Below are 72,089 nucleotides of genomic sequence, written 5' to 3' on the forward strand. Positions count from 1 at the left end.
CTCTAAGAAAAAGGCCAGAATAAAAATAGGACACCAAGTTTGGCCAACTGGGTCTCACAAGCCAGTAGGTAAGAAAGCCCAGGAGGGCCCACCAGAGGAGCTGGGGGTAGGTTCCTGCCTGCAGGGGGCCTGGGACACCCCATTCCCACAGATGAGGACCCAAGCTTTGGGGAGGAAGCTGTCAGAGTCACCCAGTGAGCTGATCAGAGGTGGAGCCACAGAGCAGGTAAGGAGCCCTGGCCACGTCCCCATGAGGGCTGAGAAGCTGGGGTGGGGGCATACCCCCAGGGGCAGATACAAACAGTGGACCACGGGCCCTCCTCCTGCCTAGAGGATGCTCAGCTCCCAAGGGACCACCAAGGCCTGGAACCCAGGGACACACCACCTGACCATCATGCCCAGGCCTCCCGGACCAGGCAATGTCCAGTACAGGCAGGCAGTCTGGGCTTGGGACCAGGACAGGGATGGATGGTCCTGCTAGGCAGGCCTCCTTCTCCCTACCAGCTGGGCTGGTTGCACTATAGTTTTGGTTCTGGCAACATATTGCTGCCCACTTTGGCCACACCAGTCCCTGACTCCCTGGCTAGGCCCAGTGCTGTCCAACCCACCTACACAGGCCCCACACACCCAGTGCCCACCAGGCTTCTGTCAGCCAGGAGGACCCATGCTCATCCCCTGAAGTGTCCATGGGAGCCTGCATCCCACAGGGACCCACAGCTCAGGGCCAACCTCCATGGGGGCCTCTTGGTTGTGGTGGCAGGGGCGAGGGGGAGGTGACCTCCAGCCCTCCCATCCTGGCCACTGTGTTTTGTGGGGATCATTCAGTCCTGGGAACTTCCTGGGGACCCCAGAAGGAAGAGAACAGGGTGGTCATGGCAGCCTCAGCCCCAGGTTCTGGGCCCAAGCGCAACAGAAGGAAGAGAACAGGGTTGTCATGGCAGCCTCAGCCCCAGGCTCTGGGCCCAAGTGCAACAGTCCTTTGGTTCTGGTTTGATCTGGGCGGTAACAGCAAGTCATGTCATTCACACAAGGATTGGCTTCAATATAATAATGCATCAAGGGACTGTGGGGGACACAGATCAGCCTCCAGGCCAGTTACACCTGGTGGCTTAGCCAGTGCAGGCTAGGGAGTGGAAAAGCTGACCCCTGACCTCCCCACCTACCCTGCCCACCAGATGCCAGTAGCAGCCAGGGATCCCTGACTTCAGGCAGAGGCAGGCAGCACAGTTGCTGCCTCCTTTGATCCCATCCCAGGGCCCACAGGGCCTGGAGAAACCTGGCAGGGGCTGAGTTGGGAGAATCAGGCAGGGGGATGGCAAGTGAAGAATGTGAGGGACTGGGTATGAGGGGCACTAAGGGCGCAGGGTCTGCTTCCCCTGGGGAGGTGGCAGTGGGACATATAGTAGCCAAGGCTCCGCAGGCCCCACCCTGCTGCCAGGCACACGTGGTGCCCATACCCACCCCAATGGCTGCAGGAAGGTTCTTCATCAACAAAAGGGGAGGACGCACCCACACCCACATAGGCATTGATGCCCACACACATCAGAGAAGAAAATTCCTGCTATGCCCAAGGTGTGGAGAAAGGTGCAATGTCCCCTTCCTCCCCATGGTGGATCCAAAATTACCTGCTACTGCCAGCACCCCCACCCCCAACTCCACAAGCTGCTGACATCCACCACAGTGCCATGCCTCGTGCCAAGAACAGCTCAGCGGTACATCCCAAAGGGTGCTATCCTGGAGCGGCTGTGCTGGGCAAGGGACACGTTTCCTAGTCACAGAGGTTTTCTTTCTTTCCCACTCACTGGCCCTGTGCCTCAGTTTCCCCTACTTGGGCTTTGGGGTGTGATGAGGGCCTGGGGTCAGGGAACAAAGTGTTCTGGTTTGGACACGCAGGAGGTTCTCTGCAGCTCTCTCAGGTACAGGGTATGTTGCTAAGTATATGCTTTTAAAAACCCTAGGAGGAGGGGGCACCCAGAAGGGGCCCTGAAGCCAAGGGCAAGGTCCAGCCTTTCCACCTCCCCAGCTGAAGACATGCTGGAGGACAATTCTCCAGAGTTTCATAACAAAGAGAAAAAAGAAATCAAAAAGACCTGGAGGATAAGCAAGCTAATGAGGGCTTACTGGGATTACCCTGTCTAATCCTCAAAACAAGCCTTGTTTCTGAGGAAACAGGTCACAGTAGGACATTCAGACCGTGGGCGGGGTCTTGTTTTTGTTTCTTTTGAGTGAATTTGGCTTATATTGTTCTTTTTTCTTTTTCTTTTTTTTTCTTTTTTTTTTTTTTTTTGAGACAGAGTCTTGCTCTGTAGCCCATGCTGGAGTGTAGTGGCATGATCTCAGCTCACTGCAACCTCCGCCTCCCGGGTCCCAGTTCAAGCAATTCTCCTGCCTCAGCCTCCCAAATAGCTGAGATTACAGGCATGCACCGCCATGCCCAGCTAATATGTTTTTCTTTTTCTTGAGACGGAGTCTTGCTCTGTCACCCATGCTGGAGTGCAGTGGCACAATCTCGACTCACTGCAATTTCCACCTCCTGGGTTCAAGCTATTCTCCTGCCTCAGCCTCCCAAGTAGCTAGGACTACAGGCGCCTGCCACCACGCCCAGCTAATTTTTTGTATTTTTAGTAGAGACAGGGTTTCTCCGTGTTAGCCAGGATGGTCTCGATCTCCTGACCCCGTGCGACAGAGCGAGACTAAGTCTCAAAAAAAAAGAAAAAGAAAAAAGAACAATATAAGCCAAATTCACTCAAAAGAAATAAAAACAAGATGACAAGTCAATGGCACTGAAAACAAAAAATCAACATAAGAACTCAATAGAACAATAGCTGTTTCTTCATAAAGATCAACAAAATCGGTAACTATCAAGCCAGGCTAACAAAGAAAAAAAGAAATCACACAAATTACTATAAGGTGAGTACAAAAGTAATGGCAGTTTTTGCATTCTTGGAATTTGCTGTTTGATACTGGAATACCCTCTTAAATAAATATGTTTTTTTTTTCATTATTTTAATGGGCATTTCTTGCCTTTTTTTTTTTTTTTTTTTGCTAATGACTTATTATTTATTTTAGACTATGGAAATGATGTCAGATAAAAAGCAAATTCAAGCGACTTTCTTATTCAAGTTCAAAATGGGTCCTAAAGCAGGGGAGACAACTCACAACATCAACGCATTTGGCCCAGGAACTGCTAATTAATGTACAGTGCAGTAGTTCAAGAAGTTTTGCAAAGGAGGCGAGAGCCTTGAAGATGAGGAGCGTAGTGGGCAGCCACCGGAAGTTGATAACGACCAATTGAGAGCAACCACTGAATTCAATTCTCTTACAGCTACACGAGAAGTTGGCGAAGAACTGAATGTCGACCATTCTATGGTCATCCGGCATTTGAAGCCAATTGGAAAGTTGAAAAGGCTTGATAAGTGGGTGCCTCATGAGCTGAGCAAATATTTTAAAAATCATCCTTTTGAAGTGTCATCTTCTCTTATGAGGATGACACTATGAAACAACAATGAACCATTTCTTGATCAGATTGTGACATGCCACGAAAAGTAGATTTCATACAACAGCGAGCTCAGTGGTTGGACTGAGAAGAAGCTCCAAACCACTTCCCAAAGATAAACTTGCACCAAAAAAAGGTCATGGTCACTGTTTGGTGGTCAGCTGCCGGTCTTCTGATCCACTACAGTTTTTGAATCCTGGTGAAATCATTACATATGAGAAGTATGCCAAGCTAATCGATGAGATGCATGGAAAACTGCAGCGCCTGAAGCCGGCACTGGTCAACAGGAAGGACCCAGTTCTCCACAACGCCTGACCACATGTCATACAACCAGGGCTTCAAAGGTAGAATAAACTGGGCTATGAAGTTTTGCCTCATCTGCCATATTCATCTGACCTCTCGCCAACCAACTACCACTTCTTTAAGCATCTTGACAACTTTTTGCAGGGAAAACACTTACACAACCAGCAGGATGCAGAAAATGCTTTCCAAGAGTTCATCGAACCCTGAAAGCACGGAATAAACAAGTTTATTTCTCATTGGCAAAAATGTGTTCATTGTAATGGTTCCTTTTTTTTTTTTTTTTTTTAGACAGAGTCTCACTCTGTCGCCCAGGCCAGAGTGCAAAGGTGCAATCTCGGCTCACTGCAACCTCTGCCTCCTGGCTTCAAGAGATTCTCCTGCCTCAGCCTCTTGAGTAGCTGGGATTACAGGCACATGCCACCACGCCCACCTAACTTTTGTATTTTTAGTAGAGACGGGATTTTGCCGTGTTGGTCAGGCTGGTCTCAAACTCCTGACCTCCTGATCCGCCCGCCTCAGCCTCCCAAAGTGTTGGGATTACAGGCACGAGCCACTGCGCCCAGCCCATTGTAATGGGTTCTATTTTGATTAATAAAGATGTGTTGCAGCCTAGTTATAAAAATTTAAAATTCATGGTCCAAAACCACAATTACTTTTGCACCAACCTAATAATATAAGAATTAAAAGAGGCCTTTATATTAGAGAGCCCATGGATGATAATAAAGAATATTACAATCTCCATAACCCACAAACTTGGTAACTTAGACCAACTGGATGAATTAAAAGACACAATCTATTTATTCTAAAACACAGGAGAAATAGTCTAAATATATTTATATCTATTAATAAAATGGAATCAATACCTAATAACCTTACAGAAAATTTATATATTCCAAAAATCTGACATTCTGTCATGTTATTCTAACTGGTGGGATTCGGGGATTTCCATTTTGACAGGAACATAGGTGAGTCGCACACACTTAATTTTAGTGCTCATTGGTCAGGAAACCTATGTCCACTATAGGATACTACAGAGCGATGCGTTATGGAGAATTGAGGCAAGATAATATGATTTTCAGAGTTAAAGGAAAACAACCTGTTTTATGTACAGTAATTCCTCATAATATCATAGGGGATACCATATTTAAACTTTGGGGTATCCCCAGGTATAATTCCTATTTGAGCCACATGTGAATTTCAGACACCGAGGCTTCCCAACTTTGGTGGCTTTCAACAAATGTGGAAGTTAATTCACAACCTATTTTGTGGAGGCACAAAATTCAATGAGCACTCATTTAACCTTTTATTTTAAATATTATTTTTGTAACCTTTGCATTTCCAATTAGGTGAAATTTTAAATCTCTTTCAGTTCTTATCCACTTTTTTTTTTTTTTTTTTTTTTCCCTGAGACGGAGTCTTGCCCTATCAACCCAGGCTGGAGTGCAGTGGCATGGTCTCGACTCACTGCAACCTCTGCCTCCCAGGTTCAAGCGATTCTCCTGCCTCAGCCTCCCAAGTAGCTGGGATTACAGGTGCCTGCCACCACATCCGGCTAATTTTTGTATTTTTAGTAGAGATGTGGCTTCCCCATGTTGGTCAGGCTGGTCTTGAACCCCTGACCTTGTGATCTGCCCACCTCAGCCTCCCAAAGTGCTCGGATTACAGGCCTGAGCCACCGCGCCCGGCCTCTCCACTCTTTTTAGGCGGAGGGGAGTAAGGGTTGCTTTAAGTTAGCAGGGACACCCATGTACCCAACCCATTTGTGTAAATTTCTTCCTTCAGAGTTCTTCAAATCAGCATCACCATTGTTAAAGGCCTCCCACATGGTAATAATTGTGCTACAGGGTTTTACAATCATGAAGTTTATGTTTGGCTGAATTAACCTCATTGCTGTGGCACAAGGGGGCCATAGGTGTTTTTACCAATTATGAAGCGGGTTCACTGTGCAATGGCTACCAACTTTTCAGAGTACAATGAGACCAAACACATTCATACATAAATTCCATGAAGTGAATTTCTTACAAAGCAAACAAAAGACAACAGAACTCTAGGATTCAATATGAACCGCTACCACAAGATCAGGAAGGCTACCCAGAGCAGATGGATGGAGTTTTGACTATAAATGCTTCACTTGCACTACAACTGAGGGACCCCAGAAAGCAGCCCACCTTGGGTTTTCTCCCAGGATGTGGTTTGCTGGACACAAGCGTTAAAGGCCATTCTGTTTTGAGCAGGGACTATAACAGAGCCTGTGCTGTTCTGACCAATGTTACCTGATTATCAGGATATTGCATTCCCAGCATATCATACTGTTATCTTGAGAACTACCAGTAAGAAAGGGAGGAAAATGGCCCTGCACCCTTAAAACTGAAGGATGAGGATATTTGTTGTGACAAGAGGCACAGACAGTAGCGACAGTGTTCTCGTGAGCCATCTACTAGTTCTCTTGACGGGAGCATGGCACCTGACTGCTTTTCTCTTTCCTTTCAATGGAAACTGTTTCAGAATATTTTGAATATTTTGAGTTTCTACATCTATAGAGTTGCAGCACATGATCACTGGCAGTGTAGACTCTCTGCATGGTTAAAGGAAAGAGTTCAGGAGCCCATCAACCCGCATTGGAGGAGACCACCTAATCCTCCAGAGAGTGCCACTCCATCTTCCTGGGGTTGGCTCCACATGCAGTAAATGCCATTATGTCTAAGGCCGTCAAGACTTGCAGTCCGAAGATTAGACTTTTGACATGCTGATAAGCAGCAGTGATAAGAAAAGCCCACACACTGGCTAGGAATTTTTCAATGAAAGCAGCTGAGACGTTTCTTCATACGCTTCGGTAGGGGCTAATATCAAACTCTTTCTTCCCATTTTCTTTACTCATCAGTGCCTGAACCATGAGGCACCATAGAAGTACACCTCATCAGGAGGGTGTATGGGACAGCAGCAACGGGAGCAGCAGCACAAGAAACAAACAAGGCCACTACTTCTGCCTACATAACAACTATTGTCTTGGAGTGCACAATAATTAATAATGTTCACATGGCTGCCCTAAGCATACAGAGATGGTGACCAGAGTAGATGCAGGAACTACAGAGATACAGCCTGATTCTTGCTAATTAGGACTTAACTGTTGGCTTATGTGCTGTGCTCTTGTGCATTAATAAGCCAGGGCCTCAAAACTGCCTGCTAAGCACAGGCCAAATGTCATGCTGGGGTACAATTAAACATTCATGTCTAGGAGATGAGAGCATTTTAGTGTGGGAGAAGATGACAACACCTGAAGACCACAAAACACTGTGCAGACCAAAGGGAAGGTCCATCGTCAGCTCACGGTTCTGACCCAGGTGACTGCTGATGTGTTACGGAACCGTCAGCCAACAGCAGGTAGGTCAAGTTGAGCAGGTGTCCTGCATGAGGTCTGGTCCATTCCATTTGTGTTGCCAATTGCTTCAAATAGCGTATCATGCACCCCACTGGTGAGGAAGGAATTAGCACCCTACGTTTACTGGCACCATTAAACACATAACATCTATTACTAAACAGATAAGCCAGACATCAGTTATTAATTACATATAGGAGGATGGTGTAAGCTCCCACAGGCCCAAACATGGATTAACTTGGGAGCAGAGAGTGGTATAGCATTAAAAAAGTGAGGATGTTCCTTTTTTTTTTTTTTTTTTGAGACAGAATCTCCCTAGAAGCTGGGACTACAGGCGCCCACCACCACGCCCAGCTAATTTTTTGTATTTTAGTAGAGACGGGGTTTCACCATGTTAGCCAGGATGGTCTCGATCTCCTGACCTCGTGATCCGCCCGCCTCGGCCTCCCTAAGTGCTGGGATTACAGGCGTGAGCCACCACGCCCGGCCGAGGATGTTCCTTTGTTCCTACAGGAGTATGTGATTGGTTTGTCTGTTGGCTGGTAGGAAACTGAATCATGTGACACTGACTGGTAAGATTGTAATATGGTAAAATACAATATATAAACTATAATACCATAATGGTGTAATACTATCTACTACAATACCAAAGGCATCGATGAAAAGCCCAATGCTATCGTATGTGACTCAGAGACTGAATGCTTCCTCCCTCAGATTGGTTACAACATATCGTCCTATCACAGTTCTCTCTCCTTCATTCAAAGTGAACGATCCAAATAACAGAAATAATAAAGAATAAAGGGCAACAAATGCAAAGGACTCACAAGATGATACTCTATGGTAAACTTTATGTACTTAGGAATTAATACCAACTCATTATTAGCAAAAAATAAACGTCTTTACATCAAAAGTAGCTTTTCCTTTAATAAAAGAAGGTGGAATGTGTATAATGGACAAGGGATAATCAAAATTTGCCAAATGACGCTAGTAAGACAATCCCAACAATTCACAATCATTATTCACTGGTCCATTAATCACAGGACAATACATACAAATGAAACTTACCTGGCCGGGCGCGGTGGCTCATGCCTGTAATCCCAGCACTTTGGGAGTCCGAGGCGGGCAAATCATTAGGTCAGGAGTTCAAGACCAGCCTAGCCAACATGGCGAAACCCTGTCTCTACTAAAAATGCAAAGAATTAGCTGGACGTAGTGGCGGGCGCCTGTAGTCCCAGCTACTCAGGAGGCTGAGGCAGGAGAATTGCTTAAACCCAGGAGGCAGAGGTTGCAGTGAGCCGAGATCACACCACTGCACTCCAGCCTGGGCAACAAAGTGAGACTCCATCTCAAAAAAAAATAATAATGAAATAAAAAAATAAACTTACCTACATATTAGAAAAACATCAAAATTCAACCATGAATCCAGCACATTATCAAATGAATAGACAAAAATTCTACCAACAAACTTAAGAAAATATCATTATCTATGAAATTCAAGTACTACTGCTTAAAGAACATTTACAGAACTCTCACCTCAAGGTTTCCCTGCAAAACAAGGTGAAATGCATACTCAAGACTCTTCAAGAATGAGCCACTGATAAAAACAATATACTTGTAACTTGTGTAACATTTCATACATTTTTTTCAAGCACTGCACGATAATTAATTTGCATCAGGCTTTCCAAATTAGAAAAACTTCACTTATAGAACTTCTTTCCAGTGGGAGTTTTCACATGACTTTTCAAGTAAATGCTAAAACTGAAAATATTCTTGCAGTTTCTAAACTACTAGAGTTTTAATCCTGTGTATGTTCTTGTATTTACAAGGTCCAGCCAGCTACAGTGTGCATTTTCATATGTCCTTGAGTGGGTATGAGAGAAATGAAACATTCCCACATTCTGAACATTCATAGGGTTTTTCTCAGGAATGAGCTGATGTCTTCAAATGGAACTAACACAACTGAAGGCCTTACCACAAATTTAAATTCAAAAGGCTATTCTCCACTCTGAGCCCTCCCGAATCTTCAAAAACAGGAAAATCTGAAGGCTTGACCACATTTCGTACATTCTTAAGGTTTCTCTGCAGTGTGAGCTCTTTCATGTTTATGAAGGAATGGGAAAGAGTAAATGTTTTACCACATTTCTTACATTCAAGGGGATATATATATATATTTTTTTGAGATGGAGTCTCCCTCTGTCGCCAGGCTGGAGTGCAGTGGCACAATCTCGGCTCACTGCGACCTCCGCCTCCTGGGTTCGTGATTCTCCTGCCTCAGCCTCCTGAGTAGCTGGGATTACAAGCATATGCTACCACACCCAGCTAATTTTTGTATTTTTAGTAGAGACGAGGTTTCACCATGTTGGCCAGGATGGTCTCGATCTCCTGACCTCATGATCCGCATGCACAGGGCTTCCCCCCAACCCCCCATGGCTTTTTATGTCCTTGAAAAAGAACTAAGACAACTGAAATGTGCCACCATGCCCAGTTAATTCTTTTCTTTTTTTTTTTTTGAGACGGAGTCTCGCTTTGTCGCCCAGGCTGGAGTGCAGTGGTGCGATCTCGGCTCACTGCAAGCTCTGCCTCCCGGGTTCACGCCATTCTCCTGCCTCAGCCTCCTGAGTAGCTGGCGTGAGCCACCACACCCGGCATTATTTTATTTTTTGTAGAGACAGGGTTTCACCATGTTGACCAGGTTGTTTCACATTGTTTTAATCCAGGCTGGTTATGAACTCCTGGGCTCAAGCAATACACACACCTTCGCCTCCCAAAGTGCTGGGATTATAGGCTGAGTCACTACACCCAGCCTCTATATCATGACTTCTTTCATGGCGAGTAAGGTGACTGGAAGGAGTGTAGGCTTTACCGCATCTCTTACATTCATAGGGTTTTTCTCCAGTATGAATTCTTTCGTGGAGGTGAAGGGAACTGAGGCGACTGAAGGCTTGGCCACATTGTTTACATTCATAGGGTTTCTCTCCAGTATGAGTACTTCTATGGTTACAAAGGGAACTCAAATGACTAAAGGCTTTGCCACATTGTTTACATTCACAGGGTCTCTCTCCAGTATGAATGCTTCCATGCTAAGATTCCTTCAGAGGACTTTATTTCCTCTTCTCAGTGCAAATTATCTTATATCTTTCCCAGGTTTTTCAAAGTGATCTTCAATATTCTGGTCTTTCCATTTGTTTCCTAAAATGCAGACCCACAAAATTATCATGAATTATTACAAACTATAGAAACATTACTAGATTTCATGTTCATTGTACACAGTGCCCATGCCTAATTTATTCACCAAATCATTCCCTTGCCACATTCCAAATCACAAATAGCACTGATGATAGGGAAATACTTCTGTAATTAAGTGAAATGTGTTGTCATTCTTAGGTTCCTGCAGGTTTCGTGCATCACTTCTCTGTAGAGATTCTTCTGAGAAGAATCTAGCAAAGCCCATTCCTCCTGAGTAAAGTTCACAGCCACATCCTCAAAAGCCACGGAGTCCTAGAACATTCCACACATGTGGAGAGAAGGATGGGTGAGACTGACAGCACTGGGAATCTATACTCAATTCCTAAGCTGTTTACATGATTCTAAAATTTCCAAGCATTTATTCTATGACTTGATTGTCACAACTCTTACTCTCTTCACACATACTCCCTCCCACACAGCAGTACTAATGCTAGAATTGAACTATTCAAAAAGGCAACAGCAAAGTAGAAACACCCATCTCATTAGAGAATCCAGGGAGTAAGATGTGCTACTAGGAGTTACCTTTTAACTTCACTTTGTACATTTCTAGTATCTGTCATAATAAAGTCCTACCTGATGTGCATAAGTGAGTTAATAGTCCTGAGACTACTTATTGTTAAAAATGCCTGCTCGCAAAGATCAATCTTTGTTTGTATTAGGAACTTACATTTTGAAAGGGATTCCACCATCCTAAATAATAAGAGTGACTCACTGCATCTAAATGGCTTATGCAATATATTTGCCAAAACTTTTTCTGCTGAAGGTCTATTATTTTGTGTCACTGCAGTGGTGCTTAGGGAACCAGACACCAAAACACAGTCTGAACACAAGTGTTCAATGAGTTTCCCTGGTAGACAATATTTTACATGTGCTGTCACTTGTTAACTGGGGAGTTGAGCCCATTCCATGTGATTACACCAAGAGAGAATAAGCTTATTAAATTTAATTGGGTAGTAAATAAAACCAATAATTGATATTTAACAATACTAATACAACAATTTTTAAAATTTCTATTGCACAATGTCAAGGCAGAAAGGAATAAGAGGAAATATGACACATGTTTTTTCAAATGACATTAATGTCACCACTTCCAGATGCTGTTCCTATGAAATCAAATAAATTCCCAAATCAGGTTGTTTTAGGCAAGAAAAACTACTTTTTCATACATAGTAAAAATGACAAATGTCTAATGATTTTTAGTCATCTAAAAAAAGAGTGATGGCTTGTCTAACATACTTCTAAGATTTTCAAACGAAAATATTCAGGACAGCACAGTATTAGCAGAGAGATGAGCAAACAGACCAAGAGAAAAAAAAGTCTTAAAGACCCAGCATTTACATGGAAAAGTTGATGAATGATAGAGTAGGCACTGTAGAATAGAAAAAGAAATCACATGCACTTTAAAATATGAGGCAAACCAAGCTGGCATCTACTTGGGAATATGCATTGCATTCTTCTCTATTCCATGAACAATAATCAACTTATTATATATCAAATATGAAAGATAAAACCAGAACACTTTCAGAAGTCACAGCAAGATTTTTTTTTTACGAAGGATTAGGCAGAATTTTTTTTATGTAAGAAAAAAGTGATAAAGGAATAGAAAAACTCAAACATATTAAAATTTAGGGAATAAAAAGAAAATAGAGTAAACCAGGCGTGGTGGCTCACGCCTGTAATCCCAACACCTTGGGAGGCTGAGGCGGGCGATCACCTGAGGTCAGGAGGTTGAGACCAGCCTGGCCAACATGGCAAAACCCTGTCTTTTTGTTGTTTGTTTGTTTTTTGAGACGGAGTCTTGCATTGTCGCTTGGGCTGGGGTGCAGTGGCAAGATCTTGGCTCACTGCAACCTCCACCTCCCGGGTTCAAGCAATTCTCTTGCCTCAGCCTCCCGAGTAGCTGGGATTACAGGTGCCTGCCACCACGCTCAGCTAATTTTTTTGTATTTTTAGTACAGACAGGGTTTCACCATGTTGGCCAGGCTGCTCTGGAACTCCTGACCTCGTGATCTGCCCACCTTGGCCTCCCAAAGTGCTGGGATTACAGGCATCAGCCACTGTGCCAGGCTTAAAACCCCGTGTTTACTAAAAATACAAAAATTAGCTGGGTGTCGTGGTGGGTGCCTATAATCCCAGTTACTCGGGAGGCTGACACAGGAGAATTGCTTGAACCCGGGAGGCAGAGGTTGCAGTAAGCAGAGATGGCGCCACTGCACTCCAGCAGGGCTACAGAGCAAGACAGCGTCTCCAAAAAAACAAAAAACAACAACAAAAAAACCCTCAGATATCCAGATAAGGGGATACAGATGTGTCCACTGTCATAAATTCTTCACCATGCTACAAGAGGGGAACTGACATTTCGGTGAATCTTTGTAAATCATCAATTTATCTATCACACTTTTATTTCACCAGTAGCATTTACAAAGCTAAGTCCTACAATTCCATTTGAAATTACCCTTAAAAAGAACAGACCTTTAAAACTTACTACACTCACTCTGGGGAAGAAATAAATACAAATTTTTAGCAAATAAAATACATCATTTTACCTTGCCTCTTTGGAAATAGTATTTTTATCTTTCAAGCTGTACTGACAAAATGTATCTTATAGTCAATGAAAAACTGAAACTCAAATAAGCGGACAAGCCTTTTCAAGGTAAACTCAGGGAGAGGCAGTGCTGACTCCAACACAGACCTTTCTAAGTGTCACGGCAGGCCATTCTATCCCTCGGGACACCCATCCTGTTCAGTAAAGTACTCAGTGACCACCTAGGAGGCACTGGCACTGCTCTTTGTCCTCCTGTGTGCCTTAAGTGCATTTTAATATTCAGGTTCTTGCACATCCTCTCTGGGGTGGAATCCAGAGAGCAGAAATCGTTTCTGCCTTTTCCTCTCAATATCAGCATCCCATTGGCACACCATCAATGTGTCTCCAAGGAATAAAAACTCCGGCTGGAGGAACAATTTTAATGACCTAACTTTAATGACATTACATTGTATTGTCCATTAATTTTAATGTCCTAACATTTGAATGACCCTAAGGGGTCACCATTTTAAATGAAACTATACCAGGAGATTCCTTTAAGGCCAAGAGCATCCAGCTGCTCCCCTGAGAGACTCTACCCCCTACCTCAGGCTGTCCTTGGGGATGAGATGACCCCAGGGCTGATACTCACTAGACCCTCCAATAGATATGGCCACTGTGGGTATCCTGGGTCATCCCCAGACAGTTCTAAAATGCCAGGACTAGGAAAAGACAGGAGGGTGGCTAAGGACACAACACCCTGTAACGTTTTCACGGGGGGACCTCAACCTAGACACTTTGGTAATACGTACACTTAGGAAAGATGAAAAGAAGAGAGGCACAAAGATTTTTTTTACAGTAGAGCGTCAATGATTTATTCTCCGTTTTCCTCTCATGTAAAATGTTTGGAAATAGAAAAATATTTTGGCCAAGGTGGCTCACACTTGTAATCCCTGCGCTTTAGCAGGCCGAGGTGGGCGATCAATTAAGGTCAGGAGTTCGAAACCAACCTAGCCAACATGGCGAAACCCTGTCTCTACTAAAAATACAAAAACTAGCGGGACGTGGTGGTGGGCGCCTATAAGTCCAGCTACTTGGGAGGCTGAGGCAGGAGAATCGCTTGAACCCGGGAGTCAGAGGTTGCAGTGAGCTGAGACTGCACCATTGCACTCCAGTGTATATATGTATATATGTATATATACACGTGTGTATATGTGTGTGTATATATATGTATGGTTTGCTTCCTCATTAACCTTATCAAAGCCTCTCATTTATGCCCCTCCTGTGGACCCAAAACCACAAACCATGACTGCGGCAACCGGTTTATGAATCGCCATTTGCTCAAACACACCGTTTAACGTTTTAACAGAGCCTCAGGTTAACTTTAGGGGGAGAAAGGTGGGACTGGAAGCTCCAAGAACCACAGCTCCTCCCACACGGGAACCCCGCACACCGAGTCGGGGCTCTCCCGGATCACACTCCCGTGGTCACCGCACCACCTGGGTCGGGGAGGCGCTGGGTTCCCGAGAGGGCTTGGGCCGGCGGAAGTGGCGCCCACAGGCACAGACAGGACGCAGGGGTCCCGCTGCCCGCCCCGCCCGGCCCTGCACAAAAGGGGACTGAGGCCTGGCTGCGCCGCGGCGACTCGGTTCGCAGGTTCCGTAGCCGATGGCTGGTTCCAGCAGGTTTCAACCAGCCCTCTTCCCCACTTCGGGAAGCCAGACGCAGTCCACTCACTATTCCTCGGCTTCCCGGGTATCCTGGCGTCAGCTAGGGATGTCCCAATACCCGCAGGTCACAGGGTGGCAGAGGCTGCTGCAGAGCCACCTGGGCCTCCCAGAGCCAAGAAGTAGCAGCGGAGACTAACAGAAAGAGCCTACTGTAGCGAAGGCGAAATAAAGCGCCCGCCAGCCAGATCCCGGAAGCCGCCCTCTCCTTTCCGGCGGCGCGCCTGATTGAACGGTCCCCACCCCAGCGCCCCTGATTGTATGGGGCTTCAGGCCCCACCCTCTCAGGCCCTGAGTGACAGGAGATTACGATCTCACCTGAGGCTGGATGAGGCCAGAATGATATTTTTGGCCTAGCGGTTTGTAGGGGGTGCGTCCTTCCTGCGCTGGGATCTGACCGTGCAAGGAGGACATTCGCATTTAACCTTGCATACAAGGTTATAGCTATTTGTGCATTATATATATATATAATTGCAAGCAATATAATGACAATTCTGTAACTGCCCAGTGGGTTCACCTTGCCCGCTACCTAGACAGAGCCGATTTTTCAAGACGGGGGAATAGCAATAGAGAAAGAGTAATTCAGGCCGGGCGCGGTGGCTCAAGCCTGTAATCCCAGCACTTTGGGAGGCCGAGACGGGTGGATTACGAGGTCAGGAGATCGAGACCATCCTGGCTGGCACGGTGAAACCCCGTCTCTACTAAAAAATACAAAAAACTAGCCGGGCGTGGTGGCGGGCGCCTGTAGTCCCAGCTACTCGGGAGGCTGAGGCAGGAGAATGGCGTGAACCCGGGAGGCAGAGCTTGCAGTGAGCTGAGATCCGGCCACTGCACTCCAGCCCGGACAACAGAGCGAGACTCCGTCTCAAAAAAAAAAAAAGAGAAAGAGTAATTCACGCAGAGTCGGCTGTGCGGGAGATCAGAGTTTTTTATTTTATTTTATTTTTTTGAAACAGAGTCTTGCTCTGTAGCCCAGGCTGGAGTGCAGCCTCGGAGTTTTATGATTATTCAAATCAGTCTCCCTGAGCATTTGGGGATAAGAGTATTTAGAAAGTTTATTTTGCCAAGGTTGGGGATGCTTGTGCATGACACAGTCTCAGGATGTCCTGATGACAGTTGCCCAAGATGGTCAGAGCACAGCTTGGTTTTGTTGGAGATAAATGCCTGGTGCCACAACGTGAAACCAGCACTCAAGCGAAAAAGTTTTCTCAGCAACGCAATTTACTTCTGCAGAAGGGTGCTGCTCGCATCAATCACAATTGCAAGAGCACAGGGAACAAAGGAAAGCAGGGGTTTTTATTCCTAACGCAATCCCCACCTCTGGCATGGGCTGGGGCCAGACTTCAAGATCTAAACTGACCCGCTTGGTTATTTGTGAATATTTTCCCAAATAAGGAAGGGGGAAGGGAGATGTGAGTTACAACGGTGGGACGTGTGGTTTCCAAGGGAGAAATGGGTGCAGAGCAGGTAACCAAGGGAACAGATGTGAGTTATTGGTTAAAACTGATGGTAAGGTTTTGTTTACAGTAACTAAGGGCAAGGATGCATGGGGAACAAGAAAGTTGAGTTCGAGAACAACAAAACAAGAACGTTAACATGCCAAACCTTGGAAGAGAAACTGACTGTATCTGACAGTTTTATACATTTTAGGGAGATAGAAGACATCAATCAACATATGTAAGATGAACACTGGTTCGATCCGGTACAACCTGAAGCAAAAATGGGTCACCTCGAAGCCAGGAGGGGGCTTCCAGGTCACAGGTAGGTGAGAGACGAACGGTTACACTCTTCTGAGATTCTGATGAGGCTTTCCAAAGGAGGCAATAAGATATGCATTCTTCTCAGTGAGCAGGGGATGACTTTGAATAGAATGGGAGGCAGGTTTGCCCTAAGCAGTTCCCAGATTGACTTCTCCCTTTATCTTAGCGATTTGGGGGGCCCAAAATATTTTCCTTTCCAATTTCCCCCTTTTGTTTTAAAAATGTTTTGGAGAAAGCATTTGAGAAGAAAATCAGTCTCTCGTGCCAGGTTTTGTCTGATTTCTCATGGAGTAGCTGGGATTACAGGCGCGACACCACACCTGGGTAATTTTTTTTTTTTTTTTTTTTGGTAGAAACGGGAGTCTCCCTCGGTTGCCCAGGCTGGTCTCTGGTGCCCAACGCGGGGCTCCCCGTAATCTCTACAAATAATCCAGTGAAGGAACACCAGAGCGTGGAAAGCGGAGGACAACTGACAGAGGACTCCCGAGTAGGTTTTCACTTCAAGCTCTATGGTAAGTAGGGCGCTGGGAGAATTCCAGGGAAACCTCGGGAAAATATGGGTCAGGCTGAGAGTAAGTTCGCTAATTACTTAAGCCTTGTGCGGCAGTTACTGCGCCGCGAAGGGGTAATTCTGAGTACCCAAAATCTCACATCTTTGTTCCGTCTGGTAGACAAGTATTTTCCTTGGTTCCCGGAATATGGAACCATGAATGTAAAAGATTGGGACAAGGTCAGATCAGACTTAAAAGGAGCACAACAAGAGGGCCACCATATTCCCGTCTCTGCTTGGTCTGTGTGGTCGGCAATTAAAACAGCACTGGAGCCCTTCCACACTGAGGAGGAGAACGAGGAGTTGCAGGATGACATAGGAAAGTTGAATAATCAGGAGTCTAATTATCGGCAAAGTGAACCATGACAGTCTAGTTTAAAAAGGGGCAAGAAACGGGAAGGTATGTATGCTAATCTCCAAAAACTTGCAAAAGAAACAGTGCCACCTACTGCGCCTTTAGGGGAAGGTCTGGAATGGCCACCCCTAGGCCAGCCTTAGGAATTTTTGGAAGGGGAGCCTGAGACGAGCCTTGTGGCTCCCACTGTTGCAGGCCCCACCAGTAACTATGGCGAAGGGAAGCTTCAGGCTTGTCCAACAGCCAATTACGATGAGGGAATGATCCAGGCTTGCCCACCTGTTAGTTAGGGTAGAGGAATACTGCGAGCCGGTCCAAGCACAAATTATGGCACAGGGACAATCCAGGCATCCATTCGCCAGGCACAAGAAATGGGGGATTTGAATGCTTGACAGTTTCTGGTAATTATTTCACCAGCTGAGGAGCCCAGAGAACTTGCTCAAGCATGTTGGGAGCCATTTCCTTTTAAAATATTAAAAGACTTAAAGCAAGCAATTGGATAATATGGGCCAAATTCTCCTTATGTTCATTCCTTGTTACAACGTGTGGCTTATAACAGACGTTGAATGCCTATGGATTGGGAGGCATTAGCCCGATCCACCCTGTTCCCCTCTGAATTTCTCCAATTGAAAACCTAGTGGGCGGATGAAGCAACAAATCAGGCACGCAGAAATGCTCAAGCCCAACGTTCCGGTTAATATCACATCTGATCAATTGCTTGGAATCGGACAGGCATGGAGTACTCTAAATCAACAGATGGTAATGGGTGATGAGGCTGTCAATCAGCTCAGAACTACCTGCCTAAGAACCTGGGAAAAAATTCACGAGCCTGCTGCCGCTTATCCTTCTTTTAACACAGTTCAACAGGGTCCAAGGGAGCCTCATCCAGATTCTATCATCCGTTTGCAGGATGGGGCTCAAAAGGTTATTTCCAATTCTCATGCCAAGAAAGTGATCGTTCAGCTGCTTGCTCATGAAACTGCTAATACAGAATGTCAGGCAGCAATTAGACCTATTAAGGGAAAGGCAGATCTAAATGAGGAAAAAACTTTAAGTGAATACATTAAAGCCTGCGATGGCATTGGGGAGCACTTATATAAGGCCAGCCTCCTTATTTAACGCCAGGGGGAGAGAGGGGGATGCTTTTACTCCCCATATCGTGGGGGGTGCCTCACCCCCCTGCGATGTGGATCCTAACAGCGAGGGGGAGAGAGGGGGTTGCTATTACTCCCCATTACGATGTGGATAGTAATAATTACTCCCCCCTGCAATGTGTGTCCATTATTAGCAGTCTCTTTTGTTCAGGATATTAGGAACAATTTCACAGGTGGTGTGTACACAGCCTGCGATAGGAGAACGAATACCAGCCTCTGCACCTCCGGATATTAGGAAGCATATCACACAATGGGTGTACACTTTTTGGGAGATTTGGAGTAATGTCATCCTGTGTTTCCCTGAATATTCGGAGACATATCACAGGGCAGCTATACACCCACTACTCTCTTGGCAGGAACATCATACTTCACCTAGTGGAAATTAGGAGCAATATCACAGACTGGGTGTTAAGCCACTGTCATATTGGAAGTAATATCATGCTCTCAACCACAAGTGATGAGGAACAATATCACAGGGGGGTGTGTACCTTCTCTGGTAGTGAGAGTAGTATCATCATCTCTTCCTTTAGATGACAGGAACAATATCACAGGGTAGGTGTACACCTCGTGTGTTCTTGGAAGCAATGTCATTCTCTCTTCTTCTAGGTTTTACCATTCATATCACAGGCGGGGTGTACACCCCTTGTTATATTGGATGGAATCTCATCCTCTTTCAACCTGTATCTTTAGAACAATATCCCATGGGGGCTGTCCATCCCTTCAATATTGGTACTAACACCATCTTCTCCTATCCTGGATATAAGAAACAATATCACAGGAGGGGTGTACACCCCTTGCAATATTGGTAGTAATATCACCTCTCCCCTGTGGTTATTACGGACAAAATCCCAGAGTGTCTGTACGGTTCCTACTTTATTGGGAGTAATATCATCCACTCACGCCCTGGATATCAGGAACCATATCACTGAAGTGGTGTACACCCCCTTCGATACTGTCAGCCATGTCATCTTCTTCCCGCCTGGATATTAGGAACAATACCCCAGGTTTGGGGGCGGTGTACACCCACTGCGATATCAAAAGTAAAATCAGCCTCTTTCCCGCTGGATATTAGGAACTACATCACAGGTGTGTGTGCACCTTCTGGGATATTGGGAGTACTATCGCCTCCACCCCGCTGCACATTAGGAACAATATACGGGGGGCAGGGTGGTTACACCCCCTGCGATATTGGGAGCAATATTCTTCTCTTTCCCCTGTACATTAGGAACTACATCAAGGGGTCTGCACACCTTCTGCAATATTGGGATTAATGTTATCCTCTCCCCCACTTAAAGTCAAAAGCAATATCACAGAAGGGTGTACACCCCCTGCAATATGGCCAGTAATATCATCGTCTCTACCTTTGGATACTAGGAACAACACCACAGAGGGTGTGTACACTCCCCCGCGGTATTGGGCATAATGTTATCCTCTCTTCCCCTGGATATTAGGAACGATATCCCTGGTGGTGGGAGGTGGAGTACATTAAGAACAATATCACTGGGTGGGTGTACAGCCCCTGCGATATTGGGTGTAGTATCATCCTTTCTTCCCTAGGATATTAAGAACAATATCCCAGGAGGGGTGTACAGCCACAGCCCCTGCGTTATTGGGAGCGATAGCATCTTCTCCCCATCTCGATATAAGGAACAATATCCCAGGGTGGGTGTACATCCCCTGCAATATTGGGCGTAATGTCATCGTCTCCCAACGTGGATATTGGGCATAGTGTCACGGGGGGTGTACACCTTCTTCGATATTGGGAGTAATATCATCCTCTCCCCTGAGGATTGTAGGCAAAATATCGAAGGGGTTTTACAACTCGTGCGATATGGGCAGTAATATCATCCTCTCCCCACCTAGATGTTAGGAACTATATCACGGGCGGCTGTACACTTCTTGTGATATTGGGAGTCATATCATCCTCTCCCATCATGGATATTAAGAACAATATTACAAAGGAGGTGTACACCACCTGCGATATTGAGAGTAATATTATGCTCTCCCCTTCGGGATATTAGGAACGATATCGCAGGAGGTGTGTACAACCCCTGCGATATTGGGCGTAATATCATCCTCTCCCTCTGAGTATAAGAAACAATATCACAGGAGGATGTACACTCCCTGTGATATTGGGAGTCATATCATTTTCTCTCCCTCTGGATATTCGGAACAATATCGCAGGGGGTGTGTACACCCCCTGCGATATTGCCACTAGTATCATCGTCTCCCTCCCAGAATATAGGGAACAATATCACAAGGGGGTGTACATCCCCTGCGATATTGGGGGTAATATCTTCCTCTCCCCCGCTGGCTATTAGGAACAATGTCACAGAAGGGGTGTACACCCCCTGCTCTATTGGGAGTGATATCGTCCTCTCCATCCCTGGATATTAGGAACAACATCACTAGGGAGCACACACCTCTTGCAATATTGAGACTAATATCATCCTCTCACTCCCTGGATATTAGGAACCATATCACAGGGGTGGTGTATGCTCCCTGCGATATTGGGAGTCATATCATCCTCTCCCACCCAGGATATAAGGAACAAGATGACCGAAGGGATGTACACCCACTGCGATAGTTTCAATAATGTCATCCTCTACTCCCTGGCTATTAGGAATAACATCATAGAGGGGTGTACACTTTCTTCGATATTGGGAGTAATATCATCCTCTCCCCACCAGCTATCAGGAACAAGTCTATTAATTATTAATATTAATATAAAATTAATAGTAATCATAGATATTAATAATCACAATAAAGATAGTAAAATACTGGTTAAAAATGTTAATGATTAGTATTAATAATTAATAGTAATATCACTATTAATAAAATAATGATATCAGCAATTAATGTTACTTAAATCAATACTAAGATGTTGGTAATAAACCCATAATTAATATTAAGAACTAATAATATTGTTAAATGACATTAATATTAATAATTAATTTTAAGCATGCATAATCATATATTTAAAATAATTATCCATAATGAATAATGGTATCCTAATAATAGTATCATTGATAATTATTAAAATGGATTATTGATGTTTAATAATTAATCATATTATTACTCCTAATACCGTAGGGGGTGTCCACCTACCTGTGATGTTGTTCCTAATATCCAGGGACAGAGAACATGATTTTGTTGAAGTCCCAACCCCCAGTACTTCAGACTGTGACCTTATTTGGCAATAGAGCCTGTACACTTGGATTAATTTATAATCTAGTTAAACTGAGGTCATAGAGTGGTCTCTAATCCATTGTGACTGGGTGTCCTTATGGAGTGGGGACATTTGGACAGAGGCAGACATGCACAGAGGGAAGACACGTAAAGAGGCACACAGAGAAGACAGCCATCTGCAAGCCAAGGGACAGCTGAGGCGACCTGCAGCTAGGAGAGAGGCCGGAGCAGGTCTTTCCCTACCATCTTCAGAGGTGAGACCATCAATATCTGTTGTTTTAGGCCACCCAGCTTGTCACACTTTGTTAGAGCAGCCTGAGGAAACTAATGCATGTGTGAAATCATATTCAGTTTCACTAAACATTTAAGAAATCAAAAAGAAAACAAATCACTGTTCTTCATATCACACAGTTTAACCCTTTGGCTAGCAGGGCAAAACCTTTTGCAGGCGAGGATGAGAGGAAAAAGGACCATTTACACAGTGGTGATGTAAATGGTACGACTAGCCTGTAGAGCAAGGTCACTTAGCAGTGAATATCACAAGCCACAAATACATGAAAACCTCTTGACCCAACAATTCATCTTGAAGGAGGGAGATAAGCAGACATGTTTGGAAAGACATGTGAACTAGAATGTATAGTACAGCATTTATAATATTCCACATTTGGAAGTAACTAAACATGTAAGAACAGGAAACAGATTAAATAACAAAAGGACCAAGCAACGAAGTACCCCGCAGACATAAAGAATCACACTGTAGGAGTATTTTTTTTTGGTATGAAAGAAGTATGTTACATTTGATTGAGTGAAAAAACTCAAGTAACAAAATAGTTTTGCATCATGATTCTTTCTTTTTTCTTTTCTTTTTTTTTTTTTTTTAATAAGAAACGAATGTTATATATACATGCCTAGAAGAAAACCTGAAGAATCACAGCACAGCTGTTAAGGGTCATTACATATGAGTGATTGGATTAGAAATGACTATAATCTTCTTCTGAATGCTTACATGGTGTTTCTAGTTTTCATTAATAAATGTGTCTTCTTGCTCACAGCTGTAATTCCAGCACTTTGGGAGGCCGAGGTGGTTAGATCATTTGAGGTCAGGAGTTCAAGACTAGCCTGGCCGACATGGTGAAACCCCGTCTCTATTAAAAATACAAAAATAAGGCCGGGCGCGGTGGCTCACACCTGTAATCCCAGCACTTTGGGAGGCCGAGGCGGGCGGATCACGAGGTCAAGAGATCAAGACCATCCTAACATGGTGAAACCTGTCTCTACTAAAAATACGCAAAAATAGCCTGGTGTGGTGGCGGGCACCTGTAGTGCCAGCTATTCAGGAGGCTGAGGCAGGAGAATGGCGTGAACCCGGGAGGTGGAGCTTGCAGTGAGCTGAGATTGCACCACTGCACTCTAGCCTGAGTGTTCTAGGCATGTATATGTAACATTCGTTTCTTATTAAAAAAAAAAAAAAGAATCATGATGCATAAACTATTTTGTTACTTGAGTTTTTTCACTCAATCAAATGTAACATGCTTCTTTCATACCCCCCCCCCCCAAAAAAAAATACTCCTACAGTGTGATTCTTTATGTCTGTGGGGTACTTCATTGCATGGTCCTTTTGTTAGTTATTTAATCTGTTTCTTGTTCTTTCTCAAAAAAAAAAAAAAAATTAGCTGGATGTGATGCATGCCTATAATCTCAGCTACTTGGGAGGCTGAGCCAGGAGAATCACTTGAACCTGGGAGGCAGAGGTTGCAGTGAGCCAAGATCGTGCCATTGCACTCCAGTCTGAGCGACGGAGGCTCTGTCTAAAAAAAAAAGTGTCTTCTTTAGTTATATAAAAATTCTCTCGTTAGAACATCCATCCTAAGTAAAGAGGAAAAGAATGAGGACTGATAGTTCATGTAATACTCCAGTTCACTCAACAACACTTTTAAATTATTATTTTTATTAACTATCAGGTGCTTTATCCACAGATACTTAAGGCCTTATCACTGCCCAGAGACATCAGCTGGTCGAAAGAGCAGCATGGGTAAGCTGGGCTGCTCAGCGCGGAGCAGGCGCTGTGGATTTCTGTTTTCATCCTGTCAGCTTGCTCCCTCTGTAATCATAGCTCTGCCCAGATTGTCTAATGACAGCCCTGCCTCACCTGGTTTCCGGAATGGATGCATTCCTTCCCACTTTGATCACAGAATGCTATTCTCATTCTCCAGGGTGTGGGCCCAGCCTGGCTCAGTGCCTGCTTGCCAAAGACCTGCCCTGAGTCACTCTATCTTTGGTACCGACAATCTGATTGCTGCAGCTGTATATTTTTTCTTTCCTCTCCTTCAACTTGAAGAAAACAACCTCCTACTCACTTCTGCTGCCCTGCCCATGGGAATCACTCTAGAGTTTAACAATGTTGTCTGTCCTCTGTCTGTAACTTTGGGAAAACAGGTGAGCTGGGAAGCGGCAGGTGAGCTGGAGTACACAGTACAGAAGGGCACACTGGGGCTTTGGTTTCTGTTCTGTTGGATTGCCAGGGTGTACAAAGCAGTTCTCGTGGAAAAGGCATCATGGCAATTTGTTTACGGTGTTAGTCTTGAGGATCTGCTGTCAATTTAGCCACATATGTGTACACACACACACACACACACACATGCATGCAAATGTGTTAAGAACTATAAAGTGCTCTATAATTGTTATTTAAATACCAGAGATGCTGTTGGTTAAGCTTTTGTTTTTTTTAGAGACACTCTTGTTCTGTTGCTCAGGCTGGAGTGCAGTGGTGTGATCATAGCTCACTGTAACCTTGAACTCCTGGGCTCAAGAGATCCTCCTGCTTCAGCTTCCTGAGCAGCTATGACTACTGGCATGGGCCATTATGCCTGCTCAATTAAAACAAATTTTCTTTTGTGCAGATGGGGTCTCAATATGTTGCCCAGGCTGCTTTCGAATTCCCGGCCTCAAGCGTTCCTTCCACTTCAGCCTCCCAAAGTACTGGGATTATAGGTGTGAACCACAGCCCCTGGCTTCCAGCCAACTATATAGAACATAACTACTGTGAGTAACGAAGGTAAACTGTACTTTGCCTCATCCAAGATGGTGGGAACTGTGCCTGTAAAGATTCAAAAGTGCCTAAGAAGGTTTGAGTGGGCATCTAGGTTCCTGGGGAACATCTGTGTTCCAGTGTTCTGCAGCCTGGACCTCCAGCACTTTGTGAGCTCAGAGTGGGGCCCTCTCTCCTGTGCACCCCAGACACCAGCATGAAGTCACTGCTGCTCCTCCCAGCAACCCAGAGGTGCCTCTGGGACTTTGTGGCTCAGGCTTGATGTTAGTGGATGTGTTTGATTCTAGGGGCGGGGAGAAGTCTGCAGGAACTTCTTCGGCGGCAGTGTAGAGACTGCTGCTTAGGGTCAGGCTGGGTGGAAGCAGAGCGGGCTGCCCACCTCCCAGCTGAAGCAAAAAAAAGCAGGGAGGAGACTGCCCCCTACTAGGGGAGAGAAACAGAGGTCACAGCTGGAGACACTATTTGGGGGTTGGAAAGAGACTATACATTGGATTTGAACCATGAGGTTGGAAGCTGATGGGACTGGGAGCAAGTTGGGCTGGAGCAGATGAAACAGGGAGATGTGCAACAAAAGAACACCAAGGAGGGGAGTGAGAGGAGCAAAACACATGTTACCCTGCCCATATCCCTCCAGCGGGGGACACAGATGCCAAACAGATAAGCAAAGTGTATCATTATAAATTGGGGGAGGTATTATTCAGAAAAGGTAGAGGCCTGTGAAAGAGAATAACAGAGGGGCTTTAACTGAGATGGGGATGGGGAAGGCCAGGAGAGGCCCCAGAACCAAGCTTTGAATTGTGAGAGGATGTGAACCAGGCTGCAGGGGTGCCCAAAGCGCATTAGGAGCAGAATGGCCCACCTGGGATCACCAAGGCACCAAGGACTGGGTGCCTTCCAGGACTGAAAAAACAGTCTGTGAGGGGCAGAGAGGCCAGTGGGGTTGGGAGATGAGATGGGGAAGGGAGGCAGGGCCAGACCATACCAGCCTGCAGGCTGTGTGAAGGAGCTTGGCGTTTATTCTAAATGCAACTGTGCTCTGGGTGCCTGTCCTCATGGTGTGACTTTTAGGGCCACCAAATATATTTGATGGCATTGTTCTATGTTAGAGCAAACCTGCAAATTTTATAAACATTTGAGGGGAGATACACTGCCACGTTTGCAAAGTTGTTTGGAAGGTGGAAGTAGGTGAAACTGTGTTCCTGTTTCTACTGTTAAAATATTTTGCCTTATTTTCTTTAATGACTGCATTACTTTGATAAATGTGAATATTATGGGAAAAAGAGTCCCCTGTACTGAGGGCTGAAGTCCCTGGGTCCCATGGGGTAGATTTGGGCTAATGCTTTATGTTCATGAAGTTTTATAAAAATTGTGATTTTGATTGGGATTGCACTGAATTTATGGCTAATATAATTTAAGAAAAAGTGGCTGGGGGTGGTGGCCCACACCTGTAATCCCAGCACTTTGGGAGGCTGAGGTGGGGAGATCACTTGAGGTCAGATGTTTGAGCCCAGCCTGGCCAACATGGTGAAACCTCATCCCTACTAAAAATGCAAAAATTGGCCAGGCGAGGTGGTATGCACCTGTAAGCTTAGCTACTCGGGAGGCTGAGGCATGAGAATCACTTGAAGCCAGGAGGCAGAGGTTGCAGTGAGCTGAGATTGTGCCACTGCACTCCAGCCTGGGCAACAGGCTCAAAAAAAAAAAAAAAAAAAAAAAAAAAGTTTAAGAAAAAGTGTTATCTTTATAATACTGAATCATTCATTTTTTTGGAGGCTCTAAGGGAGAATCTGTTATTGGAGTATAGGTAATGTATAGATTTATGAAACCCCAATTCCACAGAAAAAATAATTAGCTGAACATGGTGGCGTGTGCATGTAGTCCCAGCTACCCAACGGTCAGGGGTTGGTGCTGAGGTGAGAGGATTGTTTGAGCCTGGGAGTTCAAGGCTGAAGTGAGCTATCATAATACGTTTTATCAAGGTCACTCAGCTCTGACCCAGGTGATTTAGCCTGTGAGGTCACCCATCACTGACCCCCTAGTCTTGCCAGCTAAGGGACCCACACCCAGACCCGGGGACAGTTTCTTTTTGCCTTCTGCCTAGTTTGACAGGATCAGCTTCATGGGTACTTCTTTTTTTTTTTTTTTTTTTTTTTTTTTTGAGGCCGAGTTTTGCTCTCTGTTGCCTGGCCTAGAGTGCAGTGGCACGATCTTGGCTCACTGCAACCTCTGCCTCCTGGGTTCAGATGATTCTTCTGTCTCAGCCTCCCCAGTAGCTGGGATTACAGGCGCCCACCACCATGCCTGGTTAATTTTTTGTGTTTTCAGTAGAGATGGGGTTTTGCCATATTGGTCAGGCTGGTCTCGAACTCCTGACCTCAGGTAATCCACCCGCCTCGGCCTCCCAAAGTGCTGGGATTACAGGCATGAGCACCGCCCCTGGCCCATGGGTACTTCTTTCTGCAGGAAAGCTGCCTGTTAACAGAGGGCAGAGCCTGAGTTCAGAGGAATGTGCTTTAATGGGGTATTCATGGCAGCACCAAGTGTAGGATGGGTGGGGTGGGGGTGTGAAGGGAGGGAAGCGTAATCATTTGGGGTTGATAGTCTTCCTGGAGGAAGGAAAACACCATGAAGTGTGGGAGTGGGGGAATAATTTTAATAAGGTAAAGTTAGATTATGGGCTAATGGTTTGTGCTCATGATTCTCGTGGCACCCGGTGTCCCTTGCATGAGGCCACTGGTCATTTGCCCTGTACCTAGGGAGACAGGTGTGGTACAGAGGCCTTAGCATCTCACTCTCCATAATTCTGTCTCTCTCCTTTACCTCAGGAGGTGTGCAGCTGGGACACATTGTGCCTCCTCTTCTCATGTGAATTTTCATTGGGGCAAAGGGTAGTTAGAGAAGATTCCCTCCAGGGATGCTCCCACCTTTCTGGTGGGCATGGAAGGGCTTTCTCTGCTTCAATACCAGCCTTTCCCTGTTCCAGCAATGCTTCCTCGACTACAGGCTGGCCCAGAGCTTTATCTGTTATTCCTTTATCCCAGCTTCTTGCATTTTTGCATGTCATATGCACATTTCCTAACCATCCTCCATGTGAAGAGTTTGGTCTCCCTCACAGGCCATTGAGGGTTTGCAGCTGTCATCTGGTCCAGCTGTAGCCTCTGGGGTGTGTGGGCAGGCTCTTGTAGCACTGTTTATGGGAGTACCTCCTTTCTGCTAAAGGAGTCCCCATGCAGTCCTAGCTGACAGCCACCAGGATGTGGGGAAATGTCCCAGACAGCCCAACTACGGGAGTCCAGAGAGCCTGCTCAGGTTGGGGTGGCCATATTTGAATTTGTCTTGCAATCTGGCAAAGAGCTCTTTCTCCTGGTGTTTCTCAATCCTGCCACACTTGGTGCCCTTTTTTCAAACAAATATCTTATAGTTCCACCTTTACTTCATTGAAATGAAGTTATGAATAATACAACTAACGAAGAAATCAGTATCATGTCCTATCATATAAAATATAAATGAAATATATAAAATAAACATATAAAACATATAAACAAATAAACAAAAAAAATAAATACAGTTAATAATAAAATAGTATTGTCAGTATTGTCAATATTCACTGACCAAAGACTACCAGGAACATACCAGCAGTAAAAAAAAGGCAGGTTATTTAGTTTGCTGCAGGGAGGGAGAACACACTCCAGATGATCCACAATAAGAATGAGTTGGGAAGGGCTCGCTCTCTCATTTTTTTCTGAGACAGGGTCTCACTTTGTCACCCAGGCTGGAGTGCAGTGATCTCTGCTCACTCCTGGGTTCAAGTGATCCTCCTGCTTCAGCCTCCCAAGTAGCTGGGACTATAGGTGAGCGCCAACATGCCCGACTAATTTTTGCATATTTTGTAGAGACGGGTTTCACCATGTTGGTCAGGCTGGTCTTGAACTCCTGAGGTCAAGCAATCTGCCTGCCTTGGCCTCCTGAAATGCTGGTATTACAGGTGTGAGCCACTGTGCCCAGCCTTATTTTCTTTTTTAACTGGTTACATTTATTATTTTTTTCCTGCTCTAGACTGAGTGTTTGTGTCCCCGGAAATTCATATGTTGAAATGTAATCTACCAATGTGATGTTAGGAGGTGAGACCTTTGGGAGGTAATTAGATCATGAGGGTGGAGCCCTTGTTAATGGGATTAGTGCCCTTGTGAAAGAGACCCTTGTCCCTTCCACCATGTGAGGATACAGAGAAGATAGTCATTTATGAAGCAGGAAGCAGGCCCTCACCACACCCGAATCTACTGGCACCTGGATCTTGGACTGTCTTGGACTTCCCAGACTCCAGAACTGTGAGAAATACTGTCTATAAGTCACCCAGATTATGGTATTTTGTTATAGCAGTCAGAACAGACTAAAACACTCCCTTTATGACTTGTATATTTTGTGTTTTGCTCAAGAAGGCCTTTCTTTTCCTCAATGGATGGTTTAAACCCATTTTGCATACTTTCTGCTAATACTCTTTTTTTTTTTTTGAGACGGAGTCCCACTCTATCCCCATGCTGGGATGCAGTGGTGCGATCTCGGCTCACTGCAACCTCTGCCTCCCAGTTTCCAGCAATTCTCCTGCCTCAGCCTCCCGAGTAGTTGGGACTACAGGCGTGTGCCACCACGCCCAGCTAATTTTTGTATTTTTAGTAGAGACAGGTTTTCACCATGTTGGCCAGGATGGTTTTGATTTCTTGACCTTGTGATCCACCTGCCTTGGCCTCCCAAAGTGCTGGGATTACAGACGTGAGCCACTGTGCCCGGCCTTCTGCTAATACTTCTATAGTTAAAAAATATTTATCTTAGAAGGTATGATGTGAGGTTGAAATGTAGCTTTACTCTTTTCCAACTAGATAGCTCAACACCATTTACTCAACTGGCCACCCTTTTCCTACCATTTTGTCTTCTTTTCTTTTTTTTGTTTTGAGACGGAGCCTCACTCTGTCACCTAGGCTGGAGTGCAGTGGTGTGATCTCGGCTCACTGCAACCTCTGCCTCCTGGGGTCAAGCAATTCTCCTGCCTCAGTCTGCCAAGTAGCTGGGACTACAGGCATGTGCCACCACGCCTGGCTAATTTTTGTATTTTTATAGAGACAGGGTTTCACCTTGTTGGCTAGGCTGGTCTTGAACTCCTGACCTCAGGTGATCTGCCCACCTCGGCCTCCCAAAGAGCTGGGATTACAGGCGTGAGCCACTGCACCCTGCCCCTTTTCCTACTATTTTGAAGTGCTCCTTTATCATACACTGAATTTCCATTTATACATTAGTCAGTTATATTTGTCTATTTATATACCAATACTACCATTGCCATAGCTTTATAGGATAATTTGATAACCAAGAAGACAATTCTACCTACGTTGTCCCTCTCTTTAAAAAAGAATCGTGGCGATTGTATACATTCTCTTGTGATGGATTTTATTTATTTATTTATTTATTTTAAGACAGAGTCTCACTCTGTTGCCCAGGCTGGAGAGCAGTGGTGTGATCTCAGCTTACTGCAACCTCCGCCTCCCAGGTTCAAGGGATTCTCCTGCCTCAGCCTCCCGAGTAGCTGAGATTACAGGCATCTGCCACCATGCCCAGCTAAGTTTTATATTTTTAGTAGAGACGGGGTTTTACCATGTTGGCCAGGCTGGTCTCAAACTCCTAATCTCAAGTTATCTACCTGCCTTGGCCTCCTGAAGTGCTGGGATTACATGTGTGAGCCACCACACCTAGTCTAGATGGAGTTTTAAAAATCAGTTAAAAGTTTTTTAAAAATTGTGATTTTGATTAGTATTACACTAAGTTTATGGATAATAATTTAAGAAAAAGTGATATCTTCATGATATTGAATCATTCATTTTTTTTGAAGGGTCTAAGAAGGAATCTGTTATTGGACTGTAGGTAATGTATAGATTTGCGAAACTCTGATTCTACAAAAAATATTTTAAAAATTAGCCAGGCATTGTGGCATGCACCTGTAGTCCCAGCCACGGGGGGCTGAGGGGGCTGCTGCTGAGGTAGGAGGTAGGAGGATTGCTTGGGTGTGGGAGTTCGAGGCTGCAGTGAGCCATCATTGTGCCTCTGCACTCCAGCCTAGGCAACAAAGCAAGACCCTGTCTCTCAAAAAATAAAAAATAAAAAATAAAAATACATACATTCTACACATTCCTCAAGTTTGAATATACCTGCTCTAGGTTGCACTGTCTGAGACTATACCCTCTGCTAGTGGCGAGGGAGGGTCCCTTTGAGTTTCTGTGCCCACCACCATGCCTTTCCAACCATCGCTTGCTTCCTAGACTTCTCTACCCTGTCACCTCCTAATCCACAGTTGGAATCTGATAAACAACCAATGCCAACCTGTGGGCTTTGCTGGTGGGTAAGGGCCTTAGGCAAGTCCCTTGGGCCCAGGGAGAATGAATGAACCTGAGGTTGGCACCATGTGGTTTCGCATGTGTCTCCAGGCCTCAGCAGCAGGGGTCACTGTATGTAAGCTTATAACCAGGGTGCCAGCTTTTCACCAGCTTCCTGGTGTTAGTGCAGGGAAATCGGGGTGGCTTGGCACCCATGAGGGACCAGTGGGCTGATGGGAGTCACAGGTAGAATCAGAACTAAAGCTTTTCCTGGATTTTTTTTTTTTTTTTTGAGACCAAGTCTTTCTCTGTTGCCCCTCGGCTCACTGCAACCTCCACCTGTCAGGTTCAAGTGATCCTCCTACCTCAGCCCCCCTAGTAGCTGGGATTATAGGCAGGCGCCACCATGCCTGGCTAATTTTTGTATTTTTAGTAGAGATGGGTTTCGCCATGTTGGCCAGGCTGGTCTTGAACTCCTGATCTCAGGTAATTCATCCGCTATGGCCTCCCAAAGTGCTGGGATTACAGGCGTGAGCCACCATGCCCCGCCTGGAATTTTTTTAATTCAAAAAATATTTTGGGCCAGTCATGGTGGCTCACACCTGTAATCCCTGCACTTTGGGAGACTGAGGCGGGTGGATCGCTTGAGCTCAGGAGTTTGAGACCAGCCTGGGCAACATGGCGAAATTCCATCTCTACAAAACAAACAAACAAACAAACAAACAAACAACCACACCAACCCCCCTGCCCCAAATTAGTCAGGCATATTGGCACATGCCTGTAGTCTCAGCTGCTTGGAAGGCTGAGGCGGGAGAATCCGCTGAGCCCAGGGAGGTCAAGCCTGCCGTGAGCTGTGATTGTGCCTCTGCACTCCAGGCTGGGTGACAGAGCAAGACCCTGTCTCAAAAAACAAAAACAATAACAACAAAAACCCCAAAACCAACACAGAAAATATTTTAAATATTTGCTCAGTGGGGTTATGCCCAGTAGAGCTGAATGGATCTGACTTTGCTGTGGCTTCTGCCAGCTTCGTCACAGCAAGTGGGAGCCTGCCCACACTTGGAGTCTATTGCTTGCTGGGACTAAAGACACGCTGAGGCAATTTAGACCCACCCAATTAGACTGAAGGTTATTTATAAACTCCCTAGATGGTTATGCATATTCATAAAACAATCAAATCTCTAAATAATGGCCAAGAACCTGATCTCTGTTTTTTAAAATTTAATTATTATTATATTTTTTGAGACAGGGTCTCACTCTGTCACCGAGCCTGGAGTGCAGTGGTGCGATCTTGGCTCACTGCAACCTCTGCCTCCTGGGTTCAAGCCATTCTCGTGGCTTGGCCTCCCAAGTAGCTGGGACTACAGGCACATGCCATCACACCCGGCTAGCTTTTTTATTTTTAGTGGAGATGGGGTTTTGCCAGGTTGGCCAGGCTGGTCTTGAACTCCTGATCTCAGGTGATTTGCCCACCTTGGCCTCCCAAAGTGTTGGGATTACAGGCGTGAGCCACTGTGCCCGGCTGTGATCTCTGTTTTAAATACCTGATATCTTAAAAATTCCAGCATGGTGGCTTATGTCTGTAGTTCCAGCACTTTGGGAGGCCGAGGCTTGAGGATTGCTTGAGGCCAGGAGTTTGAGACCAGTCTGGCCAACACAGTGAGACACCATCTCTACAAAAAAGGAAAAAAACAAAAAATATATATCTAAATTCCAGGAATAGCTTCAATTCTTCTGATTCTGCCTGTGGCTCCCAGCAGCCACTGGCCCCTTGTGGGCCCCAGACTCCCCTTGGGATCGGAGACCAGCAGGTACTTAGCATGCCCGTGAATCTTCTCTAAGTCTTTTCTTCCTGAAAGCCTAAAGCAAAGAATGACTTACCATCTTGGGCAGGTTATTTCCCCTCCTTGGTTTCAGTTTTCCCCACTGAAGATTTCCCCACTGAAGGTTAAATCAGTGTTTCTAAATCTCTCATCTGTGAAGTGATCCTAAGCATCCTAAAACCAACCCAAACATTCTAAAACCAAAACCAAACTCTCAAAGCAACCCAGACAGTATTTTTTCTTACATGTATTGAAGAACATGTAATAAAATAGAAAGACACATATATTGTGTGTATTTTTTTTATATCATAAACTATCCTTAAAGGACAGTGACCCAGGCCTGGAAACATGAGGTTGAGCTTGCTAGGCAGGGATGGGCAGTGATTACCAACTGATGGTGGGGTTGATGGTACTGCTCTATGTTAGGTCTCTTGTCTTGTAATTATTACACTTTTTAAAAAAAAGAAATGAAGGCATTTCCAGCCTTGCTTTTTACTTTACAGGAGCCCTGGATGAGCTTTCTTGACAATCAGGGCTATTTTCAGTTACAACCATGGTGCAGTGAAGATGTCTCAGGATTCTGACCAATTAGGTCTTTGGACGATAGTTAACTTTTTTTTTTTTTTTTTTTTTTTTTTAAAGACAGGGTTTCTTTCTGTCACCCAGGCTGGAGTGCAGGCCTTTGCATGATAGTTAATGGCCTTTGCATGAGAGTTAACCTAAATTTTTTTTTAAAGAGATGGGGTCTCGCTATGTTGCCCAGGCTGGTCTCGACCTCCTGGCTCAAGTGATCCTCCTTTCATGTTCTCCCAAAGCACTGGGATTATGGGCATGAGCCACCATGCCCAGCCCTAAGTTTCAATATTCATACAGTCCTCCCTGTGACTCAGTAGATCTCAAACTTTAGTGCGTTTATAATTCCTTTGGGGGGCTGGGTTAAGATACAGAGCCTTGGGACCCCTACCTCACCTTTGAACTGTGGCCAAGGGATCTGTGTTTTTACAAGCCCCCATGTGATGCTGCTGCGGGAGTTTTATGGAGAAAAATACCATCAAACTTCTCAGAAATTCCATTAATTTCTGAGGATCAAGGCACCAAGTATTATAGTAAAAATATCCAAGAACCATCTAGAACACTGCTTTTCTAAGAGCTGCCTCCTTTCTTGCTCTCACAAGCAGAAGGCATTTCTGTTCCTCTGCTTTAGATGACAAAGCTAAATGGGTAAACCTGTAACTTGCTTATAAAGTACTAGAATTTCCAGCCTCCTTGACTCATTGAGACGATATTGGCCTTAGTGGAGTTTGGTTTTTGTAGTTTCTGGCATTGCAACAATAATCTAGCTTCTTAAAACTTTAAAAACTTTACATGATGCACAGAGACAAATACATTTTACTACTTGATCCAGTATACACATATGCAAACACACACATTTACTGAAGAAAGTTTCTCAACAGAACTTTTGTTATTACATTTTTCATTCTATTCTGTTCTCTACCAGTTAATTCTTAAAAAACAATGCTGGTCATGACACACTCAAATGATTTCGTGACCCACTGTTCTAGTTATCTATTGCTGCATAACAAATCATTCCAACATGATGACCTAAAGCAACAGTAATTATTTCAGTATCTTTCATGGTTTCTTTGGGGCAGCAATTTAGGAAGGGCTCAATAAGGCCATTCTGATTTAGGTGTCTCATGTGACTGTGGTCAGTATCTGGGGCTGGAACACTGACAGGTTGAATTAGCTGTCTCTCTCCAGGTAGTGTCCCCGTGTGGTCTCAGTGTGGGCTTCCTTGTGCATGGCAGCCTCAGGGCAGTTGAACTGATTAAGGTGCCTTAGAGCTTCAAGTGGAAGTCATATAGCATCATTTTCTTCAGAATCACAAGCCCACTCCAATGCAGTGAAGGGAACATAGACTCTACTTCATAATGGGTGGAGTGTCAAAGTCCCATTGTAAGAACAGCAAGTAGGATGGGAGATACCAGTCATCTTTGGAAAATACATTAGCCACATGGAGGGCACCATTGCAATTTGAAAAGCATTCCTCTAGAGGGCACTGTTGTCATGTGACGCTGGATCCATTTGACTGGGGAATGGGGTGGAGTGATGGGAAGTGTGTTGGGGAGAGAGAATAAGGAATTTGGGTGTTGGCAAAGGGGCGCTTTATCCTTTTTGAATTGATCATTCCTTCTGTTGCATAGAACTTGTGATGGCAGTGATGGAGGGTGGGGCCATGTGGATGTCCTAAGGGAGGGAAACTCAGCAAAGGAGAAGGGGGCTAGTGACCAGGTTGTAGGGCTTTAAGCCTCTGCATTCTTCCCAGTGCCTAGCAGAAGTCCTTGCCCGTGGATCAATTTGACAGCTAAGCATAAAGTATCCATGGGTCACCAGGCAGAAATCTGAGCTTTGGGAAAGATAGCACCAAGCCTAGCACCCTCACAGTACCCACAATTTCCGCCAAAGCATGACTGGCTCCACACTTCTGTTTTGGTGCTTGGGTGCTGGCAATGATGACTTGGAAGACTGATGCAGATGTGTGAGTGGATGGGATTGTCCAGGAAGAGTGATAAATAAGAAGAGAAAGGGGCCAAGGAAAGAAAACTGGGGCTTTCCACATTTAAAGAGAAGAAGAGGTGTCAGAGGAGGCTGGGAAGCTGTGGTCAGAGATGCAGGAGCAAACCCAGTGAGATGGTGGCATGGGGCTGGGACGGTTTCTAGGAGGGAGTGGTCCTCAGGGTCAAGTGTGGCTGCAAAATCAAGAAAAAAGGGAACCATCAGATGTGGCAATGAGGCAGTCCCTGGTGACTTTTATGATGCCATTTGCAGAAAACCAGGTAGGCAGGCCATTATGGGAGTGCAGTAGTGATGGAAGGGAGGAGTGAAGGGCTATAACTTGAGAAGAGGGCAGGGTCATGAGGTTTTTGTTTTTTAAATCTTGGGTAAGACGAAGCCGGCACATAGGCAAGGGAAAGGAGATGGAATGAGAAACCAAAGACTAAAAAGGAATAACTGGGCTGGGCATGGTGGCTCACGCCTATAATCCCAGTACTTCGGGAGACCAAAGCCGGCGGATCACTTGAGACTAGGAGTTTGAGACCAACCTGGCCAACATGGCGAAAGTCCATCTCTACTAAACATACAAAAATTAGCTGGGTGTGGTGGCGCATGCCTGTAATCCCAGCTACTTGGAAGCTGAGGCATGAGAATTGCTTGAATTTGTGAAGCAAAGGCTGAATTGCTTGAACACAGGAGATCACACCACTGCACTCCAGCCTGGGCGACAGAGCAAGACTCTATCTCAAAAAACAAACAAACAAAAACAAACAAAGAGGAATAACTGATATGGCCTGGTGTGAGGCATGGGGTCCAGCATCCAGATGGAGGGGTCAGCCTTGGAGGGGTAAGGTTCCTTCTGAGAGAGATGGGAACTAATAAAACAAGGAAGAGATTAAGATTTAGGGAGAGGGGGTGGTTTGCTGAGCTAGTTCAAGTGAGCAGTGAGGATTGGGTAGATGGCTTGAGAAGAGTTTACTCATTAGAGATGAGTGAAAAGACTGTTAGCATCAACTCACACATATTTAGTACCTACTCTGTCACGTGTTTTCACAAAAATGATTTTATCCTTACAACGGTATGTGAAACGAAAACATCTCTATTGGCAGGCTCCGACCTCTTCCTTGGTGAGTGAGTTCCTTGCTTCACCTGAGCATAGGAATGTGCTTGTGAGAAAAAGGAAGGTATGGAATCCAGGTCAGTCCTGAAGCTCAGAGCAGCCTGGCATCACCTAGCCCAGGGACCCTTGATGAGGCTGGTTGCTTACTTGAAACAAGGGAAAGCAACCATGATTCTGTTTTGAGTCTGGGAAGAGGGGCTAGTATGGAGGAATGGGTCCCGTTGACCTTTGTCCAAGGTCTAGTCAAAGGGAGGAGGGGGAGGTAGTGAACTCTGCCTTCAGGAATACACGTGGAGTGGGGTGCAGTGCAAATAGTGGAGCCCTCGCATCCATGTCTTTCTAGCTTTGCACCCCTGGACAAGCTACTTTGTAAAAGCCTTTGTTTCTTCATCTGCAAAAAGGTGATAATTCTATTAAATTTGTGTATCTGTGGAATGCAAAGTACCTAGAAATCCTAGATACCCAATACCTGCTGTTATTATTATTATTATTTTGAGGTGGAGTCATTTTTTTTTGGGGGTACCAAATTTATTTGAAGGAATGGTACAAATCAAAGAACTTAAGTGGATGTTTTGGTACAACTTATAGAAAAGGTAAAGGAAACCCCAACATGCATGCACTGCCTTGGTGACCAGGGAAGTCACCCCATGGCTATAGGGAAATTAGCCTGAGGCTTAGCTTTCATTATCACTGTCTCCCAGGGTGTGCTTGTCAAAGAGATACTCTGCCAAGCCAGATTCGGGTGCTCCCATCTTGCGCAAGTTGGTCACGTGGTCACCCAATTCTTTGATGGCTTTCACCTGCTCATTCAGGTAATGTGTCTCAATGAAGTCACACAAATGGGGGTCATTTTTGTCAGTGGCCAGTTTGTGCAGTTCCAGTAGTGACCGATTCACATTTTTTTCCAAATGTAAAGCACACTCCATCGCATTCAGCCCACTCTCCCAGTCGTCATAGTCTAGTTTCTTGATATCCTGAAGGAAGACTCGGCCACCTCGTTGGTTCTGAGCTTCATCAGTTTCTCGGCATGTTCCCTCTCCTCATGAGATTGGTGAAGAAAGTATTTGGCAAAGTTCTTCAAAGCCACATCATGGCGGTCAAAGTAGTAAGACATGGACAGGTAAACGTAGGAAGCGTAGAGCTCCAGGTTGATCTGGCGGTTGATGGCGGCCTCTGAGTCCTGGTGGTAGTTCTGGCGCACCTGCGAGGTGGACGCGGTCGTCATGACGGAGGCTAAGGACAGGCGGCGGCGGCAGTGGCTGCGCGGCGCTGGAGCGGCGGCGGGGGCCTTGGGGCGCTCCGAGGACGCGGTGAAGAGGAGACGGAAGGCTGGCTATGGGCGGCCGGCCGGGATGGGGGACGAGCGCCGGGTTCCGTCCAAGCACTGTTGAAGCAGGAAACCCCGACGACTCTCGGCGAAGAACGTTTTCGGTGGAGTCTTACTCTGATGCCCAGGCTGGAGTGCAGTGGCACGATCTCGGCTCACTGCAACCTCTGCCTTCTGGGTTCAAGTGATTCTTCTGCCTCAGCCTCCCAAGTAGCTGGGATTACAGGTGTGCACCACCACACCGGTCTAATTTTTTATATTTTTGGTAGAGATGGGGTTTCACCATGTTGTCCAGGCTGGTTTTGCACTCAAGTGATCCACTCGGCTCAGCCTCCCAAAGTGCTGGGATCACAGGCGTGGGGCACCATGCCCAGTTCCTGTTATTATTATTATCATAATCATAATTTCATTTACTATCTCAGAGAAAGTCAGGAACTCCTGACTCAAGATCAGGACTCTAAGAATGTAGTAAGATTTTGGAATCTTTGTAACATAGACCCATTTTATCACTTTTTATGTCCCCTATGACCTTATAGTAATTAGCAGTCAAATCCTTAAAATCGAGATTCCTGGGTACTTCATTTTTTGGGGAGTAACAAAAAAAAAAGGGAGTCGGGAAGACTGTCTTACTTCACTGCTTGAATTGGAGTGAGGAGAATCTAGAAGTCAGAGTGGCTGCAGCTGAGATGGAGAAGAACTTGCTGCTTAGAGGAAGGGGACTGTAAGTAGCCAAGATGGGTCTTGGAGTCCAGCTGAAAGGAAGGCATTTGGAAGGACCTGGGTGATGCCAGCCACAGCCAAATCATTTCCAGAGGGAGGGCTTTCTTGCCACTTCCCTCCAATGTGCCACTTCTACTGCCTAGAGCCTGGATGACCACGGGGTCCTGTGCCTCCTTGTCTCTCTGTGCTCATCTTGCCTGTGTCACTCATCAGTCAGAAGTGCCTTCAGGGTGGGGACGGGAACTTGTTCACTGTTGAATCTTCAGTGCTTACTGCTCAGTGCCTTCCCTGTGGCCAGTCCTTTGTAGATGTGATTCATTGACTGTCTGCATATCTGAATGAGTGAATAAATGAATGAATGACTAATCATTGAATAACACAATAAAGAAAATGCAAGAACCTTGTCTCAGTCTGTTTTGAGTTTATTGAAGTGTTGCCCAAGTGTCAGTTAGGGTCACCTAATTCCTTAAGAATTAGATAAACTTCCTTCGAGCCATCTATTTCATAAATGGGAAATCCAGAGGTCTCCCTAACATTTCTGTTGGTTGTTGGGGCTGTGGGCTAGGGTGTGGATGGGGAAATAGTGGGAGAGAGGCTTATGGTTTCCACTGGTTCTAAACTTCTGCTTCCTCAGTTTAAGGACTGTCTCCATCCAACTCTGCCTTCTCCTATGTGTGCAGTACAATCTCTTCCTTTTTCCACACAATCCACACTCCCGCCAAACAAGGCAAGTTGTGTGTGGAGCAGACTTCACTGTGGTACTAGGGGTTGGGGCAGAGGAGGAGTTTACATCATGATAACACAGCAGTTTCAAATCAAATGTATTCTTACAATCCTTTGACATCCCACTACTAGAGATGTCTTGTTGGTCGTTTTATTACAGTGGACTCCAGTCTTAAGCCTTCTTATGATCTTCTCCTTCCTTGTTTTCCCTCCTCTTTTTCTTCTTCTCATCCCTTCCACTCCAGGTTGCTTTCAGGACCTTCAAAATCTCTTTGTATTTTAAAGACCAATTTACCCCACCAAGAGCATCCTGATAATAAAATAACTAACAACTGCGGAGTACTTGATAGCTTTTTTTTTTTTTTTTTTTGTGAGATGGAGTTTCGCTCTTGTTGCCCAGGCTGGAGTGCAATGGCATGATCTTGGCTCACCGCTACCTCCCCCTCCCAGATTCAAGCGATTCTCCTGCCTCAGCCTCCTGAGTAGCTGGGATTACAGGCATGCGCCACCACGCCCGGCTAATGTTTTGTATTTTTAGTAGAGACACGGTTTCTGCATGTTGGACAGGCTGGTGTCGAACTCCCGACCTCAGGTGATCAGCCCACCTCAGCCTCCCCAAGTGCTGGGATTAGAGGTGTGAGCCACTGCGCCTGGCCCCTTGATAGCTCTTAATACATAAGCAGAGCAATGTACAAGTGTATGTGTGCACATGGGCAGTGGTGTGAGAGAGGTTTAGGTGGCATCCTTCATCTGGCCCAGGACCACTAAGGTCAGATCCAACCCAGCTCTCCCTTGTCTTCCCGCTATGGGGGCAATGAACAGAAGCCTTCTTGGCTATAAGAAGTACCCAACTCTAGGGCCAAGGAATGAGAGTAAGAAGCAGAGGGCCACTGGTGATTTCTTCTTTGCTTCACCAATGGGCCTTTGCTTTAAGTGCAAAAGTGGTTAAAGGTGCTTGAGGCTTAATGTGTCACATTAAGGGCTTGGGCTGGCGATGGCTGCCTCTCTCTGCTGAAGGCTGTGGCTCCCTTTAAACAGCTTACTCCCATGGCTATGGGTCTCTCTGTGTGTCCACTCCCTCCCTTGCCCCTCAGGGTCTAGAGATAGCAACAGCTCCCCACTGTTGCTAGTTTCAGGATAAATCACAGGATTGTTACCCTTAATCTGGTTCCCACCATGTCACTGATCTCTTTATTAAACTCTCCTCAATCATGCTAAGTGTGTCCTTGTCTCAGTTCAGACTCTTCTTTGAGTCCTTTGTGCCCTAGTCCTAGTTTTCTAAGAGTCTTGCCTACCTGTAGGAGTCCTTAAAGGCCCCTGGGGTGTTGGTGGGTTCTCTAAGAACTCCTTTCCTGCGGCCTTCCCTGGGGGTCCTGGGGACATGAGGGCTGAAGAACAAGGTTTTGTAAACAATTATTATTATTATTATTATTATTATTATTATTATTATTATTATTTTGAGACAAGGTCTTGCTCTGTTGCTCAGAGTGAAGTGCAGTGGCACAATCACAGCTCACTGCAGCCTCGGTCTCCTGGGCTCAAGCAATCCTTCCACCTCAGCCTCCTGAGTAGCCTGGCTAATTTCTAATTTTTGTAGAGACGGGGTCTCACTATGTTACCCAGGCTGGTCTCCAACTCCTGAGCTCAAGCAATTCTCCCACCTCGGCCTTCCAAAGTGCCGAGATTACAGGTGTGGGCCACTGTACCTAGCCTAGGTTTTGTAAGCAATTATGCAACCTTCTCCCTTTCTCCCTAGAGGCACTAAAACTCTGCTATTAGAGTCTTCCTCAAGGAGACCAGGGATATGCTCTGGTATGAAAGGGTGATGGGTTTTCCAGTTTGTTCTGAGGACCCAAGCCCCTTTAGAGCAAGAATCAAAACAATGCCTAGGATCTGCCCTGTTATCCAACCCTATGTTCTCTCTTCCTGATGGCGGCTCCAGAATTTCTGGATCACAGGATTTAGGGGATGCAATCCAGTTGGAAGAGAGTGGAACAGAATTAGGGAACTTGTCTTGAAGTTGCACTTGCAGGGTTTTGCACTGAGTCTTTTAGGAGGCGGCTTGTGTGGGGTGGTGGTGACGGAGTGCTGATGAGATTTTAAAGGGAGGTTTTGAGCCTGGGCACTGCTACTGGCTTCCCCTTTTGTTAGAACCTGGCCATGCCTCTGAACAGACACCTCCCAGGCTTCTCTTCTCCCTGTGGACTGACAGCACCTGAGGGAGGGCAGGGAACAACCAGAGAGGCCCCAGGATGGGAACAGAGAAAAGAGACAGGCAGCCCTGCCTGCACCAGGGACCTCTTGAAGACTGTGTGGATGGAACCTGACTTAGGATGGTTTGATTTAGGATTTTTTGACTTTAGATGGTACGAAAGTGATACACATTCAGCAGAAACTGTACTTTGAGTTTTTGGAATTGGGCTACATTTTTTGGTATTTTTTTTTTTCTATTCCAATTAAGTCTAATAGAAGAGATGTTATATTTTGGCTTGCAGTGAGGTTTGAGTATGATGTCATGTGGTGTATTGTAATAGAAAGAACCCTAATATGTTGAAGAATTTATATGTGTGTGAAGGGGATTCAAGTTTGAGATTATTAGTCATGAGATTAAGTTCCACTGCCACTGTAAATCATAGAATAGTTATGCCAAGGGCTGTAAGTTTTAGTTTAGTTTAACACAACCATTCTGTTTTTCAATTTCAGTATAGTATTCAATAAATTACATGAGATATTTAACACTACTATAAAATAAGCTTTGTGTTCAATGATTTGCCAAACTCTAGAGTAATGTAAGTGTTCTGAGCACTTTTAAGGTAGACTAGGCTAAGCTATGATGTTCAGTAGGTTAGGCATATTCAATGCATTTTTGATTTTTAGTAGTTTCAACTTACAATGGGTTTATCGGGATGTAACCCCATTGTAAATCAAGGTGCATCTGTATGTGAAAAAAAGTTGGTAGAGAGCCCTTTTCATCTATAAAGTCCTGCAGTGAGGACCAGGGGTGGGACTGGGAGTGGTGCTCTGCAGGGAGCAGGAAGTCACCCTCTCCAGTTACCTGGGGGCAGGGGAGCTGGGGATGAAGTCTGTATTGCTGCTATAATAAATTACAGTAAATTTAGTAGTTTAAAACCACACTAATTTATTATCTTACACTTTGAAGATCAGAAGTAAAATAAATCTCACTGGGCTAATGTCAAGGGATGAAAGGGCTGATTCCTTCTGGAGGCTCTAGGGGATCTTTTTCCTTGGTTTTACAGCTGGCCACCTGCTTTCCTTGGCTCATGTGCCCTTCCTCCATTGTCAAAGCCAGCAAGGGTAGCATTTGTCAATCTGACTTCTGCTTCCACGATCACATGTCCTTCTATGACTCTGACCTTCCTGCCTTTGTCTTATAAAGAACCTTATGATTATTTTGGGCCCACCCAGATAATCCAGGATAACCTCCCCATCTCAGAATCCTTAATTTAATCACATCCACAAAGTCCCTTTTACCAGGTAAGATAATGTATTCACAGGTTTTGAGGATTAGGACATGGACATTTTTGGAAAGTCTTAGTCAGCCTACCACAAAGGCCAAATACAGAAGGTGAAGAGTGTGTGGTTGGGACACAGGTGTAGGAATTGTTACGTCTATTTGACTAGAACTCCCTCCCCATAAGATTGCCTTGAGTCAAAGGGAGCTGCCAGCCAGAGGACAAAGGAGTTTACAGGGTTTTTCCTCTACCAGAAGGAGTTCTTTCTGGGCGGTGGTGCTTTTGCCTCTCTGGTGACCTGGGACAAGTGTCAAATGCCACAGCAGAGGTTGGAAATATTGCCCAGGTGTTATGACTCTCTACATATATGTTCCAAAAGAGTCTTCAGACAACAAACTAAGATTGACTTAGAAAACTCGGTAGTGGTCCTAAACATCTTAAATAACAGAATTATAATTAAAAATACACCATTTCCTATATTCTACTTTTACCAAATGACATGTACAATCATTTCCTATATCTTTATATTCACCAAAATCATATTCAGAGTAACACCGTGTGTGTGTGTGTGTGTGTGTGTGTGTGTGTGTGTGTGGTGAGAACACTTAAGATCTACCCTCTCAGCAGAGAGGGCAGTATACAATACAATATTGTTAAATATAGTCACATTGTTATACAATAGCTCTCCTGAACTTATTCCTCCTGTATAAACAAAAGATTTGTATCCTTTGACCAATACCTCCCCAAACCCCATTCTCCCAGCCTCTGGTAATCACCATTCTACATTCTGTTTCTATGAGTTTGACATTTTTAGGTTCTATATATAAGCGAAATCATACAGTATTTTTCTTTGTGTTGGGCTTATTTCACTTATAAAGTCCTCTAGGTTTATCTGTATTGTTCCAAATGACAGGATTTCCTTCCTTTTTAAAGGCTGAATACTATTCCAGTATGTGTGTGTAACAGCTATCTATCTATCTCATATTTTATTTATCCCATCATCCATCAATAGACAATTAGGTTGTTTCCATGTCTTGGCTATTGTGAATTATGATGAAATGAACATGAGAGTGCAGGTATCCCTTCAAGATATTAATTTCATATCTTTTGGATATATGCCCAGGAGTGGGATTGCTGGATCATAAGGTAGTCCTATTTTTACTTTTTGGATGAAGCTCCACACTGTTTTCTATAATGGCTATACCCACCTTTACATCCCCACCAACAGCATACAAGGGTTCTCATTTCTACACATCTTAACACTTATTTTTTCCTCTTTGATAATAGCCATTCTAACAGGTGTGAGGTGATATCCCACTGTTTTGCTTTGCATTTTCCTGGTGATTAGTGAAGTTGAGCATACCTTTCCATATACCTGTTGGTCATTTGTGTTTTTCTTTTCTTTCTATGAGATGGAGTCTGTTTCCCAGGCTAGACTTGAACTCCTGGGCTCAAGTGATTCTCCCACCTTGACCTCCCGAGTAGCTGGGACTACAGGTGAGTTCCACCGTGCCTGGCTCCTACTGGCCATTTGTATAGGTTCTTTTGAGAAATGTCTGTTCAGGTCCTTTGTTCATTTCAAAATTTGGGTTTTTGGCTATTGAGGTACATGAGTTCTTTACATATTTTGAATATTAGCCCTTTATCAGACACATGATTTGAAAATATTTTCCCCCATTCCATAGGTAGCTTTTTCATTCTGTTGATTGTTTCCTTGGCTGTGTGGAAGCTTTTTAGTTGGATGCCATCCCATTTGTCTATTTTTGCTTTTCTTTCTTGTGCTTTTCGTGTCATACCCAAAAAAAATCATTGCCCAGACCAATGACAAATACCTTTTTTCCTATATTTTCTTCTAGTAGTTTTACAACTTCCAGTCTTATGTCTAAGTAGATGGTGTGAGATAAGGGTCGAATTTCATTATTCTGCATGTGGATATTCAATTTTCCCAATGTTATTTATTAAAGACATTATCCTTTTCCCATTGTGTGTTGTTGGCACTTTTGTCAAGGGGGATGAATTTCTGAGGTCTCTATTTGTATGTGAGAACTTGGATTTAATAGCAGAGCCACTATAAATTATAGGGGTAGAAAGGACTATTCAATAAATGTGCTGAAACCATATCTATGGAGATCTATGGAGAAAAAGTTGAATTCCTTCCCCATAGCACACATAAAATAAATCCCATATGGATTAAAGCCCAAGTGTGGAAAAGAGTATAGAACTTCAAAAAGAAACACACAGAAGAATATTCTTATGAAGTAGAGATAGATTTGTCAAAGAAAGAAAAAGATTCCCATGAACCCCAGAGGAATATTTGACAATATTAAAATTAAAACTTGTCAAAGAGGCCAGGTGCAGTGGCTCACGCCTGTAATCCCAGCACCTTGGGAGGCCAAGGTGGGCAGATCACCTAAGGTCAGGAATTTGAGATCAGCTTGGCCAACATGGCAAAACCCAGTCTTTACTAAAAATACAAAATTAGCTGGGCACTGTGGTGCATGCCTGTAGTCCCTGCTACTCGGGAGGCTGAGGCAGGAGAATTGCCTGAACATGGGAGGTGGAGGTTGCAGTGAGCCGAGATCGAGCCATTGTATTCCAGCCTGGGCAACAAGAGCAAAACACTGTCTCGGGAAAAAAAAAAAAAAAAAAAACAAAAAAACAACCAAAAAAACCCCAAAACTTGTCAAATAATAAAAGGTATCATAACCAAAGTAAAAAGACAAGGCACAGACCGAGTGAAAATGTTTGCTGTGCACATAACTGGCAAGTGATTAGTACCTGGGATATATGCAGATTTACAAGCCAAAAAGTAAAAGACGACCCCTAGAAAATTAACAGTGGATATGAACGGGTGATTCATAAAGAACCTGTATATTTATAAACCTATGAACAGATGTTCAAGTGATAATCAGAAAAAGAAATGCCCCTTTAAGCAATGAGATAATATTTTATAATCATCGTGCTGAAAAAAAGCATTAAGTCTGATATACCAAGGGCTAGGGAGGATGTGGGAAAATGAGAACTCTTACACATTGCTGGTAGGATCGTAAATTATTTCAACCTTTTTTGGAGAATAAACTATTAATATCTAGGGGAGTTGAACACATACCTTGTAACCCAGAAATTCCACTCTCATCTATATCCTAGAGAAACTCTCACACGAGTGCACAAGTAACAGCGAATGACAATTTCTTTGTAGGGGGAAAAGTGGAAGCAACCTAAAATGCCCTTCAGTAGGTCCATGCTATTATTTTCTACGGTACTTTCTCTTGTTTGAAGCATTGTATCCCCCGTCTCCCCACTCTCCCTCTCTCCCTCTCTCTCTCCCTCTCTGTCTGGATCTGGCAGGGTAGTAGAGTGGTGGGCAGGCCCCAGGGCTGGGATCAATGCAGGAGAGAAGCTGGAGAAGCAGAGTAGGGCAAACATAGCTACAAAGAATGTGTAGAGAAGGCTCTGCAGCTGCTCCTGAAAGTGGGAGGAAACGAGGCCACCGGCAGGTCAGGACAAAATTTTTTAAACAACAGCTTTATTGAATATCATTTACATATCATATAAATTTACCCATTTAAAAGGTACTATTGTACATTTGGGAGGCCGAGGCAGGAGGATCACTTGAGCACAGGAGTTCAAGACCAGACTGGGCAACATAGGGAGACCCTGTCTCTACAAAAAATTTTAAAAAATTATCCGGGTGTGGTGGTGCAACCTGTGGTTCCAGCTACTTGGAAGGGTGAGGTGAGTGGATTGCTTGAGCTGGGAGGTCAAGGCTACAGTGAGCCATGACTGCACCACTGCACTCCAGCCTGGGCAACAGAGTAAGACCCTGTCTCAAAAAGTACAAAATGTACCATTCACAGAGTTATGCAACCAGAACCACAACCAACCCGTGGGGTGAGGATGAGGTGGAAAGGCACTTAAAACAACAGAAATTTATTCTTTCCCAGTGCTGGAGGCTAGAAGTCAGAAGTCAAGGTGACAACAAGACGGGCTCTTCCTGGAGGTCTGGAGCGAGTCTGTCCACATCTCTCCTAGCTTCTGGTGGTTTCTGACCATCATCGGCATTCCTTGTCTGTGGCTGCATCACGCCAATCCTGGCCTCCATCTCTATGTGGCCTCCTCCTCTGGATGCGTCTCTGTGTGTTTGCTCCTCCTCTTCTCCATTTTTTCTTTTTTAATGCCTCAATAGGGATTCTCCTCTTTTTATTAGGATACTAGTCATTGGATTTAGGGTCTGGCTTAATTTGGTATGCAAGTCTCTGTGCCTTAAGCCTCTTTGAGGACACAAATGATCACGACAAACAAGGGCAGAAAAAGGAAAAAAGAGAAAGGAGAAAAGCAGTTCCCAGATGAAGAAAAATGGGAAAAACAAAGAAGAGCAAAGGATTATAAGCAGCAGCAAGACCAACACTTTGTGGAGAATAAAACAGGATGCTTCTGGGGCCAGGCTCTTAGAAGTTTGGATTTCTACCTCTGAGCTTTCCTGAAAGCTCTTTCGTTAGGACAATAGACATCCCTTCCAAAAGTTCTGAATCAATAGATGAGGTAATTGCAGAGAAAGGACCCAGGAGCTTTCTTTTCACTTCCTGTGATTCCTGACTACCCTGTAATTATTAAATATTAGTGGTGTTAGTACTTAAAAAAGGAGATCTAGAATAATGGCTACCAGTCCATAGGGGGACTAAAAGATATGAAGTGTCATGCTTTATAACAAAGACCATTTATTATAAAGTTGCAAAGAGGCTATCACACTCAGAAGTGCAGACTCTTAGCTTGGAGCAAACCCAGAGCCTGAGTCAGAGGATAGATTTCAAGACAGACTCAAAAAAGACTGCAGAGCAGAAGGCTGAATCACATCCCTTGCAGAGATGGGGAGAACCATGGCTGCCACCCTACGGAGAAAGAAAACCCTGTAGTCATTGATGCCAAATACTTCAAAATTCCCATTGAGGAAAATAAAAAGAAGTCAGAGACTTGTGCTAAGATAATTGTAAAGCAATAATTTAGAAAGAGAACAGAGGCAGACTGGCCCTGTTAAAAATAGTTAAAGGATCTGGAGGAAAGCTGACCAGCTGGCTTGTTATAGTTGGGGGAGTCTGAAAGAGGACCAGATGGCCAGCAACATGGAGACTTCTCCATTCTGAAGATCCTGTGGTAGGAGAACCCACCCACTGTCCTGTAAGACTGGGGATAACAACTGATGGCTTCAGTCTGGAGTGACTGTCTTCTGGAGGTTCCAAGAAGGCCAAAAGAATCACGTTATTCCAGTGTTAGGTTTGCATCATAGACCCTAAAGTTCTTTCACAGTATTCAATGACTCCACATTTGTGACTATTAGCAAGGATGATTCAAATTTAAGTGACTGAACTTATGGGGAGGACGCCGAGCTTCCCAGTAGTTTCAGCATCTGTATTTTGTTTTGGTCTTTATTTTTGTTGTTATATGCCAAGATTACCCATATATTATGGCAGGTAGTTTACTGGATATTCTAATGAAAGGAGGGCATTCTAGAATCCTGCAAGAGCTGGAAATGCTATCACCTGAAGATGAAGGTCACAATAGGATACTTGACACAGCAAAAGACATGGAGGCTACAGAAATACAGCAGGCCAACTGCTGTCTAACAACTAGAATGGGTTCACAGCACTCAAAACAGTAACAACTTTGGTGTTCTGTCTGAAGTTTTTTTACTCTGACGAGTTCTAAAAAAAACTTACCGAAAGACCAAATTGTTCAAGAAGTTCCAGGAACCTAGAATAAGCATCTGAGGACCAGGCTTCATCTCTGCATGAGATGCCTCCTGTGACCCTCTTACCAAGAGATACAACTTGAAGAGCAAGGCTTGGCCAGGGCGCAGTGGCTCAAGCCTGTAATCCCAGCACTTTGGGAGGCCAAAGCAGGTGGATCACAAGGTCAGTAGATCGAGACCATCCTGGCTAACATGGTGAAACCCTGTCTCTACTATTAAAAAAAAAAAAAGATGCAAAAAAATTAGCCGAGCGTGGTGGCGGGTGCCTGTAGTCCCAGCTACTCGGGAGGCTGAGGCAGGAGAATGGTGTGAACCTGGGCAGTGGAGCTTGCAGTGAGCCAAGATTGCACCACTGCACTCCAGCCTGGGTGACAGAGAGAGACTCTGTCTATAAAAAAAAAAAAAAAAAAAAAAAAAAAAGCAAGGCTTATGACCCAGCATCACAAGCATGTATGGAGGTAGAAAAACAATGGGGATTTTCATTCCTTCCCCCATCATAGAAAACAACAGAAGATTTAACAGAAGAGTTTGAAGAACTTAAAAAGACTGATCTTGCTGATTGTTGACTGTGGATCTGATTGAATAGAAACTATCTGTATTTAATGACATATAATATACTTTATTTTTCATTCTTAACTTGGAAATGCTTCTCAGGGACTATTATACATTGGCATTACATTAGATATTACACATTAATAAACTTTTAATTAGTCAAATTTAGAAGAATCAGTGTTCCAGACATTGGAAATGTGTCAAGTAATAAAGCTGAACCTTGAATGTGGAGAAAAAAAGAAATATGACCCCTAGATGTTGTCTATACTAGGCATCTATTGATATGATCAATATTCTTTACTCTCTTTTTTTCTGGTAACAGTGTTAGCCCATCTCCTTTGTGGAGCTGAACAACCCCCATTCTAGGTGGTAGGAAGAGCACCCTGGCCAAAGGCATAGAGCTAGCTTGGCCAATCAGGATACTCCATCCATTTGTCCACAGTGATTGGTCCAGGGGTGGGCATATGATCTAAACAGGGCCAACTGGAATCTTTCCCTGGATTTCACACACAGATGCTGGAAGAGAGAAGCTCTGTCTTTCCTCTGGGGTTACTTGCTCCATAGAGGAAGTCATCTATTCAAGAGAGAAAGAGACCAATCTACAGAGAGAAGCAGGACTGAGAGAAGGAGTTAGAAAGCCCTAATGACTTTGAGTCTTTGAAGCCAGTCATGCTCAGGCGAACTCCAACCCTGCCACAAAGAGTGAGTGAATCCCCTTTTTTCATTAAAATTAGTTTTGAGTTGAACATCTGACACTTGTAATTCAAAGAGCCTTATTAGTCCACAGCTGACTATTTGACAGTCTTCCACACCTGACACTTCTCCAGGGAATGTGTGATCTTACTATGGAAGGAACCCCTAATGATTCTGATCTCCAACAGTGTACTCACACAGTGTTACTACAGTAACCAACAAAGTAAGAATAGCCAACATCTTAGAATCAAAATCTTATCAAAGCACTATGCTAAGTGCTTTGTATGCATCGTTTCCTTTACTCACCACAAAAGCCCTACATGGCATTATTTATTTCCACTTCCCTACTTTTTATTTGAAGAACCTAAGGTTTGGAGAACTTGAGAAATTGTTCATGGTTCCACCACCAGTAGGTGTTGGAGAGAACGTTTGAAGCCAGGCAGTCTAACTCTCTGGAACATGTGCGATTGACCTTACATTGTATTACTTCCTTCCTAGACTTAGCCTCTCAAGAACAGCACAGCCAAGGAGGGTCAACCTGACTCCCAAGGTGCCATTTATCTACTAGCTGGGCAGCCACTATTATGAGATAGTGAATGATGCTGAAGGTGCATTTTGCACTAGAATTATAGAGCGAACCCTTTCAACAATGCAAAAAGATAGAAATGAGTGTTCTGGTTTAAGTTTCTAGATTAAGAAACTGGGATGGTTAAGTGACATGCTCATGGTTACACTGCCCCAAGTGCTGAAGTTGGGAAAGGCTCCCAGAAATGTGTGACTTCATCCCCAAGAGGACTGAAAAGAAAGTGTTCTGACATTGAAAGGTATACAGAAATCAAAGGATTCAGGTCGATGGGGTGAAAGGTTTGTTTTAGTAAAAAATGTCTTATTCTTGTTTAATCAGTTATTTTGTTTAATCAGTTATTTTATTCCAGGGAGGAGGCCTTGTCTAGTTTTCCTTTTTATGGAAAGGTCAGTCAGTGGGTCAGGCAGCTGGGGGAATGTGTGCCTTTTCAGGAGTTCAGGCTTCCTGATTCATGGGGTGAAATTTTACTTTCTTATTGCCTCTCAGAGAAGGATGAGCTCATTGGTGGTGACAAGAGCAGCCTTCTGTCCTTCCTGCTCCAAATGCTGAAAGAAGTGGGATGTGAGCTCTCAAATGTCACAGAAGCCTACAAAACGCTGACTCCCGGATGCCAGGCATAACTGGGGTTGGCTAGAACATGGAGACAGGGCTACACCATCATCTGCTAAGAATTCATTGTTCTGTAGCTTGCCCTGGACACAATGGCAAGACTGAGACAGGAGGAATAGATGTGGGGTGGGGTGGGGGCAGGCAAGCTGGGTGTGTCTTTGCAAACACAGCTTTCTTGAGGGTGAGGAGAGAAGCAGTATAGGATTAGTCAAGAGGCAGACTGTGTGTGGGTTTAGGGCACCAAGAAGCAGGGACATGAAAAATCCCGACAAAACAAGGCAAAACATAACAAATGCCCAAACAAAGAAAGGGAAGGGGAGCATTTGTTTGGAAAGGTTTTGACATTCACTGCTTTTAAAAAAGGCATTGAAAGAGTCATGGGAAAATTCTTAACTTTGTTTAGTATTTTGAATCACAAAGGGTGGGTGATTCAAATGACTTTGTAGAGCCAAGGTGCTATTTAGATGAGAAGTTCTCTGGATTGGATGGTCCCAGGACTCTCCTGTGGGCAGAAGGGCAGCTGATAGCCTGACTGGGTATGCTTTGAGTGAACCTGAGAAGACCCCTGACTCTTTCCAAAAGCCACTGGAAGGAAGAGCTCCAGAGAGTTAGGAATTGAGGTGGGATTGGAGGTTATTTTATTTACTTCTTTGTTCTTTGCATGTTTTCCAAATTTTGTGTGTATGTGTGTTTACACACACAAACAGGTATGTTTTTTGAGACAGGATCTTGCTCTGTTACCCAGGCTAGAGTGCAGTGGCACAATCACTATTGACTGCAGCCTTGACTTCCTGGGCTCAGGCAATCCTTTTCCTACCTCAGCCTCCTGAGTAGCTGGGACTGTAAGTATGTGCTATCACACCTGGCTACTTTTTAATTTTATGTAGAGACTGGGTCTCGCTATGTTGCCCAGGCTGGTCTTGAACTCCTGGGGTCAAGCAATCATCCCGCTTCAGCATCCCGAAGTGCTGGGATCACAGGCATGAGCCACTGTGCCTGGCCTTGCACACATATTTTTAAAACCTTAATTGTATTAATGTAAAATTATACAATTAACATGTTATTGCAGTCATTTTATACAAAAGTACTATTTCATGGTAAAAGTAAACTGTCCCCCTGACCATCACTTCTCTCCTATATATTCACATTCATATACAGAAACACATGAATGAGAATCAGATTGCTTTGTGTGCATGGTTTTAAAAAAACCCAGAAATGACATTGACTGTACATTTCTTTCTCCAACTTGCATTTTCACTCAACAGATCTTGTTGGGTGTTATGACAATTTGATTTACTTCATTCTTTTAACTATAGCGTACTAGTCCATAGCGTGGCTTTAAAAAAGCACTGAAGTAGTTATAGAGAAATTCAGAACTATTTACAGCTATTCCTTTTCTCATGGACATTTAGATTATTTCTAATTTTAACCTATTGCATATAATGCTTCAGTGAACACCCTCGAATGTAACTCCTTGGTCACATGTGCAAGGGTTTCCCCAGGGCAGGTATGGAGGAACCACTGGGTTCTAAGATTTTAATCTTCAATAGATATCATCAATTTGCCTTCCAGAAGGGCTGTAATAATTGATATTCCCAACTGCATTACTAAAGTGTTTCCCATAACTGTCAACAGTGAATGAAAAGGAAAAAATTACCAATCTGCTGAATGAAAAGTGATGTCTCATTGATTTTCTTTGACATTTTCCTGATTACCAGTGAGGCTATTTTATTTCTTCATCTTTTCCCATATTTAACCTTTTTTCTTTTTTTCAGGACATGCACCACTTTCATAATATTGAAAGGAGTTCTCTCCTCCTCTTTCTTGTTAAAACAGACACAGCACACAGATGAGGACTATTTGCTTTAATGGGACCATCTTAGGTCAAATGCCTATTCCTGAACCCATCACTGTTAGGATCTAGGAGAGTCTTATCATTGTGGCCAGATGAGTGGGATTCACCTGATTGGCTCAGCGGCCACTTCTGGAGCTGGGTGGGGCCAATCCCACCGTCCTCATAGCCACAGTTGAGCAGGGTAGGGGTTTATTGCACAGTGACCTTTTTCAGTTCTAATGTTCTTTGGCTCTAAGAAGAAATGACATTCCATCGCTTTAATCACTGATCTTTTGGTTGAAATGAACAGAGACCTGATCAAGTTAGATCAAGTGATAAGTGAGATTTATTTAGGGGAAGGGGAAGCAGGGGTATCTCTCAAAACACAAAGGCAGGAAACAGAGCTGGCCTGGGGCAGGTACTGGAATGCCAGGAGAAACAAAGGCCACTTTCTCTTCTCTGTTTTTCTAGGCACATCTCCCCTTTTCTCCCTTTCCCTTCAGGCCAACATCTTTTATGTGTGCCTCACCTTAACTTTGATTTAATGTCTTTTCTCCATAAGCCCTCAGGCCACCTGTTTCCTATGGTCTCTGGGTCTCCTAGTTCAATTTTTCAGAGGATAGAAATATGATTGGTTTCTAGCCAGCCAATGGACTGGCTGATTTTGGGTCATGTGGTCAAACCTGCTCCAGTCAACTTTTTCATCTGCAGTGAAGGGCAGAGTTATTGGCCATAGAGGCCTGCCTCTTCCAGGGTCTGAGGGTGTGGCAGTTCCTCCGGGAACTGTCTGGGCAGGGCAGGCAATGGAATGTGCCTACGGGAAAGATGTGGTCTTCTTTTTTTTTTTGAGACAGAGTCTGACTCTGTTGCCCACGCTGGAGTGCAGTGGCGCGATCTCGGCTCACTGCAAACTCCACCTCCCGGGTTCAAGCGATCTTCCTGCCTCAGCCCCCCAGTAGGTGGGATTACAGGCACGTGCCACCATGCCCGGCTAATTTCTGTATTTTTAGTAGAGACGGGGTTTCGGCATGCTGGCCAGGCCGGTCTCGAACTCCTGACCTTAGGCGATCCACCCGTCTTGGCCTCCCAAAGTGCTGGGATTACAGGTGCGAGCCACAGTGCCCGGCCAAAGGTGTGGTCTTCTAAAATCTGAGGAGTTGTGTTGAATTCTAAAGCATATCAGCATAAGCAAGAATAAAAGGAGCTCCCCTAAAATGTTCCCTTTTTCCTTCCTCCACCTTTGACCCTCAAACCTCAGTTCTGGAAATCTAAGTTTTATGCACACAGATGTTCTATCAGTACTATATATGACATTGATAAATAGACATTAACAAACTGTCCTAAACTCAATGAATGGCTACATAAAATGTACATTCTATGGCATATTATATGCCATTAAATTGATGCTTTTAAAAATTAAAAATAACAAAGGAAATGCATAAGATATAATAGCAAGTGAAAAAGAGACTATATTTGTATATCTACTATGATCACAGCTTTATAAACGAAAATAATATATATTTATACACACACACACACATACAAACATACATATGATGTGGCAGTCTGCTAGTTTAAAAATAGGTACTTGACTGGGTGGGGTGGCTAATGCCTGTAATCCCAGCACTTTGGGAGGCTGAGGAAGGTGGATCACGAGGTCAGGAGTTCAAGACCAGCCTGGCCAATATGGTGAAACCCTGTCTGTACTAAAGATACAAAAAATTAGCCAGGCATGTCGGTGCGCACCTGTAATCCCAGCTACTTGGGAGGCTGAGACAGGAGAATTGCTTTAACCTGGGAGGCGGAGGTTGCAGTGAGCCAAGATCGCACCACTGCACTCCAGCCTGGGTGATGGCAAGACTGTCTCCAAAAAAAAAAAAAAAAAGTACTTATTTGTCTCCTCTACTTTTTTATATTTTTAAATGCAATAAACACACATTGCTTTTGTGAAGGAAAAACCTAATTAATGAATTTTAAAGAAGACAGCTTGGGTCTTGTGAACCCTGTGCTATGTGATGACTCTTCTTAGTAATGTTTAAAACCCAGACTCTGAGTTATGGGACAACTGGGGAATATTCTTCTTCTTCTTCTCTCTTCTCTTTTCCTCTTCCTCCTCCTCTTCTTCTTCTTCCTCTTTTTCTTTCTCCTCTTCCTCCTCCTCCTTCTTCTTCTTTCTTCTTTCTTTGCCCCACTGTCACCTTCTCAGGGCCACCATGGACTGTATGCTCATAAGGGACTTGGGAGACCACTTTGGCTCAACCCTGTGCCCACCACTTTGCTGACATCCAAGGGGCTGGGGACCCCAGTCTGGGAAGCTCAATCCTTCATCCATGCCTGATCTCAGCAGCATGTCCCATTCCAGTTCTCTATTAAAAATTGTGTTTCTACAACTCTTTTCATAGAAAAAAAAGTTGTGTTCCTTGTCTTAGCATGGTGCATTTCTGCAGTTGGACTGAGGTGTTACTAAAACTACAGTTTTCTATTCAGAGAGAGGAGAGGACTCCAGACTGCCAGTGCAAGAGAATACGTGTGTGCATGCATGAGTCTGGAAAGAAAATTCTGAGATCAATAAATCTACCAAGAATGAGTGTCTCACATCCATGGGAACCTGTCTGTGCTGCATCCTGTGATCACTGAATACCCCTAAGCCTCCACCATTCTAGATTTCACCTCTTTCCTCCTTTGCCCTGTTGTCCCCTGCTGGCGGTGGGTGCCCTCATCCAGGTGGCACATTATATCCCTTGCAACTCCCATGTCCTTCTGGCTCCAGCACCACCAGTTTGCCATGGAGATTCTCGACCTCCAGGGGCTACCATGCCACTTCTCATACACCCCTGGAAACCTCCTTTCACAGCAAGTAAACCCTCATCCCTGTTACTTCGTTACCTTCTCCACCAGAGCCATAGATGTCTCAGTGAGCACTATTTGGAAGAGCTCTGTGCTGCCTAGGAGTGACTTTGAAATTCAGTAAGTACTTACTAAAGCTTACTATGTGTCAGGCACATTTCTCTGTGCTGAGGCCACAACAGTGGATAAGGCAGAACTGAATCCTGCCCCAGTGGAACTCGCCTTCTACTAGAGGACACAGACATCAACGGAATCAGTGCACAACGATTGAAGCTCAGTTGTGAGAAAAGCCACGAAGAAGTACAGGGTGCCCCAAGAGCAGCAGGGGACCCGCCTGAGTCAGGGCGGGGTGGTTTAGGAAGGCTTCACTGAGACAGAGGGTGAGTGTGAGTTGGGCAGATAGAGTGAGGAAGGTGCAGTGGGCAGTGCTCTAGGCCAGCACTTTAATGGGCTTTCCAATCACCTGGGCACCTTGTTGTGGAGCGGGGCCCAAGATTCTGTGTTTCCAACAAGCTCCCAAGTGGCTCCAGAGTTGTTGGTCTGGGAACTCACTTTGAGTTGCAAGTTTCTACACCAGTGACTCTCAGCCTTAACTGTGTATGGACATCATCTGGAAGCTTTAAAAAATACTGATGCCTGGCTGGGCGCGGTGGCTCACGCCCGTAATCCCAGCACTTTGGGAGGCCGAGGCGGGCGGATCACGAGGTCAGGAGATCGAGACCATCCTGGCCAACATGGTGAAACCCCATCTCTACTAAAAATACAAAAAATTAGCCAGGCATGGTGGCGGGCACCTGTAGTCCCAGCTACTCGGGAGGCTGAGGCAGGAGAATGGCATGAACCTGGGAGGTGGAGCTTGGAGTGAGCCGAGATCGCGCCACTGCACTCCAGCCTGGGTGACAGAGTGAGACACCATCTCAAAAAAAAAAAAAAAAAAAAAAAACTGATGCCTGGGTGCTAGTCCAGCGATTCTGATTTGCTTGGTCTTAGATGTGGTCTGGGCCTTTGGATTTGAAAACAAACAAACAAAAAAACTCCCCAGGGTATTCTAATGTGCAGCCTGGACTGAAGGCCCTTCATCTAGGCAAGGCTGAGAGTACGTGTAAAACCCGACGACATTCAGATGACAACTTTTCTGGGTGGAGGGCCAAGCGCTCAGTCTTCTCTGATCTTGCCTGGGCTCACTAATGCTGAGAACAGTCAGTGGTACCTCAAACAGCCACATGGGCCAAGCTTGTCTCATTCACACAACTGGCAGGGGGTTCTGGCTGTTGGCTAGGGCACCTTGCTCTCCAAGTAGCCTCTCATCTGAGAGTATGCTAGACTAACTGAAGGGCATGAGAGTGAGGGTGGAAGCTGCAAGGCCTTCTGAGGCCCAGGCTCTGGAACTCACATAGAACAGTTCCTCCACGTTCTAAGTCACAAGGACTGCCCAGATTCAAGGGAGTGGAGACATAGACTCCACCTCTTTTATTATTTTTTTTGTGGAGGTGAGGTCTCACTATGTTGCCCAGGCTGGCCTCAAACTCCTGGGCTCAAGCAATCCTGCCTTGGCCTCCCAAAGTGCTGGGATTACAGATGTGAGCTGCTGCCCTGGCTGCTGGACTCCACCTCTTGATGAGAGGAGACATCACATTGCCAAGGACGCCAGGGCCTTCGGTATAAAGATTTGCTGCAGCGATCCAAGCAGCTACATAAGGACCCTGTGGTCAGAAAATAGAGTCACACCTGGGGGTGGAATCCCTGTTTAATCTTTGAGGACTGGAGTCTGATAGTGGTCTCAGACTGTCTGGTCGGAATCCAACTTTCCTACCTCAATTTTGCCCCTGGTGAGATGGTGAGAAGAGAACCACGATGAGAGGACGGATGCTTTCCCCACGTCCATGGTGCTTCCTGCCTGCCTGACTCCACGGCGGGATTAACCTCATGGCATTCCAACCTCCAGGGGCCCTTTCCACGCACAGCTGCTCTCTGGCCAAACTTAGAGGCCTCCACCGACAGGAAGGTCCTCTCAGCAGTGGGCAGCTCTCACCACGGTGGGAATGGAAGGAGGGAGGGCCTCCTGACCCTCAGTGCCGTCTCTTCTTCCCACCAGAAAGTCCACCATGGTTAGGTATGCTCTGAGCTTTTCATCCTTTAGCAGGGAATTCAGGACCTTTGGGTGAAGATCTAGAGGAGTGAGAGGAAGCAGGAGTACTATGGCAGCACCAGAGCCAAAGGCAAGCCTGGAATTTCACAGAGTAGCCCTGGCCTGCCTCTCACCACCTGGACCGCAAACTGGGCAGAGCCTTCTCTAATCAGGGCTGTAGCTTTGGCGACTGGGTGGTGCCTGGGGACTGAAGGGCGAGGAAAGAATCTCATTCAGTTGCTGCTAACATGGACCTGTAAGCTGCCCTGTTACCACGCCAAAGAGGGGGGACTCTCTCCCTGCTCCTCCCACTTCTAATCTCATGGCCCTTACCCCAGCAGGGCTCATAGGGAGCTCATGGCCACTTACCTATTTAGTTTTCCTTGCAGTGGACATTCAATCTATTTTATTATTTTTGAGATGGAGTCTCACTCTGTTGTTCAGGCTGGAGTGCAGTGGTGCAATCTCAGCACACTGCAGTCTCCATCTCCCAGGTTCAAGTGATTCTCATGCCTCAGCCTCCCGAGTAGCTGGGATTACAGGTGCACACCACCACACCTAATTTTTGTATTTTTAGTAGAGACAGGATCTCACCGTGTTGCCCAGGCTGGTCTCAAACTCCTGACCTCAAATGATCCTCCTGCCTTGGCCTCCCAAAGTGCTGGGATTACAGGCATGAGCCACCCACCATGCCTGGTCCCATTCAGTTTTAGTTTAAAAGTCCTGGTCTTTCCCCAGCAGACATGGGCCCAGTTCTGCCAGTTCTAGCTACAGAGGTTTTTGTGAGAGCTACCCCCCTGGCCCCAACCCCTGCTCCCACCAGGGACTGCCTGATCCCACCCTACAGACCCCTCAGCCCAAACCAGTTGGATAGAGGAAGGTGCCAGAGCCAGTCCCAGGTGGGGCTCCTCCAGGAGGCTTCAGGGACCACTCCTTTTAGGCTAGGCCACATGGCACTTCCTGCTGCACAGAAAAGCAGCTTATTGTGGAGGGGGCTCCAGCAGCTTGGCACTGGCCAGTAGAAGAGGTAAATATAAAGGAAATTAGAGAATATGCAACTTTTCTTGTCATGCAAACTGGGTTCCCAAGGAATGTGTTTCTGGGCACGGCTAGTTTGAGATGTGCTTGATGCTAAGTGGGTGAGAGGGTGTGGGTGGGCCTGCATGTGTGAGAGGTGCAGGGAGAATGAATTCTAAAGAAGCAGAAATGTTTTCTAAACCTTTGACGGCTGCTGAGTGCCCTTTTCTCTGCTTTGGGGTCCACATCTTCCAAACCTCCTGATTGAGGTACACAAGGCTGCTTTGAACTTTTTTTTTTTTTTTGAGACAGAGTCTCACGCTGTTGCCCGGGCTGGAGTGCAGTGGCACGATCTTGGCTCACTGCAACCTCTGCCTCCTGGGTTCAAGCGATTCTCCTGCCTCAGCCTCCTTAAGTAGCTGGGATTACAGGCGCCACCTCACCCGACTATCATCAGGAATGGAATCATCAGGAATGGAATTCCTAAACTTTTCTAATTCAGTGCTCAGTTTTCTGAGCCTTAGCTCCTAGCTTTGGCTGGGTCAGCTGAGTACCCAGCTCAGGCATTAGTCCCTATTTGAGAAGATGGGTCCTTCCAGCTGTAGTTAAGACCTATCCAGGCTCCTATTGGGGGTACCTAATTATGAAACTTCTCACTTCCAGCAACACTAATTTAGGTCATCCTCTTTAGAAGGGGCAGCTATAGTGCCGACAGCCTAAGTTTCTCTTTGCTATGGGATGAAGGATTTTCCTTCTGGCTTGAAGATGACACCTTCTCGCTGTGTGCTCATGTGGCCTTTCCTTGGCATGTGTCCATGAATGTAGAGAAAGGAAGAGAGGGCTCTCTGGTGTCTCTTCTTAGGACAATGATTCTCTCAGACCAGGGCCCACCCTTATGGCCTCGTTTAATCTTAATGATCTCCTAAGGTCCTGTTTCCAATTACAGTCACATTGGGGTTTAGGGCTTCAACATACTTTTTCTTTTGGGGGGGACAGTTCATTCCGTAGAAAGTGGTATAAATGATAAACACGAATATTTTAAGTATTTTGCCAAGTGAGAAATGGTCAAGATGAGCCCTTTCAGCAGCCTAGGGCCTTGCTCAACGATGGCAATTGTCCCAAATATCTTCCACCTAAGCCTCTTTACTGCACTTCCTGCCTTGAATCCTCTCTATCACTCTGTAAATTAATTTTTACCTAGGCAAAAATGAGGTAGGAGGCAGGACTCAACTCTGGAGGTGCTTGGACACCAAACCAAATCGAAGACTAGCTAAAACAGGGCTGGAGCAGAAGTAGCTTTCCAAAAGTCCCACCCACCAGTGTGCCATGTCAGTTTACCATTGCCATGACAACAGTAGGAGCAACACCCAGGAGTTACCGCCCTTTCCATGGCAATGATCCGATGATAAAAATGTTACTACCCCTTTCCTAGAAATTTCTCTGCAAACCACCCCTTAATCTAGATGAAATGAAAAGTAGGTATAAACATGACTGCAAAACTGCCCTGAGCTGCTACTCTCTGCCTGTGGGGCAGCCCTGCTCTGCAGGAGCAGTCACGGAGCTGGATCACTCCCAGAGCTGTAACACTGCTGCTTCCATAAACTCATGTTCTTCTACCTCCAGTTTGCCCTTGAGTTCTTTCCTGGGCAAAGCCAAGAACCCTCATAGGCTAAGCCCCAGTTTGGGGCTCACCTGCCCTGCAACAAAAGGAAGGAAGGAGTCACTTAAATTGTTCACAGGTGGATCACAGTTGATTCCAATGCTGACTCTTCTCCCTGCCCAGAGGCAGGAAGAACTTGGGGTAAAGGGAGGTTTGAGTGGCTTTTTAATTCCATAGGGTCACCTCTGTTCCTACCTTCTTTATTCTCTCTTGACACCACAGTGACAACTGTGAGAGGGCCAGCCTTGCATCAGATGCAGGGGAAGTGGGAGGCAGCGGGGCTTTGGCCTAACAAAAGCACCTGACAAACATACATGTGTAATTTTACTATAAAGGAAGATATAAAAATGGGGGTAAACGAACTCATTTTACTATTTTGTTTGAGCATTAAACTTCATCTTTATATGGCATGTGTCTTTTCGTACTAGTGACTGTCATCTGTTAAATACAGGTTTTGGAATGTTGTTCTGGTTTGTGTATTTCTGCAAAGTTCTGGAATGTGGCTGTGGTAGGCTTCCTGATATAAAAGACAGACCCTGATCCTGTCTCTGACAGGGGTGTTTAATAAGCATTTACCAAACTGCCAAATGACCATCTTAGTTCTCAGTGGAGATTAAAGTTTAAGTAGGTATTTTTCCATGCTCTACGTATAATTTAAATTTCAATTGTTATTTTACACAGATTAATCTAGAAGTTGTTATAAGCAAACATGGAGCCATGCATATTTCCATCATAAAAAGGAAAAATAAAATATCCACAGACTTCGAGGGGCCTTCAGGGTCTTGGCATCCTGCCAGTTCCATCTCCCCTGTGGAGGCATTTGGCTTACGATCTTGCAGGGGCTGTTTGTTTCCAAGTCCTGCTCTACCTGTTTCTCGGTGTCTTAGTTCTTGCTTTTAGTAGAGAATATATTTTATTCTTTCCTCTTCAAAGATTTTGTATGTGTGGCTATGAATGAGCAATTCATGTTCATTGTAAAAACATGCCAAGTGCAGAATGGTATAAAGAAGCCGCAACAAAAAAACCCTCATAAATCTTAGTACCTATTGGCAACCCCTATTCACATTTTGCCTGATTTCTTTCCATTAGATTTTCCTTGTATTTTTGACATTGTTGAACCACACTGTATTTTATTTTTTTTTGAGATGGAGTCTCACTCTGTCGCCCAGCTGGAGTGCAGTGTTGCATGATCTCAGCTCACTGCAACCTCCACCTCCCGGGTTCAAGTGATTCTCCTGCCTCAGCTTCCCAAAGTGCTGGGATTACAGGTATGAGCCACCATGCCTGGCCACACACTGTATTTTTTTTTTTTTTTTTTGAGACGCAGTTTTGCTTTTTTTGCCCAGGCTGGAGTACAATGGCATGATCTCGGCACAACTGCAACCTCTACCTCCCGGATTCAGGTGATTCTTCTGCTTAAATCTACCGAGTAGCTGGGATTACAGGCGCACACCACCACACCTAACTCATTTTGTATTTTTAGTAGAGACGGGGTTTCACTGTGTTGGCCAGGATGGTCTCGAACTCCTGACCTCAGGTGATCTGCCTGCCTCGGCCTCCCAAAGTGCTGAGATTACAGGCGTGAGCCACCACACCCGGCCACACACCGTATTTGTCAATACTGCATCTTGTTTTCTTCACCTGACATTCTTTCTTCACCGCTCTCACTGTCATTCAAGCAAAATACTCTGTAAACACACTTCTAAATGTCTGCCATTCCCTCCTGCAGATTAATGGATAATTTTTCAAAGGTAGTATTATGATTCTCATACCAATATAAAATCAACACATCAAAGATTTTACTTAAATGATTGATGAGGAAACCAGTAAGATACAACTGGTTCAAAAGGAAGAATTTAAAGAGCTACAGATATATAGATAATAAGGAATGCTGAAATGAATTAACAAGTACAGTTGTTGCAAAACTGGACTCCCCAGAGGGCAACAATCAATTATATATCACTGGATACAATCTTTTTGTGTTTCTATGGATATAGGGAATTTGCAGTTATTTCTAGCTTTCTGCAACTTGCATAGTTGTAAAACAGCTTAAAGACAAAGAAAGGCAGTTATAACCCAGTCATCTTTTTTGGCCATTTGAATGTCCTTTACAATTTTTCCTGGTAAGATGTAATGTGATTTTACGTGGCTGTTAGGAGTGCGTGTGCCGTGTCCCTACATGAATGTGTGCCACAGGAGGCTTGGCTTTCTATCCATCTGAGTGAGAGGCAGTAAGTCACTGAACCTTACGGGACCCACAGGCCCTCATCTGTAGAGTGAGGATGGTTGGATGGTCCCTAAAAGCCTTTCCTGAAGCTCTGATGTCCCCAGTTTCCTAATTAACTCAAGGCAAAGGTCCACATGGGGGACATAGCTGTTGCTTTGTCTCTCTGCTCGTCATTCCTTTTAGCGAGATTATACAGGTAGTAGTACCATCTTTGAATTTAAGCCCAAGAGTGATAAGATAAAAAATCTATGTTTAAATTACTTTTCAAGGCTGGATGCAGTGGCTTATGCCTGTAATCCCAGCACTTTAGGAGGCTGAAGTGGGCGGATCATCTGAGGTCAGGAGTTCAAAACCAGCCTGGCCAACATGATGAAACCCCATCTCTACTAAAGATACAAAAATTAGCCAGGTGTGGTGGCAGGTGCCTGTGGTTTCAGCTATTCGGCAGGCTGAGGCATGAGAATTGCTTGAACCTGGCAGGCGAGGTTGCAGTGAGCCGAGATCACGCCACTGCACTCCAGCCTGGATGACAGAGCGAGACTCTGACTTAAAAAAAAAAAAAAAAAAAAAAAAAAAAAATTATTTTTCCAAAACTCTTCCAGAAGCTAGGGAGATGAAGAGAGCCTTCTGAGGGCTGCATTAGAAACATTCCCGAAGCCCTGAAAGACCACTGCCCATCCCATTGGTTCTAATGGATCCACAGAGGTCGTTCCAAGGATGAGTGGCCCCATAAAGGCAGCTGCAAGGGCCTTTGGGTGTCTGACTGTGGGCCTGGCTACTAAGCCCTTGGTTTCAGTGAGACGAAAAGCAACAGACTGTCAGGCTGCGACCACTAAGGATCTTAGTACCCTGCCACTAATATGCTTTTACTTTCTCTTGTTTAAATTTGGAACTTTTTCAATTTTTCAACAAAGATTCCTTGGGGAAGTATTTACTTTTGTTGTGGTAAGATATACATAAAATTTACCATTTTAACCATTTTACATCAGACAACTCAGAGGCAATTAGCACGTTCAGTGTTGTGCAACCATCACCAATACCTAGTTCCCAAACATTCCCATTGCCCCAAAAGGAAACTTCATGCTTATTAAGCAGTCACTTCTCATTCTCCACTCCCCTAATCTCCTAGCAACCATGAATCTATTTCCTGTCGCCATGAATTTGCCTATTCTGGATTTAAATTCCATATAAGTAGACTCATAGAATATTTGGCTTTTTGTGTCTGACTTTGCTTAGCATAGTATTTTATAGGTTCATTGATGTTGTAGCATGTATCAGTACTTCATTCCTCTTTATGGCCAAATATTTCCCTCAGTGAATAGCGACACTTTGACTTCCTCCTTACAAATTTGGATGCCCTTTCTTTCTTTGTCTGAGTGCTCTGGCTAGGACTTCCAGTAGTATGTTGAATAGGAGTAGTAAGAGTGGGCATCCTTGTCTTGTTCCAGTTGTCAGGGCGAATGCTTTCAACTTTTTCCGCAGTATAATGTTGGCTGTGGCTTTGTCATAGATGGCTTTTATTACCTTATGTTCCTTCTATCCCAATTTTGCTGACGGTTTTAATCATAAAGAGATGCTGGATTTTGTTAAGTGATTTTCTGCATGTACTGAGATGTGATTTTTGTTTTACATTCTGTTCATGTGGTATATCACATTTCTTGACTTGCATATGTTGAACCATCCCTGCTTTCCTGGGAAACCCACTTGATCATGGTGGATTATCTTTTTGATATGTTGTTGGATTTGGTTAGCTAGTATTTTGTTGAGGATTTTTGCATCTATGTTTTTACCATCATTTTTAAGGCTAGAAAATCATTTCTAAGCCAAAGGTTTATAATTCTCTAACTTTCCCCCCACATGTATTAGTCAGGCTTTACCAGAGAAACAGAGCCAACAAGATGTGTATATATGGAAAGATTATAAGGAATTGGCTCATATGATTATGGAGGTTGGCAAGTTCAAAATCTGCCAAGCCAATGTCCCAGTTCAAGTCTGAAGGCCAGTAGGCTGCTGTAGAACCAGGAAGAGCTGATGGTCCTCTTTGAAGATCTGTCAGGTAGGAGAAGGCCCTCTTGCTTGGGAGAGGGTCAGACTTTTAGTCTATTCAGGCCTTCTACTGACTGGGTGAGGCCCACTCACATTATGGAAGAGTGGGGGATCTGCTTTACTCAGTCTGTTGATTTAAATGTTAATCACATCCAGAAACACCCTCACAGAAACACTCAGAGTAATGTTTGGCCAAATATCTGGGCATCCTATGGTTCAGTCAAGTTGGTACATATTAATCATTATATCAGGTGTGATTTGATTTTTTCCATTTAGCTTAATTCTGGAATTGATTTTGATACATGTTATATCTGATATACAGTACAAGGTAAGGACCTAAATTGATTTATTTTACAACTAACCAATCATCCCAACACTCTATATTATTTCTTTCCATTCTCATTGATTTAGGTCTTAGTTCTGTTTAGTTTAACAGGCATTCTTCTTTAATCATGTCTCAATCTTATTTTTCATATACAATTTAGGCTATTTCGTTATTTATCTATTTAACTGAGTATCTTTAATAGAAAATACTTTTTAGTATACCACATATTGAACAATTTACAATAAAATCACACCATAACATTTACTCTTGAAACAAAAAAATCAAATCCAAACATAAATTTCCTAAATTAGGTGCTTAAGTGTAAATTGGAGTGTTCATCAAATGGGGGTGCATAATTTTCAGTGTTTATGCCAAATTTACCATGTACTCACGTGAATTAAGCTATATATAAAAATATTTTGGGGGCCGGCATGGTGGCTCATGCCTGTAATCCCAGCACTTTGGGATGCCAAGGCAGGAGGATCACTTGAGGTCAGCAGTTCGAGACCAGCTTGACCAATATGGTGAAACCCTGTCTCTACTAAAAACACAAAAATTATCTGGGTGTGGTGGTGCATGCCTATAATCCCAGCCACTCGGGAGGCTGAGGCAGGAGAATCGCTTGAACCCGGGAGGCAGAGGTTGCAGTGAGCTGAGACTGCGCCACTGCACTCCAGCCTGGGTGACACAGCAAGACTCCATCTCAAAAAAAAAAAAAAAAATTTATATATATATATATTATATATATATATACTAAATATATATATAGTAAATATGTATATTATCCAATTTTTATTAGAAAATAACTGACATATATTTATTAACTACTGAAAAAACAGCAAATCCCGTGCTATGGGTTGAATGTTTTCTCCAAAACTCTTGTTGGAATTTATTCCCCAGTTGAGAGGTGGGGCCTTTAAGAAATGATTGGATTATGAGGATGCTGCCCTTATGAATACATTCTTGAATCAATGGATTCATGGGTTAATGGGCTAATGGATTAATGAATTATCCTGGAAGTGGAACTGGTGGCTTTTTAATTTTTTTTGAGACAGAGTTTCGCTCTTGTTGCTCAGGCTGGAGTGCAATGGCGCGATCTCGGCTCACTGCAACCTCTGCCTCCCAGGTTCAAATGATGATTCTCCTGCCTCAGTCTCATGAGTAGCTGGGATTACAGGCAGCCCACCACCTGGCCCAGCTACTTTCTGTATTTTTAGTAGAAATGGGGTTTTGTCATGTTGGCCAGGTTGGTCTGCAACTCCTGACCTCAGGTGATCCTCCTGCCTTGGCCTCCCAAGTGCTGGGATTACAGGCATGAGCCACCGTGCCTGGCGGAACTGATGGCTTTAAAAGAAGAGGAAGAGAGACCTGAGCTTGTTAGCATGATCAGCACCCTCACCATGTGATACCCTGCGTTTCAGGACTCTGCAGAGACCCCAGAAGGCTCTCACCAGATGCACCTCCTCAACCTTGGACTTCTTAGACTCCGCAACTGCAAGAAATACATTTCTTTGCTTTGTAAATTACCCAGTTTCAGGTATTATAAGCAACAGAAAATGGACTAAGATACCCAGCTTTGACTCCCTAGGCATGTTCTCATTGGCTGGCACCATCTGTGACAAATCCTGAACTGTATTGTTTACAGACACACCTACAGCCTGCATTGGCACCAAAGTCATTTACTGATGCTATGCTCTTTGCAGCCCTGGCCCTTGCTAATTCTTCTTGGAAGGAGGAGATGGCAAGAGAGGTTGCAAAGTGGTAAGAATAACCAATAGTTCATGTCTCTTCTATCTTAAGAAATTAACCCTCTCTCCATCTTTAGACTCCTCCAGATACTACTCTCTCTCCATCCATATCATCCATACCCATGGCTTCAACTACTGGGTTGGCTCTTGAACCCACATTTCCATTCTATATCGCACTCCTGAGCCCACATTTACATGAGTGTTTAATATCTACCTAAAGTGTTTAATACCTACCTAAATCAGCCTGATACTCCACAGACTGAACATCTCCTAAATAATATATGTGAACTGTGGGCAGCCCAGTTTTGTACTTTTTCCATTTTCATTTTTTTAAAAATTATACTTTAAGTTCTAGGGTACATGTGCACAACCTGCAGGTTTGTTACATATGTATACTTGTGCCATGTTGGTGTGCTGCACCCATCAACTCATCATATACATCAGGTATAACTCCCAATCAATTTTTTTTGAGACTGTCTTACTTAGTCGCCCAGGCTAGAGTGCAATGGCATGGTCATAGCTTACTGTATCCTCAAATCCCTAGGCTCAAGGGATCCTTTTACCTCAGCCTCCTGAGTAGCTGAGACTACAGGCACACAGCACTATGCCGGGCTAATTTTTTAATTTTTTGCAGACATGAGGTCTTGCTATGCTATGAGGTTGGCCCAGGCTGGTCTCAAACCCCTAACCTCAAGTGATCCTCCTGCCTTGGCTTCCCAAAGTGCTGGGATTACAGGTGTGAGCCACCATACCAGCCTATTTTAAAATTTTCAGCTTTATTGAACTATATTTGATGAATAAAATTGTATATATTTAAGGTACACAACGCGATGCTTTGATATACGTATCTAGCGTGAAATGATTACCACAGTCAAGTTAGTTAACACATTCATCACCTCATATAGTTAGCATTTTTTTTTTTTTTTTGGTGGTGGTGAGAACATTTAATATGTACTCTCTTAGCACATTTTAAGTATACAATATAGTATTATTAGCTATAGTCACCATGCTGTACATTAGATCTCCAGAACTTTCTAATCTTAAAACTGAAAGTTTGTATCCTTTTACCACTTCCTTCATTCCCCCAGCCTCCAGCCCTTGGTAATCAGCCTTCTACTCTGTTTCTACGAATTTAACTTTCTTGGATTCCACATATAAGGAAGACAGAGTATTCATCTTTCTCGGACTTATTTCACTAGGCATAATGCCCCTAGGTTCATCCATTTTGTGGAAAATAATCGGATTTCTTTTTGAGACAGGGTCTTGCTCTGTCACCCAGGCTAGAGTGCAGTGGTGTGATCATGGCTCACTGCAGCCTTGATCTCCCAGGCCCAAGTGGTCCTCCCACCTCAGCTCCTCAGGTAGCTGGGACCACAGGCATGCACTACCACACATGGCTAATTTTAAAAAATTTTGTAGAGACAGGGTCTCCCTATGTTGCCCAGGCCGTTCTGAAACTCCTGGGCTCACATGACCCTACTGCCTCCGCCTCCCAAGTGGCTAGGGTTATAGGTGCTCATCACTGCGCCTGGCTTTTCTTCTTTTTTATGGCTAATATTTCATCATGTATACCACATTTAATTTTAAGCTGGAGTCTTCCTCTGTCACCCAGGCTGGAGTGCAGTGGTGGATCTTGGCTCACTGCAAGCTCTACCTCCTGGGTTCAAGCAATTCTCGTGTCTTAGCTCCCAGAGTAGCTGGGACTATAGGCGTACACCAACATGCCTGGCTAATTTTTGTATTTTTAGTAGAGACAGGGTTTTGCCATGTTGGCCAGGCTGGTCTTAAGCGCCTGACCTCAAGTGATTCACCTACCTTGGCCTCCCAAAGTGCTGGGATTACAGGCATGAGCCACCGTGCCCGGCCCACATTTTCTTTATCGATTCATCTGTTGACACACTTAGGCTGTTTCCATGCCTTGCCCATCATGAATAATGCTGCAATGAACATGGGGGAGCAAATACCTCTTTAAGATACTGATTTCATTTCCTTTGGATATATACTCAGAAGTGAGATTGCTACATCACATCGTAGCTCTATTTTTAATGTTTTAAGGAAACTCCATACTTTTTTTTTTATAATGGCTGTACCAATCTAGGCTATTTTATCTCATGTCATGGCCCAATGTCTTGAAGAAGCTGGTCATTTTCCCTCTACAGAAAAGAAAAAAATAAAACAAATATAATCTTTGACAGGGCACCACTCAGCTAGGGCACTCCACATGAAAACAATTAGGGAATATGATACAATATGATCAGGGACTTGATTTTGTGTGTTTCAGCAAAGTTAGGATCAGGAGGGGCTATGTTTTGGTGGCTACATCATGGACCAAGAGGGGCCAAATATTTGAATAGTAGGATTTGTCTTGGAAAAGCAGATAGTGGGAGTCTAAGAGGAACATTCAAAGTGGAAAGTAAATTTGATGGTGAAAGTTGTAGCCTTTGAACTTGTTTGGGAGTCAAGAAAGTTATCAGGTGACTTATTGCCTCCATTTCTGTATCTGTAAAATGGATTTTACTTTTCCACCTCTCTTCCAGAGGAGGGGGTGCCACATGAAGGACTGACAGAATATTTGCTACATGTTTGGATTCTTTAAAGAAAAACCAAAGGCGACTACAAGGCATTTATTCATTAAATATGAAAACCTTTCATTCCCCACCCCACCTCCAAGCTGGAGTCCTTGGTTATAAAGAACTAATGTTAATAACTGTGTTGCAATGTGTTTTTCCTCTGGTTTCTTATTCCTTTGGAGTAAGAGGCATGGACATTTAGACCTCAACTGAAGGCACTGATTGGAAGAGTTTCTCCCAGAGTTGGCCCACTTGGAAACCAGGTAATCCGAGCTGGTGGAAAAAAGGCAAAAACCCACAGCTTGTTAGCACACACAAAGCTTTTAACTCAGATCAGAGTTCAGCTGGGCTTTACATGTGAGCAGGGGGCTGGAGGCAGTTGAGCTTGGTTGGAAAGGAGGTAGTGGGCATCTGCTTGCTTTTCCTCAGAGTCAAGAATCTGTTGGGCTGGGAGATGGGGCGGGGAGGGAAATTTGCTAAAATGGGAAAGGAGACGAGTGGAATGTGCTAGGATTGGGCTAGAGATTATCAGAAGCTGAGGCCTCCTTTCATGGAAACCTGGCTGTTGGGTGGCTGATGTTTTCCCAAACTCCTAACTCCTGTGATTCAGGACTGTGGCTTTAGTAATTATCAAAGTAGTACTTTGCCCTTGCGCATAAATGGCCAATTACCTCAAACTGTCAGAAGGGCCCAGAAGTCTCAAGATCAGTTCCCCAAAGTCAGGGAATGGACTAAACCAGTTTTGAAAAAGTTCCAGGTGTAGATCTGGAGACAGCATGGCTTTGTGTGGGTATACAGACGTGTAGGGGAGGAATGGAGCCCCAATTTATTATTTTTTGAGACAGTATCTTGTTCTAATTGCCCAGGCTGGAGTGCAGTGGAGTGATCACAGCTCACCGCAGCCTCAACCTCCCAGGCTCAAGCAGTCCTCCTACCTCAGCCTCCCAAGTAGCTGGGACTACAGGTGTGTTGTACCACTATGCCCAGATAATTTTTGTATTTTTTGTAGAGATGAAGTTTTGCTATGTTTCCCAGTTGGTCTTGAACTCCTGGGCTCAAGCAATCTGCCCACCTTGGCCTCCCATTGTTGGAATTACAGATTACAGGTGTGAACCACTGTGCATAGCCTGGAGCCTTAATTTTTTTTTAAAAAAAGTTTGACTGAGATATAATTAACATACAATTTGTCCACTTAAACTATACAATTCACTAGGCTTTAGTATGTGCAGAGTTGTACAACCATCATCACAGCCAGTTTTAGAACCTTTGCCTCCATAAGAAACCCCCTCCCTACTCTATCACCCCATCCTCTCCCCTGACCCCAGTCTTCAACAAGCACTGATATACTTTCTGCCTCTAAATTTCTCTACTCCAGACTTTCATATGAATGGAATTATATAATAGGTGGCCTTTGTGCCTGGTTTCCTTCACTTAGCATGTTTTCAAGGTTCATGTGTATTGTAGTATCATCACTTCATACCTTTTTATGACTATCATTCCATTGTATGTATATGCTACATTTTGTTTATCTATTCATCAGTTGGACATTCGGGTTGCTTCTAACTTTTGGCTATAATGAATAATGCTGCTATAAACATTTGTGTATGAGTTTCTTTGTGGGTATATATTTTCATTTCTCTTATACAATGTTGCTGTATATGTATGTGCAAGTTTTTGTGAAGGGGTGTTTTCATTCTTTTGATATATACCTGGTAGTGGAATTGCTGAATCATATGGTAACTCTGTTTAATCATTTGAGGAATTGCCTGACCATATGAGGGTTCCAATTTCTCCACATCCTGGCCAATGCTTTTTTTTTTTTTTTTAAGTCATCCTAGTGGGTGCGAAGTGGTGTTATGGTTTTTGTTTGCATTTCTCTAATGACTAATGATCTAGAGCATTTCTAGATGTGCATATTGGCCATTTATATATCTTCTTTGGAGAAATGTGTATTCAGATTTTTTTGCCCATTTTAATATTGGATAATTAGACTTTTTATATTGAGTCATAAGAGTCTTCTAATACAGACAGGGTCTTGCTCTGTTGCCCAGAGCAACATGATTGCAGTGGCATGATTATAGCTCACTGTAACCTCAAACTCCTGGACTCAAGTGATCCTCCTGCCTCAGCCTCCTCAGTAGCTGGGATTACAGGTGTGCACCACCATGCCTGGCTAGTTTAAAAATTTTTTGTAGAGACAGGGTCTCACTATGTTGCCTAGGCAACATTTCAAACTCCAGGCCTCCAGCAACCCTCCTGCCTGGGCCTCTCGAAACACTGGTATTACAGGCGTGAGCCAAGACTCCTGGCCCTGGCCCTTACTTTTAGACTTTAGCTCTTACTTTTAGATCTCTCCTCCCTTTTGAGTTAATCTTTTAAAATTGAGGTATAATTTATGTAAGACACTATTAACCAGTTTAAAATGTACAAGTCTGTGGTATTTAGTGCATTTATAATGTTGTGAACCACTACCTCTCTCTAGCTTCAAAACTTTTTCACCACCCCAGAAGTTCTTCCATATCCATGAAATAATCACTCTTTATTAGCCCCCTCGCCAAATCCCGTTAACCACTAGTCTGCTTTCTGTCTTGATGAATTTGCCTATTCTGGCTATTTTATATAAAAGGAATATTCTAATATGTTACCTTTTGTGCCTGGTTTCTTTCAGTTAGCA

At 44.4% G+C, this 72,089-nt stretch overlaps 1 pseudogene across 1 annotated transcript; it reads right to left on the bottom strand.

Annotated features, from left to right (window-relative positions):
- Window positions 1-37,090: 37,090 nt before the first annotated feature.
- LOC103877046 lies at window positions 37,091-38,014 on the bottom strand (annotated as a pseudogene). The gene has a single exon (XR_001894262.3). The product of XR_001894262.3 is annotated as a ferritin heavy chain pseudogene (transcript).
- Window positions 38,015-72,089: the final 34,075 nt, after the last annotated feature.

This window comes from Papio anubis, chromosome 14, assembly GCF_008728515.1.
Source record: "Papio anubis isolate 15944 chromosome 14, Panubis1.0, whole genome shotgun sequence".
Classification (NCBI taxonomy): domain Eukaryota; kingdom Metazoa; phylum Chordata; class Mammalia; order Primates; family Cercopithecidae; genus Papio; species Papio anubis.